Here is a 72,089-nt window from a genome sequence, read left to right on the forward strand (position 1 = left end):
AATGTGTGACCAATTGAGTGGCTGCATGAGTGACAGAAAGATTGATAAAGTGAATGACCGTATGACTGACCCAGTGAGCGATTGAGTGATTGACAAAGTGAGCGATTGAGTGATTGACAAAGTTCGAGGGTGGAGTGTCTGCAAAGATGATCCTCCTCATCCCCTCCCTTTTTATAGGTGGTTACGTAGCACTGAGTGACCAAGTGAATGACCGCTTTCACTTGGTCACTCAGTGCTACGTAACTGAGTGACTCACACTTTAATGGATCCTAAGAATTTGGAACTTTCAGTTGGAGAATAAAATATTTTTCCCGAATTTTTTTACGTTGCTGCGAAATTTTTCAATATAAGAAGAGGTATTTTACCGTCCTGAACAAAAACATTAAACCCCCCCCCCCCCCACAAGGTACCTTTTCCCTTCCCTCACGCTTCCTAGATATCCAGATGGGTTTAAATAAAAACCTTCATACTTATATAGGTTCACCATGCATCATCGAGGAGAATGCAGGAAATTGCAATGCTCAATACGGCTTATCACTAAATTTTGCCAAAAATTGCAATTTATTGCACTTATATGATCACTCACAGGGTCAGGGCAGGTGAAATGTCCGGGGGTAAATTTTCATTAAATTTATTTAATTTCATTTTCATTTCTTAACTCGATCACTCATATATTCACTCACTTGATCACTCGTACCATCATTCATATGTTCACTCATACGGTCACGCGTACGGTCAGGGCAGGTGAAATGTCCGGGGGTAAATTTTCAATTCACTCTATCACTCATATATTCACTCACTTGGTCACTCATGCGGTCAGGGAGAGCAAAATGTTACGAGTAAATGTCCAACTCACTTGATCACTCATGTGGTCACTCACTTGGTCACTTGTACCATCATTTATATGTTCACTCATACAGTCACGCGTACGATCAGGACAGGCGAAATATCAGAGATAAATTTCAGATTTACTTGATTACTCACTGAGTCACTCATATGGTCACTCACTGGGTCACTCGTATGATCAGGACAGGAGAAATGTCATGGCGAAATTCCCGGGGCGAAATGTCCGGAGGCCAAATGTACCGGGGGGAGATGTCAGGGGCGAAATTTCCGGGGACCAAATGCACCGGGGACGAAACGTGCCAGGGGCGAGATGTTGGAGGCGAAATATCGGGGCCAAAGGTTCCGTGAACCGGGACAAGGAAGCATTTCTCAGCTATACCTAATACAAATACAAATACAAATACAACGCCACAACAGGCAAAATGCCCAACGAGGTGGCTGATGATCCCTCATTTTTTCAGGAAAATGTTTCCGCTTTCAACAATAACAAGTACAGTCGTTGTTACCTTTTATTTTCCGCAGCTGCAAGAGTTTTGATACTTATTTCGTACTAATGACCAGGAAAATGTCAAATCTTTGCGACGCAGAGAAATGTCAAATAAATGACAGTCACTAGTTCCAGTACTTAAAACATTACATATATAAAGGCGAATTTTATCTCACTCTTCTCACTTGCCTGAACGAGAAATGACTTCGGAATTCATTCAACAGATAGATTCCAGGATAGTCCAGGAACAAACACATTTGTGACGACGCAGTGTGGTAAATATATCTTCTCGTTAAGTTAATCATTTCTTTCCCCATCATAAATAAAGTGCATACTGCAGCTAACGAAGATGATCCGTTTCGGAATCACGTTAGTTAACCGAAACGTGGTGTTTCCCATGAGGCTTTTGAATAGACGTCATAATCATCATCAGCGTCACTTTGAGGGACAGCGGATGATCCCATAGAAATCAATGTTAAAATTGCCGATTTTAAAAAACTGTAGAAATGCGGAAATCAGTGGAGATTGCCGCCATATCAATAATTTTAAAAATTGAATTGAATTCTCTGTTTTTAAAATATAGAGTTCGTTTAGAGATACGAAGCCCAGAAAATTAAATATAAAATAATTAGCCGGCCCTACTTTTGAGTTGGATATTCATGCACAATTACATTGAGATTTCAACTTTTTATTTATATCTTCTTGAGAATGAAAATTGAAGTTTATGTGTGTCCCCTTATTGCTTTTTAATATTCAATCGCATCAATTCATATAGGTTAAGTTTTTAAAAAAAATTAGTATGGCTTATAAATTACATTGAAGTAATTCCACAGCAATTAACGATAACTGGACAGGCAGATATAAATAAGTTGAATTTAAAAAAAAATAAATAAATAAAATTGAAATATTTAACACTCATCACAATGAAAAAAACTATTTCATTTCTATATTTGTTTAATTTATATTTTGTCGAGGAAGTCGCCATGGTGGTTGCTTTGAATACGGTTTGTATGTCCGTCAAAGAAAGAGGGAAATATCACGTGATCCAAAAAGCCTCATAGGTTTCTATGGAAAATGTTTAATTCGTTCCAGGAACAACCCAAAATTTAAATATTTTTTTTAACACAACAAGGAGCGCTACAAGAGAAAAATACAAAACTGACTGAAGGCTAAAATTAACAGCTTCAAAATCGGATAACTGAGAATTTACAGGAAGATGAGATATTGAGATCTTTTTATTTTACACTATGTATAAACCAACATCAGCTTTAACAGACTAAAGCTGGCGTGGACTGTTGTTGATTATAAGTCCCGTATTTCCCAGGACAGTCCCGGTTTTTTCTGGCTGTCCTGACTTTTTTTGCAAAAATTTCCCGGTTTCTTCCGTTTTTTAAACAGAGTTTACTTGAATACTTGAATTTGCTATTTTCATCCAAAATATTGACACAGGCAGTGCCGTCTTAACGCATGGCCCGGGGGCCTCAGGAGAAGACGGGGCCTCAAAAAAACTAGAAGTAGGTGAATTTTTCGGGAATTTGCCAGGTAGGGCCTCGGAAAAATAACTTGGCCCGGGGGTCCATGATGCTCTTTAGACGTCCCTGGACACAGGTAATTTTCATAACTCAATCACTATGAATTTATGACTTAACAGTGATATACAGGGTGTCCTGTTAGTGCTAGCACGGCCTTTATCTCATCAACCGTCCCCCGCAGATGTATGATTTCAATTTAAAAATTGCTCAAAGGGCGTTCAAAAATTACCCTGTACCAGTTTCAAGAGTGAAAATACAGTGTGTCACAAAATAAAAAAATCAAAATTTTTATACGGTCCCCTTGTCCTTCTATTAGAAAGTTGATGCCCCATATCTCCCGAGTCAACAGAAAAAAATTCCATGTTTCCAAGTGCAATATTCACTGAGATATTTGAATTCAAAATTCTCGGAGGAAAGTTATGAAAGAACAGCAAAATCTAACGGACACACAACGCTTCTCTCCCTCATTTATGCTGTCCTTTCCCAACTTTTCTCAGATTTTTGAATTCGTATATATCAGCGAATATTGCACTTGGAAACTTTGTTGGCCTCAGAAGAGACAGGTCAACGGCATTCTAATTGGAGTGCAGGAAGATCACATAAAAATTTGAATTTTTATATTGCTATACGCTGTATTTTTACTATCAAAACTGGTGCAAGGGAATGTTTGAACGTCTTTTGAGCATTTTTTTCAATTGAAACTATACCTCTACAACGAACGATTGATGAGATAGAGGCCGCATTAGCACTTACAGGACACCCTGTATATTTGTATTTTCTATGAATATTACACGTTTTGGCAACCCTTGAGTTGTAGAAAGTAAGTTGAAGGATTTTTAAATATTAAGTGAGGCAGTATTTCTCAACATACATAAACCATGCAGAGTAGTATGTCAGATGCGTACTGCTTTTAACATTTGACCGGCGGCTGTGAACAAGTAAATTCGTTTAATATTTTATTCAACATCTTGTGCATTGTGAGTAACATTGACTTTTTAAATAAAACGTGGACATGACCTGTGAATTTCACCGAAATTCCTGTTTTAAGTTATACATTTTGCCGAATAAACCAGGGACGGCTTAAGCGAAGTTGGAAGGGGTGCGATGCACCCGGGAGCAGACTAGACAGTGCAGACACATAAGCTTGATCATTAAAATTTTAGGATAATAAAAATTCATACGACATCCGTGCTATCACTCTTTTTTGGGCTATACTTGGCTGGGTTCACACGAGCGATACGACCGCGATATCGTTGTAGAATCGGTTCAGTGTGTACCCGGACTCACAACGAAATCACAGTATCGGCCATTTTATTTAAAAAGGGAGGGGGTGTCGGGCACTGTGTCGAAGATATTTTCGTAAAAACATCAACCGTGTATGTTAAATTGAAATTAAATTTTTCGTACAATAAAATGCCGTGATGAGGATCTTAGCTTATGTTTATATACGTGAACAAGAGGGGCTTCGGAATTTTTGTCGAATTCACGGATGCTCGTTTTTAATTTTATATTGGAAATTTTGTTTTCTGAATCAATTCGTGCTAGCACCCGTGTCATAAATAACCGTGGGTACTCGAGCATTCACAGCATCTCCGGCTCCGATGTCACTGCTCAGCAATATAAAAAATTTGTAATCCACATCCATACCTGATCCAGGCTTGCTAGATGCCGCCTGAGTCAATACCTTCTAGAGAGAAGGCCTTCGCCCGAGATATTTTCGATGCTGTGACGTCACCACACTCCGGCTTAAACGAGAAAGAGAATTTCTTCTTCTCGGCATTCTCCCCCGATCCACGCTCTGCTTCTCCCAAGAAATCGCCATTAACGAAGGCACGTGGTCGTCGATTAGATATTTTTTTATAGAAATATGTCTGACCCAAAAGTATCTGTATTTTATTTTCCGAAATGTGAAGATCTGAAGAAGAAGTGGTTGAATTCCATCCAAAGAAAGGACTTCGTACCGAATGATCGCAGTAGTGTAAGTGCTCATTTCGTAAACATTATATTGTTTTATTCTTTAAGAAAAATTAAAGAAAAAAACAACGGAATGCAAAAAAATCAACTCCGATATTAAGAAGAGATGGGACAAATAGTGATTCGGCGGAATAACCGAGTACCAAATATTCAGATAATGTTTTGGCCAGATAGCAAATATTTCGTGACCGAATATTAATTTCCTTAAAATTCATCACAATTGTAAATGAAATTAGTGTTTTTAATTAAGAAATGAAATTATTGGTAATTTTAAATATTGAATTTTAAGTATGGAATTTTTTTATTTCAATAGATATTGTAAAACTGGTAATTGGGAGATATTGCCATGATACTGACAAAATTTGACAATGATACATCATAGTACATTAATATTACCAAATGATTTTTGTTTTTAATTAATTACAATTTCATATCCAATCAAGGAAATGTAAATCATTATTTACTCCTAACTAGTAATGCGCCATATAATTTATGAACTAGTATTTAACTAGTTATAATAATAGTATATTATATATAATTTAGCAGCAGATTATTTGTCCCATCTCTTATGGAGAACAAGTAATGGTCAGAGACTAAATTAATTTCATGTTATTACCAATAGCCATCAGTCTGATTATGCTTATTTTATGTCTAGGTATGTGAACTGCATTTTCTGGCCATGGATTTGTTAACAGAATCTTCAGCTTTTGACAGAAACAGTGGTAATACTTTAACAGCTCCGTTGATAATTAAGAGAAGAAAGAACGCTGTGCCGTGCCTCTTCGAAGGATATCCATCAACTTCTATGACACTTCCTATTAAACGAAGGTTATCTCCAAACTACAAAAAACACTGAAAGAATGAACGCTTAAAAAGGCCCTTGAGGAAAGTGTGACTGATGCAGCAACATTTTCTCAGCAGAGACAAATCAGCAGTATGGAAGATCTACAGTGATGTGTTGAAACATTTGGTCTTGACAATTTTTATGAAGTGTCGAATCAGTGAAAAATTTTGTGTTTATCATTTGGATATACAACCATACCCACAGATTTCGCATTCAGTGGTTGTAAGTAATCTTAATGTTTCTGTTTATCTAAAAAGTATTGCATTGAAAAGAATTACAAAATTTACCCTCCCATATAAGTTCACAAATTTCAATGACTTAATTGATATATTAGACACACTTAAAAGTATGAATCCTATGTGTGAGGAAAAAATTCCTCTAAAATAGATTTCTTCAATGATGCTCTGTCTTTGAAGACTGGTGAAAATGAATTACTGATAAATTTTATAGAGGAACAAATTAAGATTAGTCGTTGTGCAAAAAACAACTTTAAATACTCTAATGACATCATATATTTGCTACTCTGTTACATTCAATTTCGCCACAAGTGTACAAATTTATAAGATCTAGCAATAAAATAATACTGCCTCATCCATCAACTTTGAGAAAAATTAGTCAGCGACTACCAGTTTCACCAACCGAGGAGGTGAGTCAAAATTTCTTGATGTACATAAAAGTCAGAGCAAAATATATTTCTGATGCAGATAAAGTTATTTTTCTTGTTGACGAAATTTACATAAAACCTTATTTTGATTATAAGGGAGGTTCTGTTGTTGGCATGGCCTTCAACACAGAAGAAGCTGCGAAGAGTGCTTTTGTGTTTATAGTTTCCAGCCTAATGTCCCCTTTTAAAGAAGTTGTGCATATTTTACCTGTGTTCAAGATAAATCACGTATTGTTACGTATATGTATCCCCAGCCTCGGTGTCCATCGAGACCACTATTTTTTGTTATAGTGTGTATTTGTTAAAAAATATCAGAAATAACTGGTTGAATCAAAGAAATGATGGCAAGTGCTATTTTTACCTGAACTTTGATGTTTCAGTTGACAATTTTTGTACAGCATCTTTTGCATCAGTGAAACAACTGTATGACAGACTCTGCAAATGTTGTCTCATATGCAAGAGGGCTAACATGAAAATCTCAGACCTTTTAATTTAGAGAGACAAACATCGAACTTGTACTCAGTCTTCAATTAGTTTGTTTGTGAGGCTTTAAATATATTGGGTCCAGACAGAAATATCCCTCATTTTACTGATACTGCTGAATTTATCAAAGTAATCACAGTAATCAGATAATCATAGTAATAATCATATCATATATAGTAATAAATGATATATAATAATCAGAGTAAGCATAGAGAAGTTCTTGTAAACACAGCTTTTACCACCTTGGAAGAGTTTGAAATTTTAGGAAATGTATATGAATGTTGTAGTTGTCACAGGGAAGCTGATATTGCTCAAAAATTTTTTATGGATTTCATCTAATATTTTACTCAAAAATCTGTGTATGAATAAAAATGATTTGGTGACAAAGAAAAAAGGGAAAATTAGGAATGAAAAATGTGCAAAGAGGAAACTTGATTGTTTTGATCAAGTTCGGTAAATGTATAAGTAATGGGCCACTTAACATTTAATTAATTAGCTCCGAAACTTGAAATAATATTTACTCAATTACTTTTCAATATCAGTCAAACATTTATCCATCATTATCAGCTCAAAATTTCAAATTCACCTTTAAATTCATTTTTTATTTTTAAATCTTTGAAATAAGTGTCTCATTACTGGTACATTTTACACCTCCCTTTTTTTTTTAAAAAAAGTTATACATAAATGATGGTGGTTATGATTTTAGTCGTTCACAGAAAATTGCCATCAAGTTCTGAATATATATATATTGCTCACATGCTTTCATGATAAAACTTAGATACTCTTTCCACTCTGAGCATTTAAGTACTGAAAAAGAAATGTGTTTATGTGTGATGGTTATGTGTTATGTGTGAAGATGGAAGTTTCATAATCATACGAAATTTGGTTAAAGGGGTTTGTCGTGTCAACTCCTGTAGTTGTTAGTTATGTTCTATATAATGACGTTGTGACTGAGAAACTGAAAAATGATGTTGAATTCATGTTTAATGCAAATGTTCAATTAAAGATTGTTTTTCAATTCTAGCAAGTTTTATTTCTTGTGTAATTCCATGTGTGTAGTGAAAAACATTGGATAGAATTTTTTCTCCCCAGCCTAAATAAAATATGAACCTGATGATATTTATAATCTTGAACATAGATCACACTTTGCTTCATAACAAACCTCAAAATTAATCTACGTATTCTTGGTTTGTTTTTTTTCTGGCTTATTTCTAAAGAATCTTCGAATAAAAATGAATGTTTAAGAGAAGTTATAAATAATAAAACAATTTTATGCAAAGAAGAAACTGGTGACATATATTGAAGAAAAAAACTATTTTTGAAATGGATTTTTACTACTTGAATGTTATGAATTTGTGTACGAATGAGAATCATACAATCTATATCTAATCCATAGTTTTCATTGAAATTTTCTGGAAGGAGCAAAGCATATTTGTTCATTCGTTCTTTTTTCTTCCTTTCAATAAAATACACATTACGTGAAAAGTTTGTATATACTGTATATATTTTTTAAATGACAAAATATATAGTGAATATTGCATATGTCTATCTTAATGAAAAATAAAGGATATTTTACATATACTTGAATTTTGGTATTCAATGGATATTTTTTTGGTTAAAATCAACAGAAATGAAATTCCGAAAAATTCTCTTGGGGAAATTTTGATGTCAAATGGTAATTCAAATATTGTCAAGTTTTCGTAAAAACTTTGGCTCTAATTGATACTTGAAAATAATGTTGAATTATAAGTATAAACTCGTCCATTCGAGTGCTAAATTCTTAGGTAATTCAACCTTTTTTTTATAAGAAAAAAATATCTATTACAGCGGGGTGGGTCAAAAAAAAAAATATATAACGGCGCTACAGTGTGTGGTGCTGCTGGAAAACGATCTTACAGGGAAGACGATTCTAGGACGGAATTCGATGACGTCACGAATCTCGGGGTCAGGCCTTCTGCTCTAGAAGGTATTGCCTGAGTCCCCTAGCGCGTTTACGTTGTCTATAGTGGGCCCTTGGCCGTAAATTACTAGTGAACCGTCGATTCTAGAGGCATAGCGTAAAATAGGGTATTAATGTGCCACTTCAGCTTTTTAGCCTTTCAGCGCATCCTGCGGGCCACGATGTAGAACTATACTCTGTTCCTTCTAACTTCGCGCCGAATGTAAACAAAAGCACGTGGCGATACTCAAAAAATGATTGGTTGAAGAACATTTCACCCAAAAGGGCCGTAACTAGATGCTTGGTCACCCGGGGCAGGTGCGCATTTTGACGCCCCCTTGTAATGTTGAAGGAGAGGTTTTGGAATGAAATTTGCGCCCCCTCGGGTCTAGCGCCCGGGACACGAGACCCGCCTGCTCCCCCCCCCCCTCCCTAGTTACGGCCCCAATTTACCTCTCTTACAGTACAACACCGCCAAAATTATAGTCCTTTTTCATTTGCCCTTCGTATCATAAAATAATACCCCATAATTTTTATTTATTTATTTTTATTTATTCGTTATTATTTCAAAGTTATGTGGAAGACGGGAAAAAATATTTTTTTGAGATCGGTAAAAGCATTTTTGCTGCTTTGGCTTCAAGGTGGGTGTTGACAAGATACGCCTTTCTCACTCAAACATTACAGTCTGTCTTTTAATAGAAGTATCATGGGAGTTTTTTATTATTATTCCTGGGGCAGGACTATCTACTTGTCCCCAGCAACAATTATATCCTTCACCCAGCGATTATTCATTATCAATGATGAAAGGGAAGTTTTTGCGACATGGGCGGAGATATACCCCAGACTTCTAAGTCTATTTCCGCCGCTTATGTTTTGCGACCATATTCTTCATGAACGATAATGCGGATCGCTGGGAAGGACAATTTTGAACGAGAGCTAAGACCCTCGCGTTCAGCTCAAGGACAACTTTTCAGCAGCAGTGGCGATGCGGTCGACTTGTGTTATTAAGATTATTATTGTTGATTATCACAATCAGGGCTGGACTTAGGCAGGTGGGAAGGATGCGGCCGAACCATGCTGCTAAATTTTAGGGGAGTAAAACGAGATAAAAACACTTTGATTCTATTTTTTTTTACTTTAACGTTCTTAACAAAGCAAAGCTTAAACTTTTGTCCAAGACCTCTGGAATTCCTACATCGTTGTGGGTTGGTAAGATACCGAGTTACAGATGGGAAGAATTCAGGGTATACATGGGTTCAAACCCACACACCTACAGAAAAATACTTTTGAACTGGGGGCAACTTGCTGAATTGGATAGAATCGTGGTTAAGAGATAGGTCGCAACGAGTTATGGTGAACGGGGAATTCTCTGGTTGGACAGAAGTCACAAGTGGAGTTCCTCGAAGTGTCCTTGGTCCCATACTTTTTTCACTTTTTATCGATAAACTCGATCAGGGTATCGATGGGATTACTAGCAAATTCGCAGATGATGTGGAGCTAATGGGGGTAATCGGGAATGAAAGCGATAGGGAGTTGCTCCAGACCAACTTAAACAGGATTGCAGCATGGGCAAATGAATGGAGCATGACGTTTAGCGTAGATAAGTGCATGGTCGCTCATTTTGGTTCGAACAACCCACGGTTCTCTTACGAGTTGAATGGTGTCACTATCCCGGATGCAACTAGGGTCACCGATTTGGGAATTCTCATTGACGAGCGACTTAGGTTTTCTGAACAGTGTTCAGCGGTGGTCAAAAAAGTGAATAGAATGCTTGTGGTCTTATTTTCAAAAAGGTCTCTTCGCGTTCTCCCAAAGTCATTCATCCGCTTTTTCGAGGCTTAGTTCGTCCTGGACTGGAGTATGCTGTACGGTTTTCGACATCATACCTACAGAAGGGACATAGACTTGGTTGAAGGGGTGCAGAGAAGAGCTTCGAGTGTCCTTATTGGCACACAGGGCTTGAGTTATGAAGAGAGGCTTCATTTTTTGAATATGTTCACATTGGATGAACGCAGGTGTCGAGGAGATATGATCGAAGTGTTATTAAATTTTCAATGGGATGGATATGATGGACCATGAACTTTTAGTACACCGCCAATCGACTACTTTTACAAGGGGACACCAGTATCGATTGGTGAGGAACAATGCAAGGCTATGGTGTCGCAGGGAATTTTTCTGTAATGGGTTTGTCAATAAATGGAATAGCTTACCCGCGGAGGTAGTAAATTGTAACACAATTGACACGTTTAAAAAGAAATACGATAAACATGTTGGGGTAAATCGAGAGCCTATCCATTCTTAGAATAAGACAACCATAAGTATTCTTTATGGGCGTTGTATAATATTTTATCATGTGTATATATTGTTTATAATTTGTGTTAATTTCATTTTTAATTGGGTTGCTGTATTTTTGAAATATATGACATCCATATTTTTATGGGCATCTTTTTATCAGCTACCTCGTTGGGCATTTTGCCTGTTGTGGCGTTCTATTTGTATTTCACAGAACCTCCCTCCCAAAGCCAAGGGAAGGATGCCGGTGGATTTAGTGCCCTGGGTGCTAATCAGAGGTGGCATTAAATTGCACTTTTAAAATTGTTCAAAATTACATGAGAGAGGCATAATGCATGCTTTTCCGGCTGAAAGAGTGTCTAGTTGCGACCCTGGGTAGATAACCATAGATAACTGGTTCTCTCTAGCCCCGACAGCCCTCCAACCTTCAAGCGCCGGGGGAGGCGCACTTGCAATTTTTCCACAGGGCAGTAGGCACTAACGTGCAAATCAATGGGGAATTGGGAAACGCCATTTTTGAGAGCCGCAAAGATGTTTCTGCACCTGGCCGAAAGGAACTAAGCCCGTCCCTGATTACAATTCAGTTGTGATTATTACGATTCGGAAATTTCTGTAGGTGTTTCGTCCGCTCAGGAAAAAAAACAAAAAACATGATGGATGTAATAACAAAGAATTTCTGCGATTGAATTGTGCATTGAACAGTGTATTAGCAGGAAAATCGCATTTTTGCGAATTTCCAAAGTGCAGCAACGAGGCAAAAAATAAACTACAATATATAAAGTGTATTACAAAATAAATTATTTAAAAAATTTAGTCGCAGCACTATTACTTAGTGCCAATGAAAACCCATCGCTAAGCAAAGAAAAGTGGTTTTTTAAATAAATTCTTTGATTTTTATTTCTTTATTTTTACTGCTGTAATATATATTTAAAGAACAAATATACCCTTGTAAAGGGGGAAACAAAGGATCGAAATCGGGGAGGGGTAGAGGGGGCACAAGATTATCTTCAACAGATACGTTCCTTCAGAAAGCATTTTAAATTGACAGGAATCAAAAAATATAGCATAAAAATAATTTTCGCTGTTTGTTTGATTTACTAAAATATTTAATTTTTTTTGTCTTTGGGGTATCCCCCTCTCCCGTTTTAAAACGGCAAGTGTTTTGTATAGTTAAATGGAATGTAAGTAAATAATTTTTTTCTGTGTAATATCGCAAGCCTCAAAAGGATTGAACGCCATCAAAAATGCACATACAATCACAAAAAAAAAAAAATAATAATAATAACAAAAATAAAAATAAACAATGTTGCGAGTGCAAGATCATTGTTGCCATTCCTCAAGAATCAAAAAAGAAATTTACATTCTTATAGTAGTGGATTGGTGTATACTTTCATCTAATGTTGATTGGTCAGACGTTGAGATACTCTTGAAGAAGTATTTTCGCCCACTCTTTTGTCACGTGGTCTCAAGGAAATTCTTTAAGGAATAGGAAATGGTCGCTCTGTCTAGATTGTCCTTGGGAAAATTATCGTTGAACTTGTCCTTTAAAACCAACCTTCACCTTAGGACAGGTCATTTTATAAGAAATTTGGACTGGTGGGGCACTAGGAAAAAAGGGCACTCGAAGCGGAATAAGTTCCAGTGTGTTCGTAAAAATGATATAGCAGGCAAAAATTTCAAATTTTAATAAAAATAATTAATAAAATATTAATTAATTAATAAGTTATTAATTACTAAAATATTGACTAACAAAGTTATTAATTATTAAACTCATTAATTATAATTATAACTGTAAATTTTGCTAATGATTTAATTTTTTAAATTAATACTCTATTAATATTATTAATTAATCGAAATTATTACACATTTATCTCATACTGATATCCAAAGGAACAAAAAAAAACTATTTTCATGATTCACTATCGGTAGCAAGTAGAATAGAACAAAAACTAGGTTCAGTCACCACGGCTATATAAGCTCCATGCCACAAGGAGTGTGGCCAGTTGAGTTATAAGTCCCATTGACTCGAATATTAATGATATGATATACTAGAGAAGAAAAACGGAGCAAACATTGCATAACATGTGCAAAACAGGAAGGGCGGAGATTTAAAACTTAAATAAAATCATAGCAAGAAATCTAGCAGAAGTTTACAGGGCGTGCTGCAATCAAAAATTATGCACAATGGGGATAATGACACATTGTGCTGGCATTGATTCATAACAATATTGAAAAAACATATGCGAGATAGAAAATTATTGCATATACAAAATGAAGCAAGGTGAAATTGTATATGCAGAACAGGAAAATACATATATAACCATTTGCAAAAATATATACATGAAGGTACGCAAAAAATACATTAAATAGGTAAAAAACAATAGGGTGCGTGGCCTGATCAGAGAAACCGTAAAAGTGTAAACTATCGGAATAAACATCAAAAGCGAGCTTAATAAGAAATCCTAATACTTTTGCCGAATGTTTTTGGAATTGTTTCATCCATTCTTTCTCCAGTTCATGATGTTCTGTGACTTTCTTGTGGATTTCTCTCCGACTGAAGATGTTCAACTACCAGTTTCAATTTTTCTTTAGAATCCGCTCGAATTCCTTCAGTTATGGGTACCATACCATTTCGAGAGTGTTTTTTGGCTATATACTCGTATTCGTAGCATATGTTACACACAACATAAATACGATTTCGTTTATTTTCCGTTTTTTTCAATTCCGTCAATTATGTATTGTTTCTTAGTATCCATCTCAGATCTAGTTTCATTCCTCGGCACCACTCATCTCCATCTGATTTTTGCAGCTCCTGCGAGTTTGAAGACAACTATAGAAGTAACAGGGGTCGATACAATTGAAACAACCGTGTTGGATGATTGGTTCTGTAGATTTTGTTCTGATGACGTAGATTTATTTTCGAAAAAAGATGAAATTTTTCGGCATTTGGAAGCAGTCTACAAAATCTGCAGATCGCTTTTTTTGATATCGTTCGGATGATGGCATTATTCTAGAATCAGAGCTACCATTCTTTAATCCTGTGAAATGAAATTATGTGTTTTATTTCAAAAAGCTCGAAATAATATGTTGTGTGTATGGTGAGATTTATATTACCAAGAGAGGCTTATTATTATGTTTACATAATCGCCTAGAATTGGTTTGTTAAATAAGTTATGACAAACTGCAGTACCAGTAGTGACTTGTGGTCATGTTGCAGAGTTGTGAAACTACTTTTTTTCAACGAATGAAAAAAAAATCAATAAAATGGGAGTCAAAAAATTCTCAAGTTGTTGATAATACGGTAACGGGTACTCTAAACCAGCGGTTCTCAACCTTTTTTGACTCGCGGAGCCCTTTCTGGTATATAATTTCTGTGGAGGAGCCCCGTTAGGCTTATTTTTCATTCCTTCATCAAAGAGTTACTGATTTAATATTATTATTCAAAAATACTTATAATTATTTTTTCCGAATTTACTGTTTTTTTGTATTTTTTTCGAGCTGCCGCGGAGCCCCTTGGGAGTTCACATGGAGCACCGGTTGAGAACCGCTGCTCTAAACAATCTTAGTTTTTCGTCTACTTCTTTCTTTGTGGATATTATTAGATATACCGAGAAAAATCCTTTTTGATAACATTTTGCCGAACGTGACAGTTGTAATTGTTAAAAAGAAGTGATTATTATACTATTTTAATTTATTCTCCCTCAACCTGTGTCACAATTTAGGGGGAACAAGCGGGTCTAGCGTTCCAGTCACTAGACTTGAGAGGGCACGAAATTCACCCTTTAACTACTCTTTTTTACAATACACGAGGGAAGTGCCAAAATGCGTGTTTTCCCCAGCTTAAAAAGTATTTACTTGCGGCCCGCTCTCAACTACTGCTCTCTATTTATGCACATCCCTGTTCTATGCATATGTTACGATAAATATGATAAATCCGATAAATATGCATAATCACAAACCATTTTGGTAAGTTTGATAAATTTTGTTCATGTATTGCAAGTTTATGACATTTACATATTCCCTCGGAATGTTATAAATGTATAGACCTGCGTATGTACTCCATACGACGGATGGTATTGCCGGGGAGAGAACAGTGGGACTTACCAAGAGAGCATTAGAAACTACGAATACAGTATATTAGGGGTCAAAGTATGGGTTGCAATCCTCTGGGGTTGAGGGGGGGGGGGGGTCGTAAGATAATTTCCAGGATAAAAACACGTTTGACAAAATATTTATTTTGATCAGGGAAACTAGTGGCTGAGGTCATTTGAGGGCCCACCAACAATAGATATTGTTAGGGGGCTGCTGCTGCCCCCCCCAATAATTTAGGAAAAAAAAATGCAATGTATCCCCCCACTTTTGCGTACGCGATTGAGTCTCGTATATACGGGACGACCAACAACTTTCAACCTCCCACCCTCCCAATCTTTTCTTCACGTCAGTGCCTCTGCCCATGACGAGAGGTAAAAGTGGCCACACACACAGACAGCTCTGAAGAATTAAATCTTTCAAGTAAAATATGGGGGAGGAGAAATGACTATTTTTCAAAATGCAACACAGCCCCATCTTAACCTATGGGGCCCATGTCAGCATGACCCGGGGTTTCATATCCGTTAGTAGTGAGATCCGTACACAATGAGATCTGGGGGTACTATGATTTTTAAATGTGAGTATGTAAATATAAGTGAGCTGTAATTCGCAACTAAGTATCGGACCCCAAAACATCACTCTGCCCGATGTGGAGACGGTCATGCATAATCCCCCCACCCCCAAAAAATGAAGCTTACTGAACTCTAACCCAGGGTAGGCGTGGACTCAGGGTGATGCGTCGGGAAGATCGGTTTAGCTTCGCTACATCGCCCAGTTTTCCACAGACCTATTTTTCCGATACAATTCGGTTTTGGGGAAGGGATGGTTACCCACCTTCTGGAACCATGCCTGGCCCAAAGTTCCAGAGATCGATCTTATCTATAAAATTTTTGTTCATTATTAATTTAGTTTCTATTAAATTCAATTCAATTAGTGCAAAGTGTGTAGCTCTGTCACTATTGGATGAGGGTTGGGAGGCCCCGATAAGACAAGAGGAAAATATTGTCCAAGAGGGGCTGAAAGAAGGATGAAAGAGGTATTTTTGCCGGGACAGTGGCGAAAACTGGTAAAAACCAGGGCAATTTTGACTCAATGTGTATTGTATGTATGCAAATGAGACATAGAAATCATTACAACAATCAATTTTATAATCTGATGGAAAATACATATACAATTTAATAGAGATACAGTCGGTGCTCGTTATAATGACCCACACCCACAATATAGCGATCATTTCATTACAATGACCTAGGAAAAGTCCTCACACCCTAGCCCTGGGGCCGGGCAATTCTCATCATTTTTAGGCTTTTTTACGCAATAAATAAATTATAGAAGGACCCGTCCGGGATGATCATGGTCGTTATAACAATATACAATTCTTTTGCATTGATTTTTTTTAATGATCCTAGACATGAATATATAAATGTGGGAAGTATCGATTTGTTTTATGCATGGCAAAAACCTATTTTTTTATCAGGACTTTTTTACTCTAGTTTTTCCTGCTATGGCAAAAACTTACCAACCCTAAAAATGATTATTAAACCAAAATTTGAGTTCAAACTGTCATTTTCATAATAAATAAAAAAATAAATGCATAAATGAAATGCCTTGAATGCATACATGGGGGAAAAGAATCTATTTTTCCTGACAGTTTTACCGAAGTTTTTCCCACCTATGGCATAAACTTGCCAACCCTGATACAGTGAAATTTTGATATAATGATGCTCTGTGGATCAAGAAAAAAATATTGTTGTGGAGGGATTTATTGTTATATCGGGCATCGTAACAATGAGGTTTCACCGTACAGTAATACCCAGACTTACACTACCACTCAGGGAGGTAGCCAGAAATTTCGTTCGGGGGGGGACCACTCATTTTTGGGGGGGGGGGACTAAAGTTGTAGAACAATAGATTTGGCTATCTTTTTCCCTTTTTTCGGTCATTTTCTCACATTTCGGAGGGGACCAGACCTCAAGTTCCCTCTTTCGCTACGCCCTTGCTACCACTAGTTGCACAGTTTTAGAGTTATGCGATTTTCAGTGAAAAATGTTCATTTCTGAAATTCAAGAATAATCACTGGATTATTGCTTAAATAGTGCAAATCATTAAATAATAATCAAATGATCTTCATCGAAAACAACTAGAAACCGAACTTAAGCAACCAGAATTAATTTTAATCATTATTTGGATGACCATACGTCCATACCGGCTCCAAGTGCAAAAGAAAATATTGGGCCCCCTTAAATTAGAAAAAAGTGTGAAGTTTGAGTCTTTCGAGGTACTTTAGGAGTCGGGGCCAAGGGTGCGCGCTCGGTGCGTCCGCCGTTAAATCCGCCTCTGCATACGTCTCGTATTTCCCGGAAAATTCCTGTATTTTCACGTGATTTAATAATAGGCTACTAGTGCACAGGAAATTTTTTGAAAAGGACTAGACAAACAAAACTAGCAACTAGATTGGTTTTTTACATCCAAATGGCCAAGAAAAAGGCCAGATCTAGTTGGAAAATTACTAAGTTGTCAACACTGTTCTAGCTCGAGCTGGCACTGAAGAAACACATCATACACTTAAACTTTAGAATGGAGAGAAAATAAAAACAAGAAAATATTTTACCTTTTTTCCGATGTTAAAATGTAGATGTTGATTTCTATCCTTTTTCAATGACAGCAATACAAAAAGTACACAACAAGAGATGTAAAACAAATACTCAATTTTAAAAAAATCTGAACAAAAAGTAATTTTACACGAGTCCGCATTTGCCAATAATGAATTCTCAACATGAAATTCCCGGTTATAATAATTTCAAATTTCATCTTACGTAACACAGCTCCTCCTGAAAAGGCGTTGACATATGATACCCCCAGGTCTTGATTGGTATTTTTTTATGGTTTGTCATTACTGTATGGCCCTCTTGAGAGTGACCATTGGCTAGCTTCATCACAAAGAGATACTGTCACCAACACATCCCCCAAAGACAGACCCATGCCATTCTCTCCTTCCCCACCACTCTAACTTTTACAAACATTGGAGATTCAATAGTAGCGGAATCACTCTTCAAGTATTGTATATTCACATAGTGGGGTTCAAAACACAAAGAAACACTCATAAAACCACAGTACAGTGGAAAGCTCGTTTATACGACTCTCATTCACATACGACTTTTACTCATTCATTTATACATGTTTGGCTTCGGTCGCAGTTCATTCCTATACATTTTAATGTTAAAATATTTAATTCATTAGACGCACAACATCAATTACACGGTGTTTTCATTTCGACTTGATCCCCGAAACTCCGTAAAAACTTCATTTTTATCAATAGGATTTCAATTTTTTTGTAAGCAGCAAAAGACGTCACTGAAATTAATATTTTTACGAATATTATCGCCGGAAAAAAGTCATAATTTTTAGTATGATTGCAAACGGATACATAAAAATTCAGCAAGCTGATGACCCCTTTAAAGTGGGCTCTAAAATGGTTTGTTTATTGTAAGTTTTCGAGAACTCTGGAAACGCGGCGAGTCATAAACAAAATAATTTACATTTTTCGAAATGCAACTCTATTAGATGTACAGACCATACTTCTTCGCATACTACATGTTCCTTCCAAATTTTTCGATTGTGTTAGTGCTTCGTTTCCCAGCGTTATTCCTGGAGCATTTGCAACTGGTCTGCTGGTGAGAAACATGTGCAATATATCTATATATCAGTTCGTTTTTTAATTTCCAGTAGAATTTCCTTTGGTTGTGGTATCTTGTATGCTAGCTGGCTACGTGGAATCATCTGTTCTTAATTTCTAAAAGAAAGAAAAGCCCCCCCCCCCTTTCCTTCTCTTGAACGTGAAATTAAAATTTCGACAAAAAATCTTGATGCATAAAAGAGTGAAGCTTGTGAAGAAATTAAATATGCCGAGTTACTTTTGGAGACGGTTGCAAAAAAAAAATATAATAAAAATAAATCTGTAGATATAAACAGTATTGTTCGCAGAAAATCTTACAAATTTGTTTTTAATTTTCTTCTTTTTTTGTCATTTGTAAAATAATCGTAAGGATCCTGAAGAGAGAGAGAAAGAGGGATTAAATAGGCAAAGTCATATTGGATTAAATTTATCAAAAAATCGCAATCTCATGACTTTTCTTTGTTTTCTTCACATTCAGATAACTTTTAAGCATAATCCGAAAGTTAAATAAAAATTAATTTCTGAGAATTTGGGAGAATTACGGCTAAATAAAAACTGCCGTGATTTCGGTCTCTCGAAAGTCGTATAAACGGAGTTCTCTCTCTCTCTCTCTCCACTGTATTTATTTTATTTTCTTCATTCCCCCTCTCTTCAGATCTGGAGACCACTGATGTTTATCTATCTATATTGCTCTATAATAGAATGTTTTAACCCTGGCATCTGATGACAACCCGGTAACTTTAGATCCTTTCTACTTCCAGGGTTATATAACTAAATCGTTTCACTTTAATGAGCGTCAAAAAAAAATCAATAAATGGTCATATCCTTGGCCTTCGCCATCCCCCATCTGTTCTTTGTTTTTTTATGAGAGCACAAGACCTATTCCAGAGAAGTCGGTCCCTGGAAAACTTATCTTTTCAGTTGAACTGTCCTTTTCTTTTTTGAAAAAGAAAAGAAAAACATCAGTCATAAAAGGTCGATCTCACAAATGGTGGAATCTTTTTAGTGCAAGCTTTTTCTTTGACTACCTTCATATTCATTTGAAGCTGAAGCAGCTTCAGGAAAACAAGAAAAGGGCTTTGCCCCACCAGTGGTCATTTTTTATCTTCACTGGTGGGGCAAATGGAAAGGCTAGCGGGGCAATCCCCTCCCCCCCCCCCCAGTTAACATGTTAAAAAAAGGCCTGCCTTAGGACAAGTTATTAGGAAGGACAAGTAGATGGTCCGACCCTTGGTCACAAACAGATTTGATATAAACTTGTATACAAGAAAAGGGGAGGATAAAATCGAACTTGCCAGTAGACATGTATTTTAACACAGAGGAACAGATAATGGAAGAACTAGTGGAGTAGGATTTCTCATTCATAAAAAGTGGATAGTACATCTGATAGAGTTGCAAAGGTGGTTATGCAAATATGAAGCAGATATCCGATATAGATTATACAAGTCTATGCACCAACAACAAGCTATTCTGAGGAAGAATTAGAAGACTTTTATACGAAGAATCAGATGAGATGAATAGTAAAGGAAACCGTCATATCGAAATAGTAATGGGTGACTTCAATGCTAGAATTGGAGAGAGAAGAAATGGAGAAAGCTCAGTCTGAAGTCATGGTTACGGTGAACGAAATGAGAGAGGAAACAGACTCGTCGAATTTGCAGAGAGCGAACAGTTATGCATCACGAATTCATTCTCATAAGAAGAAACTCCGAAAAAAGTGGACCTGGAGAAGCCGAACTAGAACAACAAGCGAGATCGACTACACATCATATCTAATAATAAGCATATGATCCAAGACTGCAGTGTTATCAACAAATTCAATACAGGAAGTGATCATCGACTGTTGAGATTTAGAATAATGCTTAAAACTAGAACGGAAAGAGCGAAACTTATCAAAAATGCAAAAACTGTCATCGATATGGCAAAGCTTCAAGAACATTGATGTAAATTTCAGTTAGAGCTGAAGAATCGATTTCATTTGCTATATAACACCCATGGCCCCCACAAGGGGTGGGCTGACAAGGCTCCAACCCTGGGGCCCGGGAGGATTTTAATCATTTTTTTGTTTTTCACACTATAAATTCATCATAAAGGGGGCCCCGAGAAAGTCTGGTCGGGGGGCCCGTAAAAGATCCCAGCCTAGGGGCCCTGCTTCAGGATGTGGGGCCATGATAACACCACTGAAGATGGACAAGATGTCATGTACCCGCCCCTTCATTACGTGATGTTACCAAAATTTTCAACGGGATGAATAGAATCGAACATGAGTTAATAATACACCGCCAATCAACTGCTTCGACATAGGGGGACCAAGGGACAGTTTCAGGTTGTGGTGTCGCATGGAGTTTTTTTTCTCTAATAGGATTGTTAATAAATGACAGCTTACCCCCGGAATTGTACATTCTAACACAACTGATGTGTTTAAAGAGAAGTATGATAGACTTAGAGTCATAAACCTCTCAAGATGCTAGCAATACATTGTTAAATACAAATACAAATTATGAACAACTTACCGTTGTGCTGCCGCTTTTTATTTTTCTTGCGGGTCTGTATAATTAAATATTTCATAATTATCCACGGGCTGTAGCAGTTCCAATTTGACGAGAGAGTCATCCAAATTATTTCTTTTTTTTACTTCAACCTGTTGTTAATATCCTGTTTTTGCAAAGACAATTTCGGTGTTTTATCCACGCGTACGTTGCGAGCCATAACCCCAACAACCATCAGCAGGAGCCTATGGAGCCTATGGATCTTTTATGGGCCCTCAGGTCACTCTTTCTCACGGAATCTATAGTGTCTGTCATAATGAGGCTAACTGAATCAAAAATGAGCATGAATGAATGAACGCCAGAACTTTGCCACTGGACTTATCCCGTTGCCGAGATCTCTTCCAGCCCAGCTTCGTGGCAGAGTCTGGAACACTTTATTTTGTGTCAAAAAAAAAATTACCATACAAACTTTTACAACATATTTTCCCCGGACAATTGGGTAATGTCGCGATTAACAAATTTTGTGGTGATTACAGACGAGATGGGATCAGAAGTTGGAGAAGTTTCGGGGTTTAGTTAAGATGAATGTATACATATTAGGATGGAGGTATGTTTTAAAAGCAATTGAGCCCCCCCCCCCCCCAGCCATCTCATCTGTTATCTTACACTTGCCATACTATATACACAGGATACAAAAAGAAAGAGAAATGAGAATCTTATTGTGAAATAATATATATACATATATATATATCCATCGGAGCGAGTCATCTCGCTTAACACCTAATTGGTGAGCAAATGGGTTTGATAACTTGTGGACTAGAAGCCAGCATCAGTTTTATTGGGTTGAGTTCACTTGCTCCGGTGGATTTAATGAAAATATACAGAAAAGAAGTATTGTGTAGGGGAATATACAACTTGTTGTAAATATTGTGACTGACAGATAGCACGGGCTTCATCTCTAGGAAGAATTTTTGTATTTACAGGATAGGCAATCGATGTCCAGATAGCAATAGCGCTCGTTTATGTTGTATTACCGTCCATGTTTTTGTGTTCATTAAATGTAGTAATTAGCAGTTTCAAGTGATTATTCAACATTGGCGACGAGTCGGGATGTTTTTCTCCGTGTTGTAAGTTTTTTTTGCTCTCTCTCTCGTCCAGTGATTTCCCGAACTACTTAGGTTTTTCTTCTCATGATGAGTTTCGGCAACGTGACTAGTTTCGATCCGGCGCTGGAGTCATGAACTCAATATACAGAACGTTTACAGCAATTTTTCAGAGCGAACAATGTCAAAAACGATGATCGGAAACGCGCGATATTCCTGACAGTCATCGGTGCGTCGACGTACGGACTGTTTCGGAACTTAATTTCTCCGGATTCGCCGACATCGCAGACATTGAATGAACTGATTGAAGCATTGAATCAGCACTTCGATCCAGTACCATCCGAGATCGTCGAAAGATTCAAGTTCAATAGTAGCGTGAGACGAGCGGGTGAGTCGGTTTCCATTTACATTGCCGAATTACGACGTCTATCAGAATTTTGCGATTTTGGCACAACGTTGGACGTCATGCTCCGCGACCGTATCGTTTGCGGCATACAAGATGTGTCTATCCAGCGGAGGTTGCTGTCCGAGGTTAATTTAACGCTCGCTCGCGCAACGGAAATAGCAGTTTCGATGGAAGCTGTGGAGAGAGATGCGGTGCACTTGCGTAAACCAGCGATGGAAAATGTTCACAAAATTCAGGCGCGAAGGCCTCCCAAAAAGAAACCAGACAATGGATCCGAAGTTTCGTCATCGACTCGCGTAAAGAAACCACCGAGCGAAGCAACCAGAGTTTCGAAATCGAAACGTGTTTCACCGGAGAGCAAAAGCTATTATCGTTGTGGGGATCCACGACATTTGTCTAACGCCTGCCGGTTCAAAAATTCAACTTGCTTCGGTTGCAAGAAAATCGGGCATCTCGTGCGGGTATGTCGATCGAAAAATAATATCCCGGAAGTTAACAAGTTGCAAGCGGAGTCATCGAGAGAGGGACTGTGTTCTTCTACTGAGGTCATCGGAAATTACAGTTTGCTTCATCTCGATCCTGTGGGACAGGCTCCACCACCGTTACGGGTGTGTTGCTATATCGAAGGGAAAGAAATCACCATGGACGTCGACTCGGGAGCACCGTTTTCATTAATTCCTGCGGCAGTGTACCGTAAGTACAAGAACGTTTTTCCGAAGCTTGAAAAAACTGAAATTCGACTGCAGTCATTTACAAAACATCCAATCAAGATGTTGGGGGTGATGCAAGTGAAGGTCTCCGTGGATCACTCGAACATTGTGAAGCTACCTCTACTAGTATTATAGGACGGTTCAGTAAGTCTTGCAGGTCGAAATTGGATCGGGCCTTTAGGTTCTATCGTCTTTTCTTGCACAGCCAGCTGGAAGTGTAAACCAAGTTAAGTCAGTACCTAGCACATTGGAAATGTTGCAGCGGAAACACAGTGACATGTTTTCTCCTGGACTGGGTCATATTAAGGGAGTGAAAGTTCACCTGAAGTACGTTCTGATGTTTCTCCTAAGTTTTTCAAAGCGAGACCAGTGCCAAACGCATTAAAAGAAAAAGTGGAAAAAGAACTGGGTCGTTTGGTTCAAATCGGCATCATAGAACCAGTGAAGTCAGCAGAGTGGGCTGCTCCAGTTGTTCCGGTGTTGAAAAAGGATGGTTCAATTCGATTGTGTGGAGATTTCAAAATCACAGTAAATACAGCCACAGAGTTGGAACAGTATCCCTTGCCAAATATTGAAGATTTATTTGCTGAATTGTCGGGAGGTGAAAGTTTCTCAATACTGGATTTACAAGATGCTTATTGCCAGCTGTTAAACATTAAATTCACTAAGTTCCACAGCGGATTTTGCCCGTTTAGATCAGACCCGATCAGTGCTTGTTCCGGTTTGATTGCATCAAGGATAATTGCAATTTCAGCGAGTGTTTCTTTCAGGTCACCATGGGGAGGGGCGTAGGCTGAAATCAGAGTAAGAGGCTTGTTGTCGAAAGAAAGTTTAACGGCGACGGTGTGATTAAGGGTCTCTATTAAAATTGGTTTTATGTTTTGGTTAGGATAGATTATCGCGGCTTTATTTTCTTTTGCGAGCCAGACCGACCATGATTTTGGGATATTGGATATTCTTTTATTGTAGATGTAGGGCTCCTGGATGAGGAATATGTCGATTTGGTATTTATTTGAGATTATTGGAAGTTTATCCATGGCCGCTTTCGTGTGGTCGCAATTAAGTTGGATTAGTTTAATGCTAGATTTATTAATTAATTGTGTAGGAAAGAGGTGGGACATGACATCTGGTCGTTAATCGAATCAATGTTTTTTCAAAATTTTTGCTCGTTATGCGATTGCTCGCTAACCGAACCACTCGTTAACCGAAGTTCCACTGTATATGCTTTTGTAATTAAATTTTTAACATAATTATGACTAATTAAACCTCTCTCAGAAAAAAAAGTTGTAGATAAGATGCAGTGGTTTATCCACACTAAAGCCGCTTCGAAGTTATAACTCGTCATGCAGCTCTTTGATCCATTAAGAAATTCATATACAAATACAGGGCCACAACAGGCAAAATGCCCAACCAGGTGGCTGAGAAAAAGATGGCCATAAGAAGTATGGATGTCATATATTACTAAAATGCAGCAACCCAATTAAAAATGCAATCACAAAAACTAAAAACAATATATATATGATAAAATATTTTACCATGCCCATAAAAAATATTTGTGGTTATCTTATATATATATATATATATTCTAACTATGGATAGCTTCTCGATTTACCCCAACATATTTATCGTATTTCTTTTTAAACGTGTCAATTGTGTTAGAATTTACTTACCCCCGGGGGCAAGCTATTCCATTTATCAACAACTCTATTAGAGAAAAATTCCCTCCGACACACACCATAACCTAGAATTGTCCCTTACCAATCGATCCGAGAAGTTTTGTTTTTTATTTCACACACGCACGCACGCACACACACACAACGTAATTTTTTCTAAACGTATAATGCACTTACTATACGCAGAAGAATAGGGTAGGATAATTGGGACTTCCATGGAAATATCGAAATAAAGTAGTGGACCTCACATATCCAAAACAAAGAGCGGCAAATCCATTTCGAATAAGAGAAATTTCGGATATGTGTCCTCGTATATTTGAAATGAGGTTTTTTGAAGCTGAAGAAATATATCATTAAATGTATGTTACGGTAAATGCGTTGAATCGGTAAAGCATATCGGTAATGCTTAGTCACCAATCGTCTCGGTAAGTTCGATAAATTTCGCAACATCTATCACTTTTACTGGCGATTATGCATAATCCGTTTAGACCTGTATGCACAAACGTGCGGGGTTGCTTCTTTTCGCTTTAGATATTCTTTTTTTAACCTCAGGGGTGTTAAGCCCAAACTTCAAGAATTGTGCATTATCGTTGAAATTAAAGGCGAAGTCTCTGAGGTTAAAAAAAAAAATCTACAGAGAGAAAAAAAAAAACCTTCCCAGAGCCATCTTAACGCATGGGCCCACCTAGGCCTCAAGAGTAGAGGGGGGGGGGGGGGCTAACAAAAATGAGATCTAGTTAAAATTTTCTAGAATTTACTAGGTAGGGCCTCGGAAAAACAACTTGGTCCGGGGGCCCATGATGCTCTTAAGACAGCTCTGCCCCTTTCCCAGGGCCGTAGCGTGCTTTCTCGGGAGCAGTCTTTTCTTGAAGTCTCCTTGAAATAGTTATGCTCAGATAAAGGAGGAGTTGCAAGTGCCCTCCCCACTCGGCTCGGGGCACCACCCAAGTTGCCTTAGAATAGTTAGGGGGCTTGCCTAAGTTGCAGGGCCCGGTGCTGTAGCTGGTGTATACCTGCCCTTCTGTTAGTACTGGGTTAGAAAGGGATAATTTCAAATGAAGTTTATGAGTTTTATAAATATGAAAGAAAAATCATAAGGAAATATCACTTTAATTTAACCACTTTTATTAGCAGCTTAGCCCGTACATAATGCGTGCACTATACACGAATTTTACCATAAAATTTAATTAAAATAAGTTTGAAGAAGATAGATCCTTTGTGATGAGTACCCTGCATAAATATGTGTGACGTTTTGCTTTTTTAATGTTTTTTAATGTTTTTAAATCTGTTAATTAAATAAAACAAGTTGGGCTTTTATTCTTGTTTACGAGTTGAATAGCAGTAATCCCATTCTAGGAAGAAAGCTTTTCCGACTTCTTCGTCCCTTAATATCCAACCAAGAGGTGAGGGGGGGGGGGTTGATGGGGACGATCACCACACCAAGAGGCTGATAATATGGCAGAATAAATCTGTCCCGTATTTTACGGGACAGTAGTGACTAGCAAAAATAGCCTCCTCCGACACGATTCGCGAAAAGGGGGGGGGGGCGCTGACTATTGTTTTTGCACCGGGCGCCACTTGGTGTAAGACCGGCCCTGTACACAAAGATCTAGAAGCAAAAGCAATAGGCCTTTCTCCTTTTTTTGTCTGATGAGACAACACAGCACCCAGTCCATAAGGGCTAGCATCACATGCTAAGATAACTGGCTTATTCTCATCGAAGTGCACAAGAACAGATGAACTTTGTAACACACCTTTAGCACTTTGGAAAGCCTTCTCCTCCAGGCTGGTCCACGTCTATGATTGCTGTCGCTGTAAGAGCTTGTAAAGCGGTGCTAACCTAGTTGCCATGTTTGGCAAGAACTTGGAATAGTAGGTGATCAATCCAAGGAAGGATCTAAGCTCATTCACATCTTTAGGAGACGGAGCTTTTTCAATTGCCTACATCTTAGATGTAACTGGATGCAAACCTTCTTTATCCACACGATGGCCTAAATACTCCACAGATGATTGGAGAAACTGACACTTTGCTGGATGTAACTTTGCTCCAGCGTCTTTCAATCTGGTCAGAACTTGATCTAGATGCAACAAATGTTCTGCCCTTGTAGTGCCTGTCACCAAAAGATCATCCAGGTAAACAGATGCTCCAGCCTGGTTTTGAAGTATTTTCTCCATTTCACGCTGAAAAATTGCAGGTGCCGAAGCAACTCCAAATGACAACCTATTGTAGCGAAAGTGGCCTTTATGGGTATTGATTACAACTAGTTTTCTGGATTCCTCATCCAACTCCAGCTGGCAATAAGCATCTTGTAAATCCAGTTTTGAGAAACTTTCACCTCCCGACAATTCAGCAAATAAATCTTCAATATTTGGCAAGGGATACTGTTCCAAGTCTGTGGCTGTATTTACTGTGATTTTGAAATCTCCACACAATCGAATTGAACCATCCTTTTTCAACACCGGAACAACTGGAGCAGCCCACTCTGCTGACTTCACTGGTTCTATGATGCCGATTTGAACCAAACGACCCAGTTCTTTTTCCACTTTTTCTTTTAATGCGTTTGGCACTGGTCTCGCTTTGAAAAACTTAGGAGAAACATCAGAACGTACTTCAGGTGAACTTTCACTCCCTTAATATGACCCAGTCCAGGAGAAAACATGTCACTGTGTTTCCGCTGCAATATTTCCAATGTGCTAGGTACTGACTTAAACTTGGGTTACACTTCCAGCTGGCTGTGCAAGAAAAGACGATAGAACCTAAAGACCCGATCCAATTTCGCCTGTCCCACAGGATCGAGATGAAGCAAACTGTAATTTCCGATGACCTCAGTAGAAGAACACAGTCCCTCTCTCGATGACTCCGCTTGCAACTTGTTAACTTCCGGGATATTATTTTTCGATCGACATACCCGCACGAGATGCCCGATTTTCTTGCAACCGAAGCAAGTTGAATTTTTGAACCGGCAGGCGTTAGACAAATGTCGTGGATCCCCACAACGATAATAGCTTTTGCTCTCCGGTGAAACACGTTTCGATTTCGAAACTCTGGTTGCTTCGCTCGGTGGTTTCTTTACGCGAGTCGATGACGAAACTTCGGATCCATTGTCTGGTTTCTTTTTGGGAGGCCTTCGCGCCTGAATTTTGTGAACATTTTCCATCGCTGGTTTACGCAAGTGCACCGCATCTCTCTCCACAGCTTCCATCGAAACTGCTATTTCCGTTGCGCGAGCGAGCGTTAAATTAACCTCGGACAGCAACCTCCGCTGGATAGACACATCTTGTATGCCGCAAACGATACGGTCGCGGAGCATGACGTCCAACGTTGTGCCAAAATCGCAAAATTCTGATAGACGTCGTAATTCGGCAATGTAAATGGAAACCGACTCACCCGCTCGTCTCACGCTACTATTGAACTTGAATCTTTCGACGATCTCGGATGGTACTGGATCGAAGTGCTGATTCAATGCTTCAATCAGTTCATTCAATGTCTGCGATGTCGGCGAATCCGGAGAAATTAAGTTCCGAAACAGTCCGTACGTCGACGCACCGATGACTGTCAGGAATATCGCGCGTTTCCGATCATCGTTTTTGACATTGTTCGCTCTGAAAAATTGCTGTAAACGTTCTGTATATTGAGTTCATGACTCCAGCGCCGGATCGAAACTAGTCACGTTGCCGAAACTCATCATGAGAAGAAAAACCTAAGTAGTTCGGGAAATCACTGGACGAGAGAGAGAGCAAAAAAAACTTACAACACGGAGAAAAACATCCCGACTCGTCGCCAATGTTGAATAATCACTTGAAACTGCTAATTACTACATTTAATGAACACAAAAACATGGACGGTAATACAACATAAACGAGCGCTATTGCTATCTGGACATCGACCGCCTATCCTGTAAATACAAAAATTATTCCTAGAGATGAAGCCCGTGCTGCTATCTGTCAGTCACAATATTTACAACAAGTTGTATATTCCCCCACACAATACTTCTTTTCTGTATATTTTCATTAAATCCACCGGAGCAAGTGAACTCAACCCAATAAAACTGATGCTGGCTTCTAGTCGCAAGTTATCAAACCCACTTGCTCACCAATAAGGTGTCGCTCCGATGGATATATATATATGTATATATATTATTTCACAATAAGATTCTCATTTCTCTTTCTTTTTGTATCCTGTGTATATAATATGGCAAGTGTAAGATAACAGATGAGATGGCATGGGGGGGGGGGGGCGCTCAATTGCTTTTAAAACATACCTCCATCCTAATATGTGTACATTCATCTTAACTAAACCCCGAAACTTCTCCAACTTCTAATCCCATCCCGTCTGTAATCACCACAAAATTTGTTAATCGCGACAGTACCCAATTGTCCGGGGAAAATATGTTGTAAAAAAGTTTGTATGTTTTTTATTTGTTTTTTTTTGACACTAAATAAGGTGTTCCAGACTCTGCCACGAAGCTGGGCTGGAAGAGATCTCGGCAACGGGATAAGTCCAGTGGCAAAGTTCTGGCGTTCATTCATTCATTCATTGATTCGATTAACGAGTGATAATTCGCATTACGAGCAAAAATTTTGCGCTTTATTTATTTATTGGCACGTTTTCACAACTAAGCTGATGATTTTTCGCTTCTAATATTCTTCCCTACAATGTCTGGTCAGCGTGCCTCACTGGAAAAATTGTGTGACTGCTATACGAAACTAGACGTTGCATTGTAATCACGCGTATGTGCGCTTGTTTTTTATATAAATTCTGCTTGGCCAGGAGTTGACCATAGACGAAATGATGGACCTCCATTGCATGCAACAGCAAGAGCTTATATTGAGGGTATCTTTTTCTGAGGGAAAGAGAAGTGAGAACCCTCATTTTTGAAATGTGATTAGAGAGATGTGTAAAATGTGGGAATCTGCAAAATTCTGTAGAAAAGTACCAATAAAGTAGAAGCACAGTAAAGCAAGCAATAAATCTGTCCAACGACAATGCAATTTCCCATCTCCGAGAAATCCTAAAAAGGAGGCAAAAAGCAAGTGTGATTGGATACGTTCTTTTTAAAATCACACAAAAAGAATAAGAATGCAAACAGTGAGTCCGTAAATCGTCGAACACGAGATAGTCCTCTTCTCTCTCGTTGTTTAGAATAAGTTGATTTGTATACATTATCGTATCGCATATTTGTTTATGGCGTTATTACATTATATATATTTTATTGTATTAGATTATTATTATTGTATTGTATTATTGATTAAATGCCGTTCTTATTAGTCATTTTTATGTGAATGAATAATTGTGGAACGAATTATCAGTGCTTCCATTATTTCCTATAGGGGAGTTTGATTCGTATAACGAACACGTTCGCGGAACGAATTAAGCTCGTTAACCGAAGTTCCACTGTATAGTTATTTTTTAAATATGTATCTTAAAGATATTTTTCTGGTAATGTATATGTAACGTGATTCAGCGCCCCTTCGCATTTGGCGCCCGGTGCAATTGCACCGGTCGCACTGCTCTAAGACCACCCCTGTTTGTGTAAGGCTGAAAAGAACTATAGTCAAATTGAGCGAGAAACATTGGCTCTAGTCTTCGGAGTAATGCGCTTCAAAAAGTATTTGTTGGGTCGGCAATTCACACTGGTGACAGATCATCGACCCCTGCTCAGTTTGTTGTCGGAAACAAAGCCAGTTCCTGCAGTGGCAGCTGCACGTATCCAACGCTGGGCACTCATTTTGTCGGCGTACTCATACAAAATACATAACACCAAACATGGCCCCAGCTCTGTCCCTTGCGGGATATAAGAGGATTACCTTGCGGCTGGGCCATGCTGGAAGAACTCTCCTGACATCCGGGCCATCCGAACATCCCCCGACTCGCAAGCCACCGGGTCCGTCCCGCCGGGATCCCACTCCATCCCAAGCAGCCACACTCCGGGAAGCTCCCGGAAACCTCCGATGGTCAAGAAGGAGTACAGGTGGACCGCCCGCCAGATCTCCGACCCAGCAAAAACATTTCGAGGCACTCGGCTCTCCCTGTCCACGAGGGAACACCCCCGTCCGCCACTCATCGCTCAAAGGAGCAACAGAACGGAACCAAACGTCCGTCCCCCTCCGGCAGCCCGCGCCCGTCCATGCCAACACCGCACTCCGTCCCCACCAATCCATCCGCAGATGGACCCTTGGGATCTCGGTTGCCAATCACTCGCTTCAGCTTCTTTGCCACCTGAAAGAAAACATGCATACATGGCACATGGAAGCACTGAACAGAAATGACAGCAAGTGCTTAACATCAAGTGGAAATTGTCAGGAAAGAACGTGACAAACATCGCAGTTCTGTTAAATGAGCGGGACAGAAGAGAAAAAAAAAATATATATATATATACAGTGATAAGGTGAAAAATATTCCCATGAAACATCACAGTCCATCCGATGAATATCCAGGATTACAGAGCAGTGGGAATTCGAGAGACTAGACACAAAATAGTCTCACAAAACATCACAGTCCAAAATGCATTCCAGAGCAAAACCAGCGTTGTGGTAATTCATGGTTCACTACAGTAGATCGTAGAGCTTACAAATATATATATGGATACATGTGAGTAAATGCAAATACATAGAAAAGATTACAAAGATACATGAATATGTGAAAAAGTATAAAAAAGGCAACGGAAATCTGAAGAACATCATTGTCCTAATTTCACTAAGAGTTGACAATGGGAATTCATGTGAAACCTCGTTGTTCGATGAAAGAATGAAAAGTTTATGGTTCGTAATCGGAGTCTGAGCAAGAATCACCTACATCATGACCCTCTACAATACCAGTCACTGGTCTAGGATGGATGAAAGAGTCTTGATTATTTTCAAGTTGATTGATGAGCATTTTAATTTGATCGTGGAGACCAGAGGTATTGAGCACTGAAGTCATCCACGATTGAACATCATTTGCCTGGACCCGGATGTGTAGATTCGCGGTCAAAGGGCAAGTGGTCGCGTAATGGTACGATGTGCCCTCCTCCCCGCATTTGCACTTTTCTGTTCTCTTGTGGAACCTGGCAAGGTAGGCGGGAAATGGACCGTGTTCGGAAAAGAAGAGGATCATTTCCCTAGTCCATTTCCTAAGCTTGCAGTTAACGGTGGGGAGCAGAGCGAAAATTTTGCGACCAGTCTTTCTCTCGTTAGACCATCGATGCTGCCATTTGGTCATCATTTCTTCATGAAGAATGTTGGTTGTCCATCACACGGGGAGAAATATCGTGAAATCTGGTGAAGCTCTGGTCGTCGCTGATTTGGCCAGTTGATCGGCCCGTTCATTACCATATGTGCCCTCATGGGCTTTCACCCAAGCAATTTTAATATGTGGATTGTCACATAGAACTTCACGGATTTGTCGGGCCGTACGATGTTGAGATAATGGGTCTTTGATGGCAAATATGGATGACAGAGAGTCAGTGTATATACTCACTGGTTTTTTACATTCTAGAGCCTTTTGGACGGCCATATGAATTGCAAAAAGCTCCGATTGGAACACAGTATTTGAGTCATTTAATTTACATGACCATTTGTAGATTTCCATACCTCCTTTAAGTATGATGAAGGCTGCAGCCACGCCGTTTTCTGATTTTGAACCGTCCGTGAAGATGTTAAGGTCGGTATTCTCCTGCCCTATTTTTGCAGGTGCAGTGGAGATCTGTTCTTCTTGTGGATAATCCGCTGGGTGATGAGTCCAACCTGTTGTCTTGGTCTGGAGCTGGGAAGAACTGATGTTGGTGCCATCCTGAAGCTCGATATTTTGTTTGTTTCTGAGTAGTAGACCCTTTTTAGCTTCAAAACCAATGACCAAGCGCAGTGGGGGTAAGCCGGCTAGAACCTGTAAGGCATTTGTGGGTGAGGTGGAGTATGCTTTCAGAATATATAATAGGCAACCTCTCTGGATGGAATCAAGTCTTCTACCTTGCTCCTCCGTAAGTTTACCTCCCCATGCAGTGGCACCATATGCTATTATCCGCTGTGCGACAGTTAAATATAATATTCTGCGTATTCTAACAACACTGATGCCCCAGTTCTTGCCAGTGGAGCACCAGAATCGAGGGAGAAGTGCATTGATCCTTAATGAGATTTCCGATATGTGTTCGTACCAATTACATTTGTCATCAAAAACGACTCCAAGAATCTTGATGTTTGAACTTCTCTTGATCAATTGTTCGCCAAGTCTAATGGACGGAGGTCGTTTCGGGGAGATCCACATGAATCTAGTTTTCTCCATTGCCATCTCCAGCTTATGTTCCCCAAGCCAATGATTTATTGTGTTGAGGATCGAGGATGCTAAGTTACCCGTCCTTTCCACTGTCGGTCCCGAGACCATAACTGTGATGTCGTCAGCGTAGGCCTGGACCCGAACATTATTAGGCCAGGAGATGGAAAGAATGTCATTTATGAACAGATTCCAAAGAAGGGGACCTGAGCAAGAGCCCTGAGGACATCCCCTTGTCATCTTATGACGAACCGGTCCTTGAGAAGTGTTCATTTGGACCATCCTTTCTTGTAGAAGGCTGAAAAGAAATCTAGCAAGATTTGAAGGGATTGGCAAGTTCATTAATTTAGAAACAAGAATATCGTGATTGATGTTGTCGAATGCACCCTGGATGTCAATTGTGATAATTATGACATTATGTTTTTTCTTTTTCTGTCTCTGTATTTCGTTGGTGATTGCCAGTAGCGCATGTTCAGCAGATTTCCCGTGGCGAAAACCATACTGTAAAGGGCTAAAAACATCGTGTTTATCCAGAAAGTAGGAGACTCTTTGGCATACGACTTTCTCCAACAGCTTTCCAAAAGTGGACAGAAGGTGGATTGGTCTGAAGGATTTGGTTTTCGTAGGGTCTCTATCCTTTTTCAAAAAGAATAAGACGTTACTTATTTTGAAATGAAGAGGAAAGTGGCCGAGATCCAGGCATTTATTGAAGAGAGAAAGAAAGACATCAGGAAATTTTTTCAGGAGTGCTTGCATGACCACGTTGTTGATGGCATCAATTCCTGGGGCCTTTTTCTTATTTAGATGCGAGGCGATATGCCACAATTCCGAAAATTTGATCTTTTTGTTGTCTGGGCATAGAGATGATGACGCGGCGCAGACCTGTACAGGAGAAGAATCAGAATTTGATGGGAAGAATTCTTCGAGTTGGCGCTTGGCTTGTTCCTTGACTGAAATGTTTCCTTCAATATTTTTCTGGAAGAAAATTTGGGGTGAGAGTGACGACTGTTTAACCGTTGCTTTGTAAAAAGTGCCATATGGGTCTGTGGCTGCGCTACAAATTTCCCTCCACGATTTCCGCTTTGTTTGACGGATAAGTCGAGAATATATGGCTCTGTTACGGTGGAAGATAACTCGCAAAGTCTCCTTGTTAGTAGTATTGGCAGCTAAATATTTTCGTTTGCTTGCCCTGGATTTCCTCCTCGCCATCTCCAATTCCTTCGTCCACCAATCGTCGAAGTAGTGCTTCTTCTTTTGCTTAGAGACCAACAGGTACGTGTGACCTTTATTTTCTATAGATTCAAAAAGATTATTAGTATGTTCTTCAAGCTGTTGGACCGAGGAAATAGATTTTATTTCCTGTAGGTGAACTTGCATATTATCTTCAAGCATTTTTAAGAATTTGTGTATTCTTCTTTTAGAGTTGGAGTATTTAATTGTGCTGCAAAGAACAGGATGATCTTGGACGGTGATCTCAATGTAGCAATGAGGACTATGTGCGACGTCTTGTTCTTGCCTTCCAGGTTATATGGTCCAATGGGGGAACACAGTTAGACAACGTCACATCGGGGGCACCAGTAGCACCATAGTGGTCATAAGTTGTTGTGCCATCATTATGAAAAATTAAATGATTAGCTCTAGAAAAATCCAAGAGCATCCAGCCCCTAGTGTTTGTGTCTTTATAACCCCAGCTGCTGTGGTGTGCATTCATATCAGCAGAAATGAGAACTGGGAGATCTCCGGCCTTGCTATAGATCAGGTTAAGTTCTTGAATGGTTAATTCGATTTTCGAGTACGGAGACGAATAGGCTGAGACTAGTATAATCTCACCTCTGTCGGTAGAAATTCTGATGGCTACGCAATTTGTCATTATCGCGAATGTTGCTCCAATTATTTTTTTATTGGCAATGACAATTGCAGCTTTATTATTCTTTGACATCCACCGAGGCCAGCTGGTTGGGAGTTCACGAAGTCTTCCATTGCCGAAAAGAGGTTCTTGAAGCAGCAAAATATCCCACGAGTGTTTAGTTGCTCTCAGTGGGAGAAGCGCCATTGCGTTCCTGCATCTATTACTGTTAAATTGTAGAAGTTTTAGATTTGGTGCCATGAAAGAAAACAGGGTATCGGGTATTGAAATTAAGCAATGAAGATGTTGAATTTAAGTTTGAAGTTGTTGTGTATTTCCTTGATAACTTGAGACCTGATGGTTGAAGATTTCCCGGAGATTGAAATACCCTTGCTTGTAAGTTTGGCCGTGATATGTTGCTTTGCGTCAGCTTTGATAATATTAGAGTAATGTATTTGTGAAAGAAGATCGTCGTAAATTACTCTGTTGTTCCCCTTGGTTGGAGAGAAGAACCAAGTATGAATATGCCAGTTCTGTGATAAGATCCTTCCGGATGTCTCTTGCACCATTTCACCATTCCTGACGACTTCGGCAAAGGAGGTCAGCGGATCTGAGAATCTCACTTTTTTCATCTTATTTGAGATTATTTCAATATTTCCAGTGTTGACTTTGCCTGAATTACGATGTTGAGTTGAACCTACTGCCGGGTACTGTGGTCTTGTTGAAGAAGTATTGAAGGTGCACCTTCTTAGAGGGGAAGAGCTTTTATTCTGTTGTTCATTCCTACGTGTAGTTTTATATTCGACCAGCTCCTTCTTCCGTTGGAAAAAAGTTCTAGCCCTCGGTGTTGAATTATTCTTCCAATTTTTTCCAGTTTGTTTGAGGGCATAGGATTTTCTGTCTGTTAATCGCTGATTATTCTCCATTTGCATCCTTTGTTTTCGATGCGATTGAAGTTGTCTCCAGTTAAAATATTTGTTATTCTTCTTGTTGCGTTGGACCACTCTCCAACCTTCTTCTGTTGCGGTCCCCTCATAGTTGTGGGTGGTTTGGTCATATCCAGCCATATGGAACATTTTTTCCTGAATAGAAGGTCTCTGTTTATCCTGATTAATTTCTCGTTGTTGAATTTCTCCCGTGGGATCAGCATTAACTTCGTCCGAGTCAGTTAGAGGATCAGATTCGGATGAGAATTCATGTGGTGGTGGGATTATGAATTCTTGATTGGTGTTCCTTAGTTGTGGATGTACAATTTCTTTGAGACGGTTACTCTGGCTGCTTCTTTTACTTTTTTCAGAATTATTTCCCGTTCGATTACTCCTCTGTTGAAAAGACCGTTGAGGAAGAGGTTCTTCGAAAATTCTTTGTTCTTCCAGGATATCTTGTAGGGTCCGCTCTATTACTTCTCCAGTCTGAGTGGATTTATCTGTTTTTTGAAAACTCTTTTTGTTTCCATTTCGTTAAAGTTGAATGTCTTTATGTTGAGATCTTTCTTGAACTGAAGTTTCGGCAATATCCTGTGTCGATATACTATTATCTTCTACTTCCTCATTGTGGGTGCCGATTGCCCATATGTTGATAATTTTCAGGAGTTTTTCGGCCTTTTTTCTTTGGAGCGTAGGTATTCCGAATTTAAAATTTTTTCCCTCTCCTGTGGAATATCTAATTATTTGTGTTAGCTCTTGGAAAATATCCTGGATGTTGAAGACACCATTTATAAATTTCCTTGGTGAGAAAATATCTATTATATTCGTATTCTTGGATGTTGATGCAATTTGTTCTGTATTCTTTAAAACTCTTTGTGCATCCAGTGCGGGACTGCTTGAAGAGCAGTTATGTCCACAATTTTTATTGCTGTCATTACAGGAATTATTTTGTATTGGAGTTAAGTTCACACTTTCTTCTAGGATTTCATTTCGAATAATTGATCGTTCATTGGAGATTGACGATCTTTCTATTGTTGCTGACGCACCATCGTCAGGAAGGATCAATTTTTCCGGTACAACCGCAGGATTCAACTCTCCAGGGATTCCTGTTATTTCCAGTTGGCTGTTCTTATCCAGTTGAGTAGTTTTTGCTCCTTTGGTACTATTGCCATCAAGATGTTCTTTGTTCGTCGTTGAGTACGGGATGTCGAGGAATTTATCTACCTTATTTTTTGATTTCCTCGTCTTTTTCTGCCCTTTTTTGTTTCTTTTCGAGGAAGTATTTGGTGAATCTACAGGATTCGGTGCTCCTTTCTCCTGAGATTGCCTGCAGATGTTGCTATTACGTGAAAGAAACTCATTAACTGCGTTTCCAAAATTTTGTCTCGTAAAAGTATTTTCCATGGTGTTCTGGTCTTTTGCGGTCAAGTCATCATTATCCTGGGAATCCATTATTGTAGTCAGGGGGGTTGAATTGCCCATCGGTGATACCAAGAAGAACTTGGACCTAGAGATATTGGATGATACTGATTCTAGGGTGTTTGAAGATTCCGTGGCCATATTGTTGGGTCTTCCGTCCTGTTTAATTCCCTCAAGGATGTTGCATTGTTTCAGGAACTCTGTCGTTGTGTCCGTTGTCTTAGCCGAGAGTTGGGATAACGTGTCATGGATGATCTCCTGGACTTCTGATGTACCAGCTTCTCCATCCTCAGCGCTAACGGTTGGTTCTTCTGATATTGGTAGACCAATCTCAAGTTCAGGAGACTTGATTTTATCCGTCCTGCATACCTCATCTGTTGATACAAGAAGTTTTTGTCGTGGATTCATCGATGTGAAACTGATGTCAGCATCAGTCGAAGGGTCTGAATTGTCCAACATACTCGATTTGGTGGAGTCAAAAGATGATTTGGTGATGTCTATATTGTGTCATCCTCATCCTCTGTTAAGTTCTGATGAACCCGGCTGAATACCTTGAGTGAGTCATTAAGCACCCTTGACTTGAGGTAGTTTCTCAGTCTATATTTTAGTCGAGTTTTCATTTGATGCACTGTGTTCTCCAATTTCTGGAATCGCGAGGACGTCTTTGGAGTATTGTCATCCATCATGAAAAAGTTCAATGGAAATATTTGCAAGAAACACCAAATTAGCACTGAATATCGTATATTGTCAGAGGTTGCAGAGAAATTTCCAAACTTAAGCGAATTAGTGCAACAATGTAAAATGTACCACGAGGGAAAATATGTCCATATATGTATCATAGTAAAAAAAATACAAAAAAGCAAAAAGTGAAAAGATGCAAAATGTTGCCAAAAAATACCTAAGGAAAAATCACAGAAATTCCAAATGCATATCACAAGAACGGCCAACTGTTATTTTAAAAATAACAATAAAAATTTGGATTTTAGACGAAAACATTTATGCGATTTCACGCAAAACTCAAGTGCAAGAAGATACACCAATAGAATATATAAACAAGGTTACAAGTTACAAGATTGAATTTTGATCAGGTGAACAAATTAGCGCTCCAACTGCCAGTAAAAACGGTCGAACAATATCGAGTTTGGTGTCTATGAATTCGTGAGGCAAAACGTTATGATTTGTGCAGTTCACAAGTAGTAGAAGCAATTAGGGTACCAAATTTCACATAACTAATCAATGACAATTAGCAGTATATTTACCTTCCAATATTATTATTATTATTTATTTACCCCCCCCCCTTCCGAGAAAATATGCTATAAATAGAAATCAAGTCTCCCAAAAATCAATCAATACTCAATCACTATAGAATTAGGTAAGACCAATCAACTTCCAACACTAAATGGAAAAATTCACGATATATACACACTTGAATAAATAAATATAAAAATATATACAGCACATGTATGACGCAGGTGGGTATGTATATAACGGAGCTGGAAGGACATCTGGACAGCTGGAAAGACGTTTACTGTTTACGACTTCTGAGTTTGACAGATGGGAAAGCACACACAAAGGTACTGAAAATGTAGCGCACTATTTATGAGGTTTTGTATCTGACAGCTCAAAAGACGTTCACAAAAAACCGTTATACTATTTTTAGTTCCGAGATATGAAGGTATATATAATATGCCAGTCTATCACTTCCTGTTCTAAGTATTAGGATAAGTATATCGAAACATCAACATATATGCACCTACATATATATATATATTTTCTGTTTTATAGGTCTGGAGAAGCAAAATGGCGCGACAAAAATACAATTAAAACAATCAATGAGAAAAACCAGTTGAAAATATGCACAAACAACCAGGGCGGCAACAAAACAAATATATCAAAAAATAGTACAAAAAATCAGCGAAAATATTATGTAAACAAGTTCACCAAATGTTCATTAGAAAACATGTCATTATCACTAATTGGTTTTGCAGTTTTAAGCTAATCAAGCTATTATCTCGGGAACCGAACGTGACTCAGACATATGACCATTTTAAATACTCGGCCAAAACATATATATGCATTAAAAATTATAAAATTCAAGCAGAAGGAATAAATTTAATTGTTCAAAGTTTTCTGCCTTGATCAATACTAAGGTGGCCACAGAGAGTATGCTTTGGTAGAACCTTAATAACTTTCACATTTATGAACCGATTTGATCCACAAAAGTTTAAAACTGTTCAATAAGGATCGGCCGACAGTTCCATCACAAACAATTGAAGGGTTGTCACGCAAATTAAAAAGTTATATAATGTCGAATGTCAAAGTACTTACAAATTACGGCTCCCGCATAAATCCAAAATGAATACACAGAAACACTACACTTCTCAAACAATTAATTAAAAATACATCCAGAAGCCGGCTGATCACAAGATTAGAACAGGAGACACACAAGAGTTGGGACTATCCTGGGTGCCCTCCTCTTGAAAAAAAAAAGAAATTCACAACGGCACGAATATGATAGCGTTCCAAAACACAAAAACAGAAAGAAGAAATTTGATGAAATTACACAACAGTATTCCCTACGGCCGTTGCGCTGGCCACTCGGGTAAGGCTACCGAGCCTACAACATTTGGGCATACAGTACAAGAAAGGTTCACAACTTGGTCATGCAGATGCATTCAGCCGTCTACCTCTGGATATCAAGAGTAATGAAGAACCTGTGCCAACGGATGTGGTATTACTATTGAGACAGTTTGATGACAGTCCGTTAACTTCTCACCGAATTGCTGCTGTAATAGATGAAAATCCTATTCTGGTGGAAGTCAAGAAATACATCCAGCATGGCTGGCCAAAGACTGTCAGAGAAGAGTTACGTCCATTTTGGCTCAGCCGACATGAACTCTCCGTAGACCGAGGTGTGATATTGCGTGGAACTAGAGTTTTCATACCTCTGCGCTTCAGGCAATTCATCTTGGATGAACTTCATGGTAGCCACCAAGGAATTTCAGCGGTCAAAGCTATGTCACGTTCAAGTGTGTGGTGGCCGAGAATTGATAATGATATAGTCTCTTGTTCGCTCGTGTGTGTCATGTCAAGAAAATGCATCCATGCCTCCTGCCGAGCATGTTCCTTGGCCAGTAACCACGGTTCCATGGGACAAGATATATATTGATCATGCTGGTCCAGTGGAAAGCCATACACTTCTCCTTGTCATAGACGCAGCTTCGAAGTGGGTAGAAGCGATTACTGTGCCCTCAGCTTCTTCAACTGCTATTGTTTCTGTATTGCATAACTTGTTTTCTCGTTTTGGGCTTCCAAAAAGTATAGTGTCTGAAACGGACCGTCATTCACTAGTGAAGAATTTTCTTTGTTTTTACATGGTTGTGGTATTGTACATATTCGAACAGCCCCCTACCATCCAAACTCAAATGGATTGGCTGAACGAGCGGAAAGAACTGTCAAGGCTGGGTTAGCAGAGAATAAGTTTGGTTCTTTCAAAGAAAGGTTGGAAAGAGTACTCTTCGACTTACGCAGAACTTCTCTTGCTTCTTCAAGTGTTGCTCCGGCGAGGACTATGTATGGAAAGCAGCTGAGATCTCGTTTGGACTTGATTCGACCAGAGGAAAGCTATATTCCAGTTCCAGATGATCCTAGTCCTGCAAAACGTTTTCATCCTGGAGATGAGATGTGGGCCAGGAACTTCGGCAGAAGACCACGTTGGATTAAAGGAACTGTTGTTGGTACTACGGATAGATCCATGGCGCGTCTTGAAACACCTTCGGGTTCTCTCTTCAGGCACGCGGATCAGCTACCAGCTACACCGTGGTGAAGCCATGCCATCACCAGATGTCACAAAACAAGCAGGCAGTAAAGAAGATAGTGTCGACACGACTTCTGTCGGTGTTCCTTCAGCTACAGAGCATGCAGATGCAGAGAGTGGGTTGAAGAAGAACGAAGACAACCGATGTGCAAAGGTGAAACTGTCAGCACCAGTTCGAAGATCTTCAAGGGTCAGACATCCTCCAAAGCGGTTGGTTAACTGTTTTCTTGAGGGAGGAAGGAATGTTGTAAATGTTGTGACTGACAGATGGCAGCACGGGCTTCATCTCTAGGAAGAATTTTTGTATTTACAGGATAGGCAGTCGATGTCCAGATAGCAATAGCGCTCGTTTATGTTGTATTACCGTCCATGTTTTTGTGTTCATTAAATGTAGTAATTAGCAGTTTCAAGTGATAAGCAACCAAGTCTTAGCACCTTATTCGGTGAGCAACATGAATACGACAATATGAGTACGCACGTGTGTTGTGGGCATGAAATGCATAAAGAACTTGAATAGAGGAAAGAGAAATACACATATACACACATTTATATACATACATATAACTGCCAGGTCGAGTCGTCTCGCCCTAAACCTATTTTGGTGAGCAATGTGGGCTTGGTTTAAATGGGGGGATCAAAAATGAGCAGTACTCTTTCGAACCAGATTTTCAAAACTTTACCTGCATGTCTTAGTGATAATCCTCAGACTTTTTCGGCTCGCCGCCTTCGACGAAACCAATATTACTTCCTCTTAACAAGCAGAAGTGCGAATTCTTTGGAAATGCATATATTCACCACGATAAGTGACTTCCCCCCCCCCCGTCCAGTGTACGTCAAAGCGTGTGGGTGAGAAAAAAAATCTTGTTGACAGCAACTTTGTTTATAGGAGTCCAGAGCAGCTCCAAAGAATTGAATTTTCAAATGGCTCTGCCAAGCAAGATAGACACTCATATTTCGTTTATGTCATCAAACGATAAAGAAGAAAGATTTTTTTGCAGGAACTCTCGAAGAAGTGTACACAAGTGCATAATAACAAATATGTTTCGAATAGGAATAATAATAATAAAAAAATGAAAATCTTCCGTTAAGAAAGGGACGGTAATGTTTCATTGTGAAAGGCCTATCCTGTCAACACCCACCCTGAAGACGTAGCAGCTAAAAATGCTTTGACGGATCTTTAAAAAATATTTTTTTCCGTCTTCCAGATAACTTTGAAATAATACGGAATAAATATTTTAAAAAAAATAAAAATTATGAGGTATATTTTTTATATATGATATGAGGGGCAAACGAAAAAGGACTATATTTTTGGCGGTGTTGTACTGTAAGAAAGATGAAATGTTCTTCAACCAATAATTTTGGGCATCGCACACGTGCTATTATTTACATTAGAACCCAAGTTAGAATGAACAGAGAGTAGGAAAACCCGGCTTAAGATGTGTTAGTTCTACATGGCAACACCATGTAGAACTGAGACTCATCAACATTTACTGCAGCAGTAAAAAAGAGCGCGCATTCTTTGCGGTTGACGGTTTTTCCAATTGGTACGAAACTCATGATGTTTATAACTTAAATTCATTCACGCTATTTACCAACACGTCATTTCATGATCTCAATTGTTCATGAAATGGCGAGTTATTTAAAGAAGCTCATGAAATATCACGTATTTCCTGCCCTTCATTGTTCAGGGTCATTAAAAGACTTTGAAAGCACGCGATTTTTTTCCTCATTGACGTCATTTATGGAAAATGACCAAATCATCACGTCATATTTGACGTCAGGTGACTACTTGGGCGTATTGACGTATAATATCCAATCGCATCAATCCATATAGTTTAGGATGTTTTGAAATTAATTATGGGCCCATATAAATTACATTGAAGAAATTCCGCAGCTTTGATCAAGCATTTTTTGAAGCAAAGAAAGGAAGATCGATGACTTGAACTTAGAAAAAAATTTCGAAATATCTAGCTCCCATTAAAAAGAAAAAAAAACGATTAATTTCTATGTTTCTTTAATTTAGATTTGTTTGTTTCATGAGTCGCACAGGAAGTCGTCATATTGGTTGCCTTGTATGTCCCTCAAGAAAAAAGGAAATATCACGTGACCCAAAAACCCTCATGAAGCTAACTTGACCTTTTATTTATTTTTCTGATCAACGATTAAAATTATCTTCCCAACTCAGAAATTACATGATAATTACGATTACAAATAAGAATATTCGTTTCACATATTTGTCTTTTTTTTTCTCAATTCAGCAAGTGGCGCTTTATTTCCGGCAATTGGTGACTTTCCTTTAACTCGAGTTAGCAACTTCGCTTGCTTTTAGCATCACTTTTGGTGACATCCCGTATTTCGAAGCCCTATTTCTCTTGAGCAAATATGGTCAATATATCAATTGGGATGTAACCAAGTAGTCTGAAGTAATCCAAGTCTTGTCTGAAATTTTAAGAACCGACTCATCATTAAGATCCGTTCGTTATATTTTATTCTTGAGTGAACGGGTCTGTTTGAACTTGTTTGCGATCCGTTAGTCTCGTTGAATTTTAATTCTCGTAATCTCGTTCCCGCAATGGTGGACTTGTTGTTCTTGTGCGCGGTCGCGAAAATTTTACGCGGTTTTTTATTTTTTAATTTATCAAGCATTTTAAAGAACAGTGATCATCCAAGTTATGTCGTGGCTCCACGAACACTTTTTTTTCAAGACTTCAATCAACGCAGCTTCTTCAATGGAGAGTAGCGACAGTTTCAAGAACTCGATGTTAAGCCTAACGTGGCTCGAACTGAGTGCGACCGACTTTACGCGTTATCCCTTTGTTTATATACCCTATTAATTAAACATTTATATAATTTCTTTTTATACAGTTTTTATTCAAGAGAACTTAGAAGAACTCGAACTTTTTTTCTTTCCAAGGACTTTCAAGAGCATGAACATTTCATCCGGTGTTCTTGTGACAAGTAAACATATCCGGTCAAGTAAAAATATATGTTTACCTGAAGTAAACATACATGTTTACTGGACACGTCTTAAGCAAACATATATGTTTACTTGGCACAAGAAACTCCAAGGGATTGTCGTCCACAAATTTAAATTGTTGACAATAGTGAATTAATTGCTATCTACTATCGTCAACAATTTCCAGTCTTTCTTCATTCGCCATCATCTACGAATGGAAATTGTTAACGATAGTGAATTATTTGCTATCTACTATCGTCAACAATTTCCATTCTTTCTTCATTTCGCCCATAAGGCGAGGAGGTTAATGAATATTATCGGAAGTGCCAATTTCCTAATACCTGGCTCTTTAAAATTGCTGCTGTTAAATAATCGAATTCGTATTTAACAACAACAATTTTGCCCCTTGTAAGAAGATGTTGTTAGACAACCAAATAGTTATATAACACCATCTTCTTACTCTTTAAAAACCTGTTAAGCTCTAGTGAGTCAGGCAAACCATCGGAACTCAGCCAAAGCCGGTGCCAAGCCCGGTTGTAAAATGAGGAGGCAGATGATGGGAATTTTAGTCGGGCCATATTTACACTGGACCAATACAATAAGCAATACAACCTCTACAGAGATGCCAACATGAAAATATTGGGAGGGTTAAAAGTTACTGGTCATACCATACAAACGGGATGGGATGAGTATTCTGTAATCTGCTTTTTTGCCAAATAGGGTTTGGCTAAATATCTGTAAATCCAAGCACAACAAAATTTTCAAAAGCTATTAATTAGAATTTTAGGTATAAATTAAAAATTTGAAGTCAGTTTTAAACGTTTAAGCTCTGCAAACATCCAGTAATGGCAGTGGTCTTCGACACGGTAAATTCCCAATATGGAGTATACTGCTGTTTGGCGAGTTTATCCTCAGACATGATTTGCAGCTATTTGTTAAGGTTGCAAGCAGGATAATGGGAACATTTGTGTTTTAGTACTGGGAAGAATGATATTCATGACATCACCAGGAATGTCTGAAGTGTTGGGAACTTGCGGTTGCTCATTTTAATCTTTATGTACTAAAAATTTTGATTTCTGAATCAATTTAGTGGGTGCTCAGACCCATGCCAGAAATTACCACGGATGCTTGAGCACCCCTGGCTCTGATGCTGCTGCATATCACTGTTTCCGCATACTTCTAAACTAGGTGACAAAAAAGTGGCTGTTTCCGTAGGCAAGGTTGTGGCGATGTGTTTTGTTGCTAATAGATTACCTTGGCGCTTTGGCTTTTTTAAGATTTCTCTTCAGCAACAAGAATGCTTTTCAAGCCAATGTGCTCCTATCCTTATTTTAGTATAATTTTCTATGCTCATTATACCAGTGTTGTAGGTCTCGTAATCATGGATTTTTCATGTATGAACATTCTTCAATCAGACGAAAAGTGCTTCAGTATTTTACAAGGCGGTATGATAACAGCAACAGATAGTTTCTTTCCCGAAATGTGCTGCTAAAATTTTTTCAAACCATGATTGGCATAAAAAATTTGGTTGGCTTTGCCAGAACAGACGACACTCCCAATCAAAATGTAATGTTAGGTGTCCTCAAGGGGTTGAAACCTGGGAAAATTAGAAATCGCCAATTCCATGCTACCTTGCCTACGGAATCTTACCCATAAATGTATATCTTTTTTGGGAATAAACTCTCAACAATTTCGAGATGAGCCAAAATTAAATGATAAAATTTCTATTACATTTACTTTATGAGATGATGAATGACAGGTTTTTTCATGCGATTAATTACTTTATCTTTTATCTGCAAACAAAATGCTCAGTTTTGTTATACGCTATGGATATGTATACAAAGTCGAGCGTTTATCCAGTGTACAGCGGAAAAGAAGTGGTATTACTTCTGAGAGTCATAAGCGGAGATGTGGGGGGCGTGGGGTACATTGCCTCCCAGGGTCAAAGGTGAGGTCCACTGATTTAATGTATATATATGCATATATAAATTGACATTATATATATCGTGCCCCCCCCCCCCCCAGACTTCCAAGTCTATCTCCGCCTATGTTGAGTGCATGCGCATTAGTGACAAGTAAATGTTCAAATATTGATGAATTAGGCTTCTGTGTAGCATATGCTGTTAACCCAGTTGGGATAGAGGGTACACCTAGTGGTAAGAAGGTTGATGGTTTGAATACTGAACACAACTAGTTTTTTTTCTCTCTTTCTTGCATCTTCAATTGTTTGGATCATTACTGAATTATTTTTCTTTGTTTTTCACTTGTATTCAAAGTTCATATTAGACGTCCAGGCATCCCTGGAGGGGCTCGAATGACTCCCCCTGGAAAGGTTCACATAATTTTCTTCTTTTCACACTAAATTCACTATGGGGTACACTAAGGGCCCTGCTGCAGGTTGTGGGGGTTTATTTTCCATAAGCCAACATGGTGATTTTTTTTTTTCACCAAGCAAATGCCGCTTTTGTGGTGGTCAATTCAAAATGGCTGACAAAAACACAAGTTATTATAAAAAAAAAATTTCAAACTTGAGTACAACGCAGGCCTATTGCAGACATAATAAATCTAATATGCGGGAATGAAATATATACGGCAAACTGCAAAGAAATATCACAAAAAGAATGAATTGACAAAATATGTTAATTAATGCGACTGATCAGAGATGCCATTGACGCGCTATAATGCATCAAATACCCGGAATTTTGGAAAAGGATGCATAAAAATTTTTTTCATGCGTCCTTTCCTAGTCCTAAGAAGAAAAAAGCAGAGATAAACCTCCCCAAATTTTTCTTTTTACCATGTATCATGATCGCGCGACCTTTAAAAAAAAGTGGTTTTACTACTTTGCACACTACTATATTGATATACACGCGGGTTGTTGAAGAATAAAGATGAGGGATGTCTCTCTCTAAGTTGCTTCCCTGAATGAGGGGGCGTGTAATTGTTACATTTTGGAGTTTTTATTCCCCTGCAGATTTTCTCTCTTCCGGTTACATACTTAAAATTACAGCACTTTCATGGCTATCTGCCGGCATTCAAAGATAGCATCTATACAGCATAAATTTGCCTTGTTCCTACAATATTGCGAATGCACATTTTTTTAAACTCGACCTTGAATATCCACAGTTTTGTCATCCAGCTGCTATGTGGTAGATACCGTTTCAAATCACAGAAATCACGGGTGTGTATGCAGAATCGACTTTTGAAGGGGTACAGGGATCTAATTCTTCACTGAAAGTTTGGGTCACTAACACTTGAAAACAATTTTAAATTAACAGATAGTATAAAAGAAACTGTTTTATTCCAATATTTTAATTCTCTACAAAAATATTTTTAATTTTTGATCTTTGGTGAAGGGAACCTTCTCAGCCACCTCGTTGGGCATTTTGCCTGTTGTGGCGTTGCATTTGTATAAGAGGACCCCTTATAACTCTTCCCATCGAATTTTGCTTTTGGTGAAAATCCGGTTTTGGAACCCGCAATTGCGCAATAGTAATCGGCTAAACATGTGATTTTCTAAGGTTTTCAAATTTTGAGTATGCTATTTCTTTGAAAAACTTCTGGTTGCCATGGTGATCAGACCTATGACTATGTATACATTAAACTTCAAATGCACTCATTACCAGTTTGGAGGAATGATGCAGGGCCGCAACTGGGAGGGAGGGGGGACAGGTGGGTCTAGTGTCCCGGGCTCTGGACTAGAGGGGGGGGGGGCACCAAATTCACCCTTTGTAACTGCTTTTTCTACATTACATGGGTGTGCCAAAATGTGTGCTTGTCCCATTTGAGAAAGTATATCAAGTTGTGGCGCTAGATAGATGGCACCACCTACTGAACACAAAACATGCCAATTGCTGGGTACACGCATAAGCACACTGTTAAGTTTCACCAACACAAATCTGACATAGCTCCTATATTCAGGTGTGAAAATATGTGGCAGTTAAATTGCGACAGATCAGAGTAGTGGACCATCAGGGAGGAAAAATAAAATAATTTCACCAGGAAAACCAAAGTATGAATAGGGAATCAGAAGATAAGTGTCTGGGAGGGAAGAGAGAGAGAGAATCTAATTTGTTTTATAAATTTGACCAAAACATATTGAAAGTGCTAAGATTTTTTTAATGCAATGTAAAATCAATCGGAAGGGAATTTATAGATTGATTTATTATTAAATATATAAATGTGTGCCTCCAACTGTGTTAATTAAAGTGGATCCTGCTTTAACGTTTTTCAAAAATTGTCATAAAAAAACGTAAGCAGGAAATCACTTTAAACGGGAAATCTTAATGAGAATTACTTATTGTAAGGACCACAAAAATAAGTTGTACTAAATGGAAAAAACATTATAAGCGGGATCAATTGTATGTTTGTTTTAGATTTATTACATGTGCGGAATTTTATACGTTAAATTCTCAGTTGTGATGATCTTCTTTGCAAGCTTTCCCTACTAGCAGACAATAAAGGTAAACGAACCTTTGGATAGAACATGTTTTTAGTAATGAATTACACTTGATTCACAGATACCTTCTTCTCCTACCCAGAACATGACTCACCGCTCAATCTCAATGAAGAAATATAAGCAAGTGATCAAAGATCTGGGGCATGCTGGAAGAAAATTCATAAGAAAACCAGTGAATTATGGGGGGCATAATTTTTTGCAAGATTATTATTTTTTTTTGAGAGGTACCCACTTTCATTCAAGAAGGACCAGTGGCATAGCCAGGTATTGGTCCATGGGAGAGCGAAATTGGGAAAGGCGCCATTTTTTTGTTTGTGCTTAAGGCGCAAACTTAAAATTATGCATTAGTGGAAAGAACTTTAAATTTCCCAATTTAAAAAAAAATCAAATTTATTTTGTTTTCAGTGGATGTTATTTTTCAAATGAAATTAATTACCTTTCAATTGATTAATGTATTTTAATTTTTTAATTAATTTAAAAAAAATTTAAATTCCTCTTATGTTTTGTGTACTTATACAAATGCAAACACCAAAAACAACTGGGAAGTCACCCTAACAGGTAGTTTGAAAGAAAATTTAGATTAAAATATAAAAAATGATAGAATAAAATAAAAAAAGAAATAATATATATTTTCTTTCTCTCTAAAATTATTCCAAGATATGAAAGTACAGAGAAATCTTCATGCTTCCATTTAATCACTTTTATCATGTTACACTCTTATCGTAAGCACGTATCACATGTACACTACTTCTATACTCAATCGTAGAAAGACATTTCTCTTACCGAATTTCTAACAAATTAGTGCATGCCGGAAAGTTCTTATATTATGCGTGACCATAACGTATATATGATGGCATAGTTATGCATGGTTTCAGTTCGAGAGGTTTGCCGTCTTCCATATTAGAAGTAAAACTGACAGATGTCTGAAGTTTTGTGTTATACAAATACCACGGTGAAAGCCTGCCTGCTCTCTGCGGGAAGGCTTCCCAAACGAAAGATCGGTTAGCATTCGTACCTAGAAATTGAAAAAAAAAGACTCTCTTCAGTCAACCGCCACTGTACCAGTAGTGGGGCTCAAACCTGGATGAATCAATCCATCATGATGCCCACACGATCGCAGTGGTTATCACATACTACTAAATCGCAGACGCCCAAGCAGAGGGTGGCCTGAATCCAAAAACGTTAGGAACTGCTTTAAACGAATTAGTGCGTGCCAGAAATTGTCATATGTGTCCGTAATCTATTTAAGTATCTCTGAGGCATGTTTGTAATGCCACTGCTCATCTTCTGAATCAAAGTGAAAATGGCAGGTGTATGAATTGATTGAAATATTTTTTGTGTTTTATTATCTACCGGCTTCCTTTGGAGATACTATTTAAAGGGGAGTTCCGCAAGAAGTTGAAAAGGCATTGTGTATAGTATATGTATATTTATTTCTAGTGAAATAAATTCATGCGATGTGTTTTATAACAAATCAGAGAAGAATGAATATATGAGCGATGAATGGTACAGACTAGCGCAGGGGTTTTCAAATTTTTTTCATCTGCGGTGTCCCGTTACTTTAATCAATGCTTGCCCGTGGCTCTCCCGAGCAGTTTAACAAAGAATCTCTTTGAAAAACCTTCGGGATGCTCCGTGGTGTCCCTGACAAAGGTTTTTCGAAAATATTTTTTGTTAAACAGCTCTAGGGAGCTGACAGAGCTCGCGGATAAGCATTGAATAGGGGAAAGGGGCACTTCGGGAAGAAAAAGTTCGAGAACCCTCCCTGCATCAGGCTATTCTGAGCAGTCACGGATAAATGATGACGAAGTCAGGGGGGGCCAAAAGTTTAAAAAACACTGGATTAATTGGAGGGGAGATATACATGCCATGAGTTAACAAACGTACCGGCCATAACTTTTTCCAGGGAATAATTTCTCCGATTCGGCACACTGTTGTATATGCATAATGATGAAGCAAACAGTGATTCATAGAAAAGAGAAATTACACCATGAAAAAAGACAATGTTTCTGAAAAAGTCACATTTTGACATAAAACTATGCACTCTATCACAGTATAATATATAGTACAATATATTATCGTACAAATATAGAAGACTATAATTTCCTCTCCCATTCTCTGCATATCAGAGCGCTATTGACTAAAGATTATAGGTTTTTATTTACCCACCGTTAAGGAACTCTTCCAGAACCCCCTTTTGTGCCCCAAAATCTTGGGTTTTTAGAGCTCAAAAGCCCATAGCTGTTTTCCACCTTTTCCTAGTATTTGACACTGCCCTATACACAAGCTAGTAGCTCTTGCCAAGACACCTGCAGATGACTTTTCATTTCTAGGCACTATGAATCTAGCTAAGTCACCCATACACAAAGTGGTATTTCTAGGAGCTCAAACTCTATCTAAGGCGCCCAAGGAAAAGGTGATACTTCATGGAGCTTGAATCCTAGCCATCACTTCATAGGTTCAGTGGTCTGTCCACAATAGGTTCCCGTGCCTAATTTCTTCAAAAAGCACCTTAGTCAATGCTCTTGGTAGCCCTTCAGAACAGAATGAGAATTTGAATTTCGTGAACGCCATATCCTCATACCTATGAAAGGTATTTCTAGGAGCTCTACCGAGAACGACCAATAGCAAGAGAGTAAACTTACAGCTAGAAGCGGGCAAGATTATGCCCTTTAATAAAGGTGAGGGAACAGAGGCTGATCTGAACATGCTTCCAGATGAAGAGCTTGAGAGCAATTGTCAAAAATGGTATAATGAAAACCTCCACTTTCTTTTTTTCCCCCCTTCTCTTAAGGATTGGTACAAACCCAATCACTGTGAAACTGCAAGAGGCGCAAATATAAATGTAGATTTCTTTTTTCCTTATTCAACATTTTAGTCAATGAAGTTAGAAAATGAAAAAGTCAATACATACTTTTTTCAATTTTTTTTAAAGATCAAAATCATTTAGAAAAATAGCCGCCAATGTAGGCAAAAGTTTGATTGGGGGAGCAATCGCTCCCTCTGCTCCCCCCTGGCTACGCCACTGAGAAGGACCCAGATTTTTTGAATAACCTGGGTCCCGGGATCCAGGTAAATTAGAGGACAGGTGGCATCTCTGGCTGATAAAAGGTTGCCAAACCTAGCAAACATTGATTCGGCTATCAGGGTTGCACAATTTTGGTTTAAAAAAAAGTTGCCGTGTTGGCACTGACTATGCTTATGGAAAATTAACCATTGTGGGGGTCTGTGGCGCAAGCATTCATGACAATTGATTCATTTTTAGTGACTTAAATTTTGGGGGTGGAGGGTCATGATGCGCTTGCTGTGTGTGGGGGGGTGGATCAGTAGGCAAAGCATGCACACTGCCTCCATGTGTGCCATCATGACAAAATAAGAGTGAAATTGCATCACACTAATTATTATGTAGATGCGATGATTATTTGTTGTATTTTCAAAAAGTACAGCAAGCCTTGGACGTAATAAAATCTGCCTGTATGTCGAATAAATGACCCATGTCAAGTGCCTCTAAAAGATCCGGCAAGGAATGAGATGAGACATCCATGGGCGGAGATGTGGGGGGGACATTGCCGCCCCAGCGTCAAAGGTGGAGTCGACTGATTTTATGTATATATGAATTGACATCATCATCATCTTGCCCCCTCCAGACTTCCAAGTTTATCTCCACCTATGGTGACATCACTGCCAACAAATAAACGCCTGGGCTCCATAATGTATCCTTTGCCTGTATTAAATGATACAAAACAGTATCTATACATAAAATACTCATATATTGATATTAACGACATCAAATTTGTGTTGGATGAAAGTTGAAAGATGGGGCATAGTTGAAGGTTTTTTTAGGTTTTCATTGGCTACCATAGACATTGGGGGCCCCTCAGAAAGTTGCCAAATGTGCCACTTTGCTTTTGATTTTCCGTGTGCATGCTTGATTAGAGCTACTATTTTACTATTTCATTGGTACAGTGGGGCTTTTGAGCTGCTTAGTGAAATAATTTATGTGAAGTAAAAGATGAAAGTTTTAGGACTTATTATTTCATGCATATCTCCAACTGAGGGTACGATACTTAACAACACTTAAGCGAGGTTATCTCCTAGTGAGATTGGGGCTAAGATTCCATATGTGAGGTTGCGCCAAATTGGAAATTTATAATTTTGCCAAGGTTTTGGCCCTTTGGCTACACAATTGTTTGCTCGCCAAACACCAACATTGTAAAAATTCAAGATGGCCACCAAAGGTTATTGGCAATTTCATGGTGAATGCAAAAACTGCAGGGAGAACATTGCATGGAGAGATTCTGGAACCATGACTCACAGAAAATTGGCCATGGGTTTCACCGCACCATTACATTTGGATAAGGAGTACCTGTAAGGCACAGATCCAGGCCCATTCCAGATCCATTCTAAGAGTATAAAAATATGGGAAAAATTGATCAGTCACGTAAAATACCGGACGATTTAATAGACCTAAACAATATCTTGCCCGTTCCAACACATCGCCTTGCACTTATCTGCACGTGGAAACGGTTCCAGTAAACCCAGTGCTAACCAATTTTTTTTTATTCCAATCACTGTTTGAAACCATGTTAATGCCACATTTTAGGTAAGAAACTAAGGTAATCTATTGATAACAAAGCAAAATGTTTTTCATCTGATTGAAGAATTTTCATGCATGAAAATAATTGAAAAATTCACAATAACAAGACCTATGATGCTGGTAATAATATAAATTGAAAATGACTGAAATATAAAAGGACAGCACATTAGCTATAAAAAAATTCTTGTCATTAGGGTTTCCAAATTCTTGACATTTTGGAGTCATCGGGAATGGGAAATCATATTTCCAGAGATTTCTGGAAATAAAACAAGCGCAGGGGATATATACATTCTTATTTACAGGGGAACCTGCTTATACGACTAATTCATAGTACTTTCTCATTTATACGACGTTTACTTTTGGTCTCAATTATTCTCTCTTTATCTCTTTCGAAAGGAAAAAATTGTTGAATGCCCCTCTTCCTGATGAAAAAATCCTGCATACGCAACAGAGTTTGTATATATATAATAAAACCTTGCTACAACAACAATCAATAATAAATATCTCTTCTTTTTTTTTTTTCAAATCTAATATTTTTAGGAGATTTCTGAAATTTCTACAAAAAATAATTTATATTTTTCAGTCATTTTGATTTAATTTTAACTTTGTCACTTGTTTTTGTTCTTCAGTAAATGTCTAATATAACATCAATATTTTGCACTTGAAAATCACCAAAAGCACCAAGGAAGTTATTGGTATTGCTAAGACACAAAAGTGTAATGCAGTTAACTTCTCAAAAGGGCAATGCATCTAAGTGAGTTTTATAAATAAACTAATCAATTACAATTTTTTGCAGTGAATAAATGCATAAATGCAGGTTTTCTGTTGGTATTAATAATACCGATGTAGAAAAGATGACAACAGCATAAATTTGATCGCATGTGAGGACAATGTTGCTTCTTGACAGCGCCGTCTTAACGCATGGGCCCACCCGGGCACGGCCCGGGGGCCTCAAGAGAAGAGGGGCCTCACAAAACTGAAATGAGGTTGAATTTTTTTAGAATTTACAAGGAAGGGCCTCAGAAAAACCACTTGGCCCGGGGGCCCATGATGCTCTTAAGACAGCACTGCTTCTTGATATAACTATAATGTGATTTGTATATATTTTAAGGGATTCAGTAACACTTCCTCATGGGCTGGTTAAGAAAATGAATTTGTTAGTCGATATGGTTTTCCCATAGAAACTTGTGATCACCATATGCGTACGTAGGATTTTATGGGGAGGGTTAAGTTTTTTCCTGCAAAATAACACTATAATCTTGAATCTGGGGGGGGGGGGGGGTTAGAACTCCAAAACCTCCTTTGCGCATGCCAATGTTGAGCCCATGGTCTGCAGGGCCGCAACGATGGGGGGGGGGGACAAGCAGGTCTCTTGCCCCGGACCAGAGGGTGAGCAAAAATTAAACTTTTATAACATTTTTTTCAAAATTACAAGGGGTGTCAAAATATGTGCTTACCTCAACTGATCAAGAATTCAGTTACGGCCCTGATGGACGGTATTCAATGTCAAAGTCTCTTGATTCAATGGTAATATCTCTACTACAATATTTTTTCTTCATCCCCAGGATATCGTTATATCAAGATTTCGCTGTAGTTTTATTATGAATATACATAATATCACATTTATTCTTAGTTTCTCTCAGATAAGATGTCCACCGCATCTCTATAGTTTTGTTGTGAGGCCCAACCCCAATTATTTCTGAAAAACAATGCAACGCACCCTCTCTCTCATATGCACTTGAATCCTGTATATGCAAGACAACCAGCAACTTTCAGCCGCCGCTGCTCCCCAATGTTTACTTCCTGTCTGTGCCTGTCATCTACTGCTTTGTTTGCTTACTCACAAAGTACTGAACTACTGTTGTTAAATTTTCTAGCACATACACTGCTTGTGCAAAATTCTTGTGCATGATAAAAATTCATAATATCTTCAAGCTACTTATACAATCGAAACGCTTACATAAAATTCTCATACAGATGCTCAAACATGATTGTACAAAAAGATTGCCTGTCAAGCTTGCAGTTGAAATTCTCATTCATCTTATTGTCCTAGTGGTCATGGATCCCCAAGAGCCCCATGGTACACGGGTTGAGAACCCCTGGTTTAACCAAATTTTCTCTGAACTGGTTTGTCCGGCATCCGTTAAGCTTCGGGTAACCACATGTCCTGTATTTACACATAATTTCTATCTTCCCGACTTTTTTGAAAAGCTTCTGGCATTTTCCATGAAACCTATTCGTGCAATAAGAAAAGGATGGCTGGAAGAAGGGTGAAAGAATGAAAATCAGCTCTTCAGAAATATTTTTTCCCTTTATTTCCTATGTATTAACAATACCAATTTTTCAGATTTATCTTTCTAGTTCAACTCATGGGCGGAGATACGGGGGCGTGCCCCCCCCCCCCAGCGTCAAAGGTGGAGTCGACTGATCTAATGTATATATGTATATATGAGGTGACATCATCATCATCGTGCCCCCCCAGCAATAATGACCTTGCCCCCTCCCCCCAGACTTCCAAGTCAATCTCCGCCTATGGTTCAACTGCACATCTCCCAAATTTGTAGCTAAAAGCCTGCATAAAGGGGTGTAGCATCATTTTTCTGCAAAAGTCAGCGTTTTTCTGTATTTGGGATCTCAAATTGCCACATTTAAGCTCCACCGTAACCTTTAATAAAATGGAAGTTTGGCTTACCTGCATAATCATGTTCTAAACATTCAATTGCTACACTGAAAATAAATTTGAAACTTGAAACCCCAAAAAGTTTTGAAATCCTTTTAAAATTGACACAAAAGCACTATTAATACAGTAAAACCCCTCCTAATGGACAATGGTTGGATGCGATCACCCCTCTTTTATGGCCAAATAATATTTTCTCCCATTGTATAGTAAAAGTATGCATTTCAAACCTATTATTTAACGGTCATCATTTTTTTACATACAAATTTTTGTCCCGCTAGTGACCGCAAAAAAGAAATTTTACTATAGTTCAAAAACAAAATTAAACTTCTTAACAGTGTTTAAAACCTATGCTACTAAATGGCAGTAATCAACTAAACTGTTTTACCATATATATCTAATTTTCAGTGGCCATACCAAACTCTGCCATTCAAGCAAAGAGTTGAAAGTTATGGACTAATCTCTCATAAGAAAACCTGTAATTACTACAACCCTGTAAAAATGTCTCCGAAATAATATTGGCAAATTAGAAACAAAACAGGGCATTTTCAACTTTTTCAGGACTATTTATTTAAATCCATTCATATTGATGCCTATTACTTGAGCTGGTTGACTGATGTGATATTATTTTAACAAATAAAAAAAAACTATATTTAATTTAATAATTGAATTTATAAATTTAGTATTTGTTATTAAATACATTTGCATCAAGTTTTTAAAAATAATTTCTCTAAATTTTACAGAATCTTATAAATTTGAGGAAAGAAATATCTGAAATATATTTTGCTGCATATATTTTTCCTAGAAATATATTTAAGGTATTTCTTTTCTCCATGTTAATATAGAGTTATGATTTTTGGCTATTTTTAATTATTTAATTTAGATTTTTCTAGAAAGGAAAACAAGTAAATATTTTCCACAACTCTCTGTCATCAGTGGGTTTGAAAATTTGATTCCCATCATCAATGTGTGTGGAAAGGTTAGATTTTAATATTTTTTTATGCTGTAAATTTGTTACAAAATAAGGCGCAAAATCCAAAAAATAAATCCAAATGCATGAAATATGAAAAATCGCTTTTATGTGCTCATTCGTTGCAAAAAAATGTTATTGATTAGTTTATTGATAAAATTCACTTGGATGTATTGTTCCTGTTAAGAGATTTGCTACATTGCACTTTTGTGTCTTACGCACAATATCAACAACTTCATCAAAACCTTAGGTGGTGCAAAATACTGGTTATTAGAGACACTAATAACCATGCACTAAAGAGATGGAGTGACATATTTTCTTCCATGTGCCAAGAAAATCCACCTAAACATATTGGATCGCTGAACTGACCAGACTAGCACATGGCTGGATGTTTGAGAGTCTACTGTATTACCAAATATTTTGTTTTTTTCCCAATAAAATGAAAGTATTGTTTTTCATAGTTCAACAATTTTGTAAATACAATGCAAATATTGTTTCAATTTTCCATCATAGAAAAGTACTTGGGAATTCAAGGAAAAACTGTTAAAGACAAGGCCAGTATTCATTCTCTCCATTTCAGGGATGAAAAATTAGATTCATTTTTTTTCAATTCAATAATTTTTAATGTCAAATTGGAAGGAATTTTAGTAATGGTTATAGTTCTCATTTCACTCTTATACACACTTATTGACAATATCAAATTCATCTTGCAAAATCGAGATCTTGCTTTTAAAAAAAATGTTAAAAATCTCAGTTATACAGGGTGCACATAGCTAACTACTCTCACTGCAAATTAATGGCAAACCATTGATCCTAGAGGTATATTTCCAATTAGAGTGTCCAAATAATGGGTAGACCTCAGATATGTCATCCATATTGCAAGGGGTTGTATACTTATCAAATTCAATATAAAAAAATATTTTTTTGTACGGACACCCTCCTCAAAAACCTAATCAGAAAGTTGTGCTGTATCTCCTGAGTACAAAAAAATATATAATCCATGTTTCTAAGTGCAATTTTTGCTGATATACTTTAATTTTAAAATGAAGAAAAGTTTGGAAAGAACAGCATAAACAGGGAAAAGAAGCATCCATTAGTTTATGCTGTTTGCTCCCAACTCTTCTCAGATTTTTGAATTCAAATTTCTCGGCCAATATTACACTTAGAAATGTGGAATTTTTTTGTCCTCAGGAGAGACAGTAAAAACTTTAATTGTGTTTTTGAAGGCAGGATGTCCGTATAAAAAGTCATTTTTCTTTATTTTGATAACTACACATTTCCTTGCAATATGAATGGCGTATCTGACGTCTACACATTATTTGGATACTTTTCTAATTGGAAGTATGCCTCTAGGGTCAACAGTTTGCCAGTAATTTGCAGTGTTAGGTGAGGAGTTAGTTATGCACCCTGTATTAGGGTTTAGCAAAAAAACATTTTCATGAAAACATTCCATATTGCCAGTCATTATACGGTTCCAAATTGGGTAGAACAAATTGTCTCTAAGTTTCAGCCCAAAATAGTGTCATATTGAGGTTTTACACCTCAAGTGAATCTTTATTAATAGATCTCCTACCTTTTAACATGGTGAAAAACCAACCTCTAGTGCAGGAAATCTCAAACTTCTTCCACCTGCAGTACCCCTTATTCTAATCAGTGCTCCTCAGAGCAATTTAACAAAGAATCTCTTTGACAATCTTTCTGTGGCTTTTGTTTGACAAATCTGGAGATGGGAAAATCCTCAGCCAGTATGTCTCAGAAGTGCCTTCCCCGAGGATACTGCCCTAGAAAAATCAAAGAAGTATTTTTTTGGTCTATACTGAGGTCTTTTCGTCGATATCGGGCAGAGCAACTGGAATAGACAAAAGAGTTTTGACATTTCCAGGAATTTTCTTATTTTTCCAGGAAATGGTTTTGGCCCAGATATCTTTCCATTAATCTTCTGTAAAAGATAATGAAGCGGTAGTTCATTGGTATGTAATGAGCATACACCAATGCAAACAAAGATTTCAACAGGTCAAACTAGGATATTTTTCTTCTCAATGTTGACATTTGCTTCATTACATCCAACCGCAATCAGTTTTGAAAGCATAATCCCTTTCTGTGTATTGAAGTTGATGGTTCGTATAATATCTGTACTAGATTCACAGGATCTGAAGTTGCATGCCCTATATAAAAAGAACCAGGTTCTGACAATAGAACGATATGCTCTTCTACAGCTCTAGTCCAGTGACATTAATATAATTGAATAAAAATTAATTCAAAATAAAGGAACCTATATAATTTTTCAGTTCATAAAATATTTGAGATCCATTCATAAATACTTAGGTTATAATAATTTTTTAATTTTAAATAAAATTGAGTCAATGACCATCTCAAACTTCATCTTTTCATAAATTTAACAGTTTTCTTTATTTCGAATGAAATTTTATTCAGTTACATTGATGATATGCATATTATGTTAAAAATCCTTTTTTTTTTTGAAAATTTGCAAAAAAATTTAGTGTTAGAGACGTAAAATTTCACACTGGCATAGGTTGGCATGTACAATGAAAAATATGTGCATCAAATTTTAAATAAATCAATTGTTAAACAATATTTTTAATGATATTTCGACTAGAGCATAGTTCTTTGCCATGTTAAAAGATGGAAGACCCCTTTAATAAATATTCACTTGAGGTTTGAAACCTCAAGATGGAAATATTTTTGGCTGAAATTTAGAGACAATTTTTTCTAGCTAGTTTGAAATCATATAATGACACAGGCAATATGAATTTCAAGAAAAAGTGTTTTTCGCTCCATCCCATTGTATATACAGTGAAACTCCTGCTTGAGAGTCTTGAGAAACGTATCATTATATAGGATTTACTATTATCGATGGAATATATTAACATGGAATGTGCATTGATATAAGAGAATAATACAGGCAATTGTGGCAGGGCCGCAACTAGATACTTATTCGGTCGGGGCAAGAACGCATTTTGGCGCTCCCTTTCGACCAGCTCCCGGGGCACAAGATCCGCTTGTTCCCCCCAGTTGCGGCTTTGCACCGAGGTAATTGATTTGAAAAACTTAGGATAACGTTAAATTATTGATGGAGTACGAGTATTCAAGAGGAAGTTATTTACGGGTAACATTCATGTGAACCGTTTTTTGAGACGATCGGACATTTGCTATAAAGAACACCAGTCCGCTTGGCGACTTGTATCAAGGTTTCTAGAATATATAAAGGACTTGTATGTCATGTTGGCGAGAGAAATTTGTGGCGTCTGTAAAAAAGGATTTCAAAAGTAAATCTCCCCCCCCCCCCTTATTAAGGAAACACGTGAGAAATGTCCACAAAATTTTATGTGAAGGTTCCATTTCTTGTTTTGAAGAGAACCGTTCTGCAAAGTTTAGAACATTTTGTGATTACAGAGAACATTTGAAAGAAGTGCATTCTGTTACGAGGATATAATCATCAAGAACAAATGAGTTTTCCTTCAAAAAAATTATAAACATGGATTTTTTTATAATTAAAAAAAAATCTATGCAACAAAAAAATAAATTTTATGTCATTTCATACTCGCTATTCATGCGAAATCTGCGTTAAAATCCTGACTTTTTTAGTTTATTAATCACCTTTGCAATCTAAATATTGAAACAATTAAGTTTTATGTTTTTTCTATTTGTATTTTTTCTGCTTTAACGGGGGTTTGATCCTTAAAATTTCTTGGGCTGTGTACTATTGACAATAACTTAATATGATTTTTTAAAAAACAAGTAAGATTCATCCTGTTTTGATTCTATCATGTCAGACATAATATAAATAGAACATTTATTTATAAAAGCATGCTTATTTTGATTGGATACTGGAGATATGAATGAATCACATTTAATCATACATTAAAAAAACGAAGATAGTAATGAGAAAAACAAAAAAGCCTCAGTCGAGTTAGTGGGATTCGAATCCACAACCTTCGCAATGCGTGTCTTAGGCCGGTATTACACTATGAAAGTTCTTTGTCAATTTAGATCGAAGATAATTTATAAAATACGTTTGACAAAAAATTTCATAGTGTAATGGGCAACTTCGATAAAAGTCGCTCTTTATCAAGTTTTATTTTATCAAACTTAGCCTCCTCTTACCTATATTTGAAAAAAGATTAATGCTGATGCTTTCTATACTGCAGTTTCAATTGCTGAAGTTTACGTATAGTCTATACTTTATGATTTCATAAAGAAATTAGAAAATGAGTTGTAAGGTAGTCAGTGGGAGCTACAAATATCTTAATGCCGTATACGTGAACATCAGCCTACAAAAACAGAAACAAACAGTTGGATGCTTATCGGTTATAACGAATTCAATTCCGTCCTAGTGAACCTGCAATGTAATACTAAAATAATGTTGAATATATCGTTATAACGAATGGTCATATTTATATATATGGGATACAAGGGGTCTCATATTTTCAAGTAATACGTCACCACTCGTGGTGGTGGGGGGGGAAGGATATACTTCTACCCTATACTTCTGGTACTTGCAATCAGGTAGTGGGAGCCCTATAACATCACTCGGTCTGGGGCCGTGGCCCCCACAAGGGGTGGACTAACAAGGCTCCAGCCCTGGGGCCCGGGATGATTTTCATCATTTTTTTTGTTTTTTCAACTATAAATTCATCATAAAGGGGAACGTGAAAGATCCCAGCCTAGGGGCCCTGCTTCAGGATGTGGGGGCCATACCCGGGGCCTTATGATGCTCTTAAGTTTTGCAGACATGGGTTATAGCAAGATTGGGGTTGGATGGGTCAATGAAGGTTACATGTCGCGGGTGACAATCTACGAGTCCGCAAATTTTAGGGGGCGGGGTTGTTTCCAAGTTTTTCTTTGGGGAGCCACACTGGTGGATCGATTTTTTTTCAATGGATTAAGTTCCATAAAATCGAAAGTTGTATTTCAAGAAAGAAGCCCGAATACCTCTCTGAAGCATTACCGTACTATTGCGAGAATCGACTTCGGGTGTGTTTTGTCAACGCGATAGCTAGATGGCGATCTCTAGCTTTAGATAACGCTCTGATTCTGTTCATTCCCATACAACCACTCAAAGAAGGATCGACGTAACTACAGATTTGTGTCAGAGTTCCTCACTCTTCGTAAGCCAATGCGCCACAGCGTTGGTTGATTTTCAACTTTGAGCCCTGAAGGCTAGTCGATCTCACGTTAAAAAGTCGCGCCACTGAGAGCAACAGTCCTACAGCAGTACAAATATTCAATCATTACGCTTCACTCACAATTTAAAATATCGATGGCAGCACTGGAAAATCAGACAACACTAGATAGGCACTCAGACTGTTAGGTACACTCCCACATTTCCGGCACAACTCATTCGGTAGTAACTTGCCCATGACGATAGACCGTAGTTTTGCTAGGTTTGAAAGAAAGTCTTTGTAAACGTTAGAACCATTGAAATATTGATAACAATTCAATGGACCACTTACAGCCATGATTCCATGGCTCCCTTGTCTCAGTCAACGGTTTACCCACGGCTCTCTTAATACTTGAAGTACTACTTCAAATCACTGAACAGTTACACATCAATATAGATAGCTTGGCTCTGATAAAGGCTGGTGACTCACCCATAGAAGCTGCGACTCACACTTTGAGAACAACTGACTTGCAGTACACGGGTATTAATATTTTATTCAAAAGCTACGTGAACATCTTTAATGTTTGTGATACATACGTAAATAATTTTAATTTTTTAAAATTTTAAAGTCTGTTCGAGGACCACCTCTTCCATCATCGCGAATAGGTTGAGGACTCCGTTTTCTTCCTTAAACTCGAATATTTACGTTGTATCGGTTTTCACGAATATCGGATCTGTCGAATTTTTTTCACGTGCCACTTCGCTATATCCGGGCTCGACTGACACATCACTGGATTTGTTGGTTCATATAGATCATAGTTTCCCAAACTTTTCATTCCATCGCCCCCTTCTTCAGAAATATTTTTCTCTCATCGCCCCCCAACTCAAGTGAACCCATAGGATCCCATGTTAAATCCGTAGCTTCTATCGCCCCCTGGACCATTCCATCGCCCACCAGGGGGCGATATTGCCCACTTTGGGAAACACTGATATAGATGATACATTTATTTCATTATCATCTGAGATAGTTGATAGTAAACCAATATCAGGCGGAAATCTTTTATCAAATATTGCCTCCTCATCAATGTTTGATAAAAGAGTTATGCTGATGCACTTCCTATCCTGCACTGTGACGTATTAACTCTTCAAAAATCTGTTATTTCTACGTAGGGCCGCAACTAGATATTTTGTCACCCGGGAGCAAGTCGGCATTTTGGCGCCCCTTTAATGTAGAAGCAGTTAAAGGGTGAATTCGGCACCCCCTTTTGGTTCAGCGCCCGGGGCACCAGACCCGTCTGCTCCCCCCTATTTGCGGCCCTGTTGCTACGTTACCTTCTCCTCTCACTTGCCACTCCCTTCTCTGGGGAGAAAAAAAGATTATTTTCCGTGTGTATTTCTTGGATTAAAAAAAAACAAACTTGATTTTCTATCATATTTGTTGTTGAAAAAAAAAAAACCGCAAGAACCTATAACTAGGCTGAGGCAATCGGGACACTGTCCCAGGGCTCAGAGCCGAATGTGGCGCACAAAAATTTACACTTACTAGGGGTCTGTTCATCCAAAATTTGGGTCCGCTTTCCGGACCCTTCACAAAATTCCGTATCCGAAAAACGAACCCTTCACGAAATAAAAAATAATGAATCCATAAATTTTAAATTTCATTTCTTTTGCTATAGATCAACTAGATTATTTCGCTTCCCACAAAATTACTCATTTCATCCAGGTTTAGGTTCACTTGTATTCAAGGCCATTAGTTAGGGTCCCGACATTTCCAGAGGGGTGCGAGGTCATCATGCGCTCAATGCGTGGAGAGGCGGATCAGTGGGCAAAGCGCACTCGGCATCATAGGCGGAGATAGACTTGGAAGTCTGGGGGCACGATGATGATGATGTGTCAATTCATCTATACATATATGGATTAGATCAGTCGACTTCATCTTTGATGCTGGGGGGCAATGCCCCCCATGCCTCCCCCCGTATCTCCGCCCATGCTCGGCACCCCCGCGCGCCATCTCATGACGAAATAAGTTTTACTTAAATACTTATTACTAATACAAATACAAATACAACGCCACAACAGGCAAAATGCCCAACGAGGTGGCTGATAAAAAGATGCCCATAAAAATATGGTTGTCATATGTTTCAAAAATACAGCAACCCAATTAAAAATGCAATTAACACAAATTACAAACAATATATACACATGATAAAATATTATACAATGCCCATAAAGAATACTTATGGTTGTCTTATTCTAAGAATGGATAGCTTCTCGATTTACCCCAACATGTTTATCGTATTTCTTTTTAAACGTGTCAATTGTGTTACAATTTACTACCTCCGGGGGTAAGCTATTCCATTTATTAACAACCCTATTGGAGAAAAATTCCCTGCGACACCATAACCTTGCATTGTCCCTCACCAATCGATACTGGTGTCCCCTTGTAAAAGCAGTCGATTGGCGGTGTACTAAAAGTTCATGGTCCATCCTATCCATCCCATTGAAAATTTTGAACACTTCGATCATATCTCCTCGACACCTGCGTTCATCCAATGTAAACATATTCAAAAAATGAAGTCTTTCTTCAAAACTCAAGCCCTGTGTGCCAATAAGGACACGCGTAGCTCTTCTCTGCACCCCTTCAACCAAGTCTATGTCCCTCTGTAGGTATGGTCTCCAAAACCTTACAGCATACTCCAGTCCAGGACGAACTAAGCCTCGAAAAAGCGGAAGAATGACTTTAGGAGAACGCGAAGAGACCTTTTTGAAAATGAGACCAAGCATTCTATTCGATTTTTTGACAACCGCTGAACAATGTTCAGAAAACTTAAGTCGGCCGTCAATGAGAATTCCCAAATCGGTGACTCTAGTTGCATCCGGGATAGTGACACCATTCAACTCGTAAGAGAACCGTGGGTTGTTCGAACCAAAATGAGCGACCATGCACTTATCTACGCTAAACGTCATGCTCCATTCATTTGCCCATGCTGCAATCTTGTTTAAGTTGGTCTGGAGCAACTCCCTGTCGCTTTCATTTCCGATTACCCCCATTAGCTTCACATCATCTGCGAATTTGCTAGTAATTCCATCGATACCCTGATCGAGTTTGTCGATAAAAAGTGAAAAAAGTATGGGGCCAAGGACACTTCCCTGAGGAACTCCACTTGTGACGTCTGTCCAACCAGAGAATTCCCCGTTCACCATAACTCGTTGCGACCTATCTCTTAACCACGATTCTATCCAATTCAGCAAGTTGCCCCCTATTCCAATCTCGTGTAAACGCTTCAAGAGTTTGCCATGTTGGACCCGATCGAATGCCTTCTGGAAATCAAGGTAAACAACGTCGACATTTTTGCTCTTACCCAAAGCCTTAGTCACGTAATCATAGAAGCAAAGGAGGTTAGTTACACATGACTTCCCCTTCCTGAACCCATGCTGATTATCCGACAATACATTATTCTCGTCTATCCACTTCACAAACTGCCTTTTGATGATAATTTCCAAAATTTTCGAGAGGGAGCTCGTCAAACTCACTGGACGATAATTAGACACCACTTCTCTACTACCCTTCTTAAATATCGGTATATAATCTATAATATAAATATCGGTGTATAATATAACTATTAATTCATCAATAAGTATCATTCACACTAGTAATTATAATTATTAAACAATTATTAATTAATAAAGATGGTTGGGGGAACGACTGAAAACGGGCTTTAACTGGTAGGAGTAAATTAATTATGAGCATCAATTAATTAAATAGCATCCAAAACTCATCATGGTGGTTATTTCGTTTGTTAATTCATTATTTGTTTATAATTAATGAATTATTATTCATAAACTAATCATCATCAGGAACTAATAAGTTCATGGTGATCAACTGATTCATTTAAAACGGACTTTGACTTGGTAAAAATCCGAAATGAAAACGTTTACAAGCGTTTTTTGGACTTTCACCAACTTGCTTTGGTAAAACCCGAGTCTTTGGGATTTTACCGTTACATATAAGACGCAATATTAATATGATGAAACACGGGCAATTTAGTCGCTAAACTTTTACTCTGAGCGTTGTATTCCTCAACTTCTTCATAAACTGACATATTCATTATTCATTAAATTGCGTTCCTAGCTAAAGATGTAATGCATCAAAATAATTAGCTTCTTCCGCAAATTACTCCATCCAATACAATCATCCACATAAGTTTCATGTTTTTTAAAACCGAGGCCATTACAGAGGTAGCAAATGATAAATTTCCTATAGCAAATGGTAAAAAATTTTCTTCATCCATAACTACTACCAGCAACAGCACAAGACTAAGGCCGGGATTACACTATAAAAGTTTGATAAAAGTTCGTTTATAAAACTTCAAAAATGCAACCAATAGGCGGATCAGTTAAGTTCGCTCGAATGTAACAAATGTGTTTATTGGCTACATTTTTCAAGTTTTATGAAATAATTTTTACCAAAGTTTTATAGTGTAATACCAGCCTAACGAAGACTGATAAACGGACGAAAACTTTTGCAAAAACAATTTCATATAAATCTTTTATATAGTGTAATGTGGTCCATTTCCTTTATAAAATAAATTAAAAAAAAAATTGAATACAAAATTTATAAAAGATCTTTGCCAAGTTTTATAAAAGAAAATTTATCAAACTTTTGCAGTGTAAACCTTTGCAGTGTATCCTACAACGATAAATCATTCAATCATAACACTTCACTCATAGTTAGAAAAAAAAAAACTGGTGGCAGATGGCAGCACTACACATAACAAACATTACACAGAAACAAACTTTACGTCAGGTTGCACTACACGTACACACACATTCCCGCATGTACCGATTCGTTGGGGGGTTCCGCGGAGGGGTGTGTGTGGGCGGGGTGCATGTGTGGTGTAGTTGTAGTAGGTAGGGCCTCCAAAAAATGGCTCGGGGATCCATGATGTTCTTAAGTCAGCCACCTCGTTGGGCAATTTGCCTGTTGTGGCTTTGTATTAAAAAAAAAATAAATAAATAAAAAACGCCGGCCTTACGCTCTAACCACTGTACTAATTGCGGTTATAAAACACCTGTAAAATTAAGCATATCTATCATTAAATGTCGCCAAGTTGTTCGCGTCATTCAACAATGGTGCCAAATAACCAAGATCATATCCTGCGATCAAGCTCTAGTGAAGATGAGAGGAAAAAACCTTCTCCCCTCCCTATTTACTGACGTCATAAAATGCTGCTTTTTCATTGGTTGCTGGTTTTGGGTCTACCTAAGACTAAGACCGTAACCCTCGAAAACTGAGAGTTTTCTCTCTCTCTCAGTTTTCGAGTGTTACGCTAAGACGCCTTCATATACTGATTGTATTAAGGAGTTCTACCTAAGACGCCTTCATATACTGATTGTATTAAGGAGTTCTAGGTCTACCGCAGGCTGTAGACGCACGTGACACTTTTGGCCAGACCTAGAACTCCTTAATACACAAGTACTCCTTAATACAATAGTATATGAAGGCGTCTTAGCCAGACCACGCCATGGAGGAAAGAATAACAGGAGGTGACATCAGGAACGAAAATTGAAGCCGTTGTGGCAACCCTATGGGCTGACGAGTAAGCCCAAACAAACCGCTCTTTTCCCTATACTTAACATGTGTTTTGCCGGATCGAATTCTTTTAAAATATACTAAATAAATTTAAGCACCATGACTGTTTAACGCGTCTTCAGGTAATCTACATGATCCCATAAAGGGGAAAGATAAAAGTTTATCCTTATATAAGGGGTTGTTATATTTTTAATTTATTTTTGAAAAAGGGGAAGATCACTTTTCACTTTCGACTCGTCATAAGTTTTTAGTTCAGTGCTTCAATTTATTTAAAAAATTTGATGCATCACATTAATGTCTATGGGAATATGATTAATTAAAATAATATGAAGCTGCAATAAAATGCAATTTCAGAATTTTTTTCTTTTAACTGTTTATCTGGTCTTTTTGTTTCGTTCATGGTTATGATAGATCCGGGACATTTAGAAAGTGTTTCAGGCCCGTGGGCGCTCGTCTTAAGCATTACATGAGGAATTTTGATTTCTGAATCAGTTCTGAGGTGCTCGAGCACCTTCTGACAGGGCCGAAGCTAGGATTTTTGCCACCCGGGACAAACAGCATTTTGCCGCCCCCGTGCCTCAAAGTACTGGAAGTGCTCGAACGTCGTCCGCCACTGTGTATTTATGGGTTTGCTGCCTGTAGGCTGTACAAATTTCGCCACCCTTTTTCCGTTCCACTCTCGTACTTTTGAATACGTATTACTGGAAATATATGCCGCCCATCCGAACTTTCCGCTATGTAGATGTACTGAGAAAAATATATAAAAAAAATAAAAAACTTTTTACGAGCCGCGATAAGTCATCTCTCTGGCCTATAGTATTTAGAAAAATAATCTGGGCTGTTTTTTTTTCTCTTCATTTTGTACCAATTACTTTGCTTTTAAAGTGGTATGTGTACGGAAATTTGACAAAAAAGTTTCGAATTGAATTTGAAATCTAAAATTCTGTCTGTGTTCGAGTTTTTGCCTGGAATGGAGAAATATTTCTACAATATTTTAATATAAACAGCTGAAAGGCATTATATATGCTAATGTTTTGCATATATAATGTTTTTCGCAAAAAAAAGTCAGATTTTTTCAAACACCGCTTGTTCAAGTGTCTTTAAACATTGTGTCTCTCTCAGCACCGAGGTATTACATGCTTTGGCATAATTTTTTTTAAATTGAAATGCCGAGAAGGAATTTTGGGGCGCAAGATATGGGTAAATGTTGGTTATTTTTGCAAAAGGTTGCATGTTGTTGAAGTTGATATTCGAAAACAAATAACTAAAATTGTAAAAGCTCTCGTTCAATTGTATAAATATATCCACAGAATTTGAGGGAAAAAAATCGAGTTCTTAAAGTGAATAGTAAATTTTTAAAAACGGGGATGTTTCTCATAGGAAAGCATGGGAAGCCACGGTTTGTTTGGGCTTACTTGGTCCCTTTAATAGAGCGATCACTGGCTTCATCTGGCAATCCAGATTCCCCATGTTTCTTTCTCAATGGACGCGCTGGTCGCGTCACTTCCTGTTATTCTTTCCTCCATGGGTACTGATAGGACGCTCTTCCGTCGCTTTACTTTAAACATGTAATTGTTCTTATGTTAAATTAAAAAAAGGTTATAGTAGTTATATAAAGAAAAGGCTGGCTTGAGCTCTTTTCCGACTCCGACAAACTCCAATAATACGATAAATTACACAATCAGCAAATAATCTAGTACAGTTTAGGTATTCTGGGAGGTCAGTAGTATAAATTAAGAAAAGTACCGGGGAAAAAATCGATCCTTGAGGGGTCCCAGACTTTACGGGGGCGGATGGAGAGGTATGATCATTAAAATGGAGAAATTGTTTACGATGTTTTAGGAAAGCTAACTATAAAAAAATTGTTTTTTTTTTCTGTCGTAGCTTCGTGATTTGAAATCATTGGGGGGGGGGGGGAGAATTATATATATGATAGTTTTATATACTTATTAAGTATCTTGAAAGAAACATATTGTCCCTCTTCCAAAATGAAAAAACAATTGTGCATGTGTGGACTTATGCGTGCAATTTATAGATGAAATAAAAATATAAAACGTGACCTTTTTTGCATATTTTTCAGTTTTTAGAAATAACTCAATATTCTTGACAGAGGAAATTGTATTTGAGAGATTATAGGCAACCATGACATGAATGCTAGAACTCTGCTTCTGGACTCGGCGTGGGCGGAGATACGAGGGGGGGGGGAGCATGGGGGCAATGCCCTCCAGTGCAAGGGCATAGCGAGGGGGGACTTGGGGGTCTGTTCCCCCCCGAAATGTGAAAAAATGATCAAAAAAAGATGACCAAATCTATTGTTCTATCACTGCCCCCCCCCCAAACGAAATTTCTGGCTACGCCCCTGCCACAGTGTCGAAGGTAAAGTCTACTGATCTAATGTATTTGCGTAGACATGAATTGACATCATCATGCCCTTAAAACTTTCAAGTCTATCTCCGTCTATGGGACTCAGCCCTGTAGAGATTAGAGCAAACGTATATATACGTAGTTTGCTCCAGAAAATTTGGCTGCCTAAAAATATAGGCAGCCAAATTTTCTTCCTGAAATCACTTCAACTGCCTTTTGAGTTATAGTTTAAAAAATGAAAATAAATGTTCAAGTTTGAAAGATATTTTTTCCCAATGGGGGACACTGTTCTCAGCACTGCCAAGGCGGATGCCATGCTCCCTCCAGTCAGAGTTGCCAGGTCCTTAAAAAATTTCCAGCCAAAATCCTCTTAAAAAGTAGCCAAAAACTAGCCCAAAACATTTGAACTTGTGCTGCCATCTATGAAGCAACAAGCGAGCTACAGTTTGACGATATTCTAGCCTGCAAAGGTGTGGCTTATAGATTTTATTGTTATAGTCAGTAACTTCCCCCTCCCCCACTTTCACCTTTCCGTAAAAAATGGGTTTTTTTTTACCGAATAAATAGCTTTCTTTGAAAAGTTGCGAAACACATTCTCTCTCCTGGAAAAACGTCCCAGAGATGGCCTGGAGTCACGACGCGACTCCAGGCCATCAAGTGCCGTCTTAAAAGCAAATTGATTTTGCTCAGCCCTCTATCCAGACTGTAAATGTCTACTTACCAATTCACATGCTTAATCTCGCAAATCTTAAACCATGTCTCATTATCCACCCCCCCCCCCCCCCCCGCCGCTCTTCATGCAAGGCCTCCGTGACCTGTCCGGGTTGGCCCATGCGTCAAGATGGCACTGCCTCAAATTGTGCATAGGTGCCTACGAAATTTAGTACAATGATTTTAAAAATTAGGTATGGGTCCCAGACCAGAATTTTCACGGTCTAGTAAACAAAAAATTTAAGAACACTTCTGGGTTCCTGGCAGGGCCGTTTTAAGAGCATCATGGGCCCCGAGAGCCAAGTGACTTTTATGGTTCCCTACATGGAAAATCCCGAAAAATACAACTACCTCTCGTTTTTCCTGAGGCCCCTCTTCTCTTGAGGCCCGGGTGGGCCCATGCGTTAAGACAGACCCGGTTCCTCGGCTTGAGCCCTGCCAGCTCCACGCTTGTGGAGGCTACGGTTTCTTTCACAGGCTTCTGTGGTCTAGATACTGTTTCCCAACCGTCGGGCCGGAGCAACACCTTCTATAGCAGAAGACCTCCGCGCGAAGCTCGTGACGTCACTGAAGTCTCCCATTTCCCTTATAGCCATTGGAGAGATATACATACTACTTCCCTTATACTATAATGAATATATTATAACCGACCGGCCGCGCCATCATAAAGGTTGAAACCACTGATTTAGAGCCAAGGACAGTTTCCTAAGTTTTTGTGTTACGGCCCCTTCAATTATTGTGTGGCAAAGGCATTATGGTTAAAAGTTCTGGCTTTCCATAGTTGGGTGAGATGCCCCCACCCCTTCTGCCTTGTCAGGAAGAAAACACAACATGAGGTGGGGACTGAAGTGAAAAAGAAAAACTTCTTTACTTGCAAGCAAAGAAAAATAGGGAGAAATTCGACATGACAAATTTTGGAAAACCGCCCAAAAAACCGCCACCCGCCAAAGCCAAAAGTTTTCCGCCGAACCGTTTTCAAGCCAACCGCCAATCTGGCAACTCTGCATCCAGTAATACAGGGTGATCAGCGAATAAGAACTTATTTCAAAATTAAATATCTCTACAACAAAGATCAATAGAATTATGCGGTAAACGGTACGTTTATTAGCAAAACTGTAAGAATGTTGTACAGAAATTTCGAAAATTTAGTTTTTTAAAAAATTTTTTAAAATTAAAA

General features: G+C 38.3%; 3 protein-coding genes across 3 annotated transcripts; 2 read left to right on the forward strand and 1 right to left on the reverse strand.

Moving 5' to 3' along the window:
- Positions 1-4,559: 4,559 nt before the first annotated feature.
- Positions 4,560-7,853, forward strand: LOC149074612 (uncharacterized). Its single transcript, XM_089246984.1, has 2 exons — positions 4,560-4,843; positions 5,495-7,853. Exons 1-2 carry the CDS (start codon positions 4,733-4,735, stop codon positions 5,693-5,695), a joined length of 312 nt encoding a protein of 103 aa, XP_089103110.1. The 5' UTR covers positions 4,560-4,732; the 3' UTR covers positions 5,696-7,853.
- Positions 7,854-27,148: 19,295 nt separating this feature from the next.
- On the reverse strand, positions 27,149-31,750 carry LOC149074613 (uncharacterized). The gene is made up of 3 exons (XM_089247359.1): positions 31,695-31,750; positions 28,117-28,810; positions 27,149-27,793 (listed from the first exon to the last, which is right to left on the reverse strand). The coding sequence occupies exons 1-3, from the start codon at positions 31,748-31,750 to the stop codon at positions 27,149-27,151; spliced, it is 1,395 nt and encodes a 464-aa protein (XP_089103485.1).
- A 7,355-nt stretch (positions 31,751-39,105) lies between these two features.
- Positions 39,106-41,472, forward strand: LOC149074614 (uncharacterized). The gene is made up of 3 exons (XM_089247360.1): positions 39,106-39,118; positions 40,217-40,675; positions 41,051-41,472. The coding sequence occupies exons 1-3, from the start codon at positions 39,106-39,108 to the stop codon at positions 41,470-41,472; spliced, it is 894 nt and encodes a 297-aa protein (XP_089103486.1).
- The last annotated feature ends 30,617 nt before the right edge of the window (positions 41,473-72,089 follow it).

Source organism: Pholcus phalangioides, unplaced genomic scaffold, assembly GCF_987345545.1.
Source record: "Pholcus phalangioides strain wild (caught in Gottingen) unplaced genomic scaffold, Ppha-v1.0 ptg000017l_1, whole genome shotgun sequence".
NCBI classification, from domain to species: Eukaryota; Metazoa; Arthropoda; class Arachnida; order Araneae; family Pholcidae; genus Pholcus; species Pholcus phalangioides.

Excerpts from the sequence above, each read along its gene's own strand:
- LOC149074612 (XM_089246984.1), top strand. The coding sequence starts at position 4,733 with ATGTCTGACCCAAAAGTATCTGTATTTTATTTTCCGAAATGTGAAGAT. Across the intron at positions 4,844-5,494 it reads TACCGAATGATCGCAGTAGT|GTATGTGAACTGCATTTTCT; the intron begins GTAAGTGCTCAT and ends TTTTATGTCTAG.
- LOC149074613 (XM_089247359.1), bottom strand. The coding sequence starts at position 31,750 with ATGAATTACCACAACGCTGGTTTTGCTCTGGAATGCATTTTGGACTGT. Across the intron at positions 28,811-31,694 it reads ATTTTGGACTGTGATGTTTT|AGCGAACAATGTCAAAAACG; the intron begins GTGAGACTATTT and ends GCAATTTTTCAG. Across the intron at positions 27,794-28,116 it reads AAATCGGGCATCTCGTGCGG|TTTTTCAAAGCGAGACCAGT; the intron begins GTATGTCGATCG and ends GTTTCTCCTAAG.
- LOC149074614 (XM_089247360.1), top strand. Across the intron at positions 40,676-41,050 it reads CAAAGCTATGTCACGTTCAA|CCCCCTACCATCCAAACTCA; the intron begins GTGTGTGGTGGC and ends ATATTCGAACAG.